This window comes from Sciurus carolinensis, unplaced genomic scaffold (assembly GCF_902686445.1).
Source record: "Sciurus carolinensis unplaced genomic scaffold, mSciCar1.2, whole genome shotgun sequence".
Lineage (NCBI taxonomy): Eukaryota > Metazoa > Chordata > Mammalia > Rodentia > Sciuridae > Sciurus > Sciurus carolinensis.
The window spans coordinates 1,128,144-1,200,232 of NW_025920119.1; the positions used below are offsets into that span (position 1 = coordinate 1,128,144).

At 36.9% G+C, this 72,089-nt stretch overlaps 2 pseudogenes; one reads left to right on the plus strand and one right to left on the minus strand.

The window, feature by feature from the left end:
• Window positions 1-5,772: 5,772 nt before the first annotated feature.
• On the minus strand, window positions 5,773-6,713 carry LOC124973674 (olfactory receptor 2M3-like; annotated as a pseudogene).
• Window positions 6,714-18,806: 12,093 nt separating this feature from the next.
• LOC124973675 (olfactory receptor 2M4-like) lies at window positions 18,807-22,591 on the plus strand (annotated as a pseudogene).
• Window positions 22,592-72,089: the final 49,498 nt, after the last annotated feature.

The window sequence follows — 72,089 nt, forward strand, 5'->3', positions numbered from 1 at the left end:
CCATAATTCTTGGAGGTTCTGTTCATGTTTTCTTTCTGCTTTCTCTATGTGGTCAACTTTATTTTCATGATTAAATATTTTGTCTTCATTATCTGAGTTCTGTCTTCCAAGTGATCTAGTCTATTGGTGATGGTCTTTATTGAGTTTTTAAAATCTGGTTCATTGTTTTCTTCCTTTCGAGGATTTCTGGTTGATTTTTTTTTTCAGAATCTCTATTCTTTTTAAAAAAATGTTTTTGGTTGTACGTGGACCTTTATTTTTTTTTATTTATATGTGGTGCTGAGAATTGAACCCAGTGCCTCTTACATGATAGGAGAGTGCTCTACCAATGAACCACAACCCCAGCCCAGAATCTATTCTTTTTTGAAATAATATTTTGCTTCCTGTATTTGCTCCTTTAAATCTTTATTGATCTTTTGTTGCCTGCATTTTCTCTCTTACATAAATATTTTACTTCATGAATGATTTTAATTATGTACATTCTGATCTCCTTTTCCAATATTTCTTCTTCCATGCTGTCAATGCATTCTATTCATGTAGCAGCTTGGTTTCTTTGGGGCACTTACTTCCCTTGTTTTTTTCATGTTGGTCATGAATCTTCCACTCTAGTAGTTAAGATCCAAGATATTTCAGTTTCATCCCTATAAATTTATAGGGCCCCTGCAGGTTTCCAATACCTCACCTTTAAGGTGAAGAACAACATTAACAATACCTAATGCAACAAATATGGAGCCTTAAACCTAATAGCCCCTATTAAGATGTTAGTAGTATTGTCCCAATTAATAGAGATGATGTGCTTGAAATTATTATCTACAGCATTAACAATTGATTAGCAATAAGGTCTGCCATTTCTAATGGTGGACAAAGAGGATAGGGAAGGGGTGTAGGATGTAACATTGATGAGGTAAGAAGTGAGAATATACAGGTGCTAGATCACAGGAAAAGTGACAGGAGAATCAAAAAAAGTTGGTTGTTAGCAGGAGAAAAGGGCAAAAGAGACTCCAAGGAAGCAGATAAATAAGAGAAAAATAGAATGAGTAAAAAAATAAAAATAAAAAATTTAAAAATTGTAAACATTTTCAAAAAAAATCTACAACAAAGCTGTAATATATTATTCAAACCTCCAAGTCTTCAGTAGTGTGATGCATGAAAGGTATTTTACTTCAAAGATGATGGGGATGTGAGAGTGGGAAATTAGAAGAGACAAAAAAATGGGGAAAAAAGAGTCTTGAAGGATAATTAAACAATTGTTGTTGTTGGAGTTCAATATCTTCTCTGCCTCCATTTTCTTCTGTTAGGTGGGGTTGTCCAGAGTTTGCCATTTTAACTGTACTTCAGGATGATGACCATTACTAAGGTGGGAGCATTAGACTTGGAAGCAAGACTCCTGTAGGCAGGGTGTAGCCATTGACAGTCCCTTGGGAAGAATGCACCCAGGACTCTGCTTTGGGGTCAACTCATGTGACACAGAAGTCTGGTCTTATCCCCTTCCCTCAGTTGTGGAACCACAATTCCTGGTCTATAATTTAGTCTCTGAATTTTATCTCTCTTTCCTTGGCTCTTTCAACATCCAATCTGGAACCTCTCTGATCAGAGTCCTGAGGACTGAGTCCCATACCTGTGTGCCTATCTTCAAAGAAGTTCTGTATTGGTCCACTCAGGGTTAGGCATTGAAATCTGTTACCAGTCATATAGCTGCAGGCATTGGGTTGGTTAGTGGCTATGGAATGGTTGGGAGATGGGATTGGGGAGCCAGTGGGCTCTATTGGTTGCCAAATCAGTGGGACCAAGTGTTCAGTGGAGTCATGAACCCAGACTGATGTTGGGTTCCAACAAGCACTCCCATGTTGTCTCTGGAATCCTAGTGGATACCAGGCTAGTTGACTGTAAAAGCCAGGATCAAGTTGCCCTCACACCCTTTTTCCACCTACCAACCCTTTGCAAACCTCTCTCCTGCCTCTGCAGAAAGATGGTGTCCATTAGCACACCTAGCAGGAATACCTCAGAAGCAAACAAGCCTGTAGGGCCTTTGTGATGATCTTTCAGGTCATGGCTGTTATCCCTGGTTGTAAGTGGTCACATCCCATGTTGTTGGCAACAGTCATGGCTAACCTGTAGGTAACTTGATAATGAGCTTCTAGTCTCTGGCAGGTGTCTCAGAAGGAAGCTGCCCAAACTAAATATGGCAGACTCACTGATAGGGATAATCCAAGTTGGCGGCTGAGGCATCCCAACTCATTGGTAGATTAGAGCCATATGGCGGCATGCATGTGCAGGGCCTGGCATGTTTGCATGGGGTGAACCAGAGCTAGAGATCTTAGGAATCTTGTTAAGATCCATCAGACAAGAATAGATAATTAATCTATCTCCAAAAATTTGCCTTTTTCAGAACATCATATCTTTGGAATCAAACAGAATGCAGCTATTTTTCCCTGATTGATTACTTTCACTTAAATGATAGACTTTTGAGTTCCCATAAATTCTTTATATGGATTGATGGTGAATTTCTCTTTAGCACTAAATAATGTTTTACTTATGAGTGGTCCACCTTTTATTTGTGCATTCACCCCAGAAGAAGACCCTCATTGCTTTTATATTTGGTAATTAGGAACAAAGCTATTATAAAGACCCATGTGAATCTTTTCATGAGAACATAAATTTTCAATTCACATGGAAAAATATCATGGAATGTCATTAATGGAGTATTTGATATCATTAGGTCTTGTTTATTAAGAAATCTCTGAATCATCTTCCAAAATGGTTGTACCATTTTTCATTCAGTCAGCAGTGAGAGTTCCAGTTGGTTCATGAATTTCCCTGCATCTAGTGTAGACATTTTTAAGACTGAAGCCACAATATTTAATTAACCGGTAGTGACATTTTACTGTTGCTTTATTTGCAATTCCCTGATGTCATATGATGCTAAGCATTGTTCATATGCTTATTTGACATCTGTGTGTTTTCTGGTGAGGTGTCTTACATTGTACTCATTTTTGTATATAGGCTGTTTAGTTTCTCATTGTTTCAATTTTAGTTATTGTTTGTATTTTGTATATAACAGTAATTCTGGATAAGCATTTTGTTAATATCATTTCCTGGTCTAAGACTTGCATTGTCATTGTTTTGTGTGATTATTCATAAATCTATGTCAGATATGATATTCGTGTATATATCAGTGTGATTCATGGTGGTATGTTCAAACGTGGTTATGCACAATTTCATTCCCCAGTACTTCCTTGTCGTTCCTTTCTCTCTCCTCTCAATCCTCTTTCTTTACTATGTGGGTCTCCTGAAGAGAATACCTTTTTGCATTATTTTACATTTGTTCTTTTGTGAAAAATCAGTTGATTACATTTACACAGCTCTAAATCAGTTGACTACATGTTTTTTTGACTGCTTTGTGTATTTTTCACAAATAGTGCACTATATTGGATCTTATATATCATCTACCTTTCATATAAATTTTAACAATAGAGTATGTAAATAACTTTCAAGAATTTTGATTGTGATTGTATCTATAGATTATGAATCTCTTTGTGAAAAAGTGATACCTTGACAATATTGAATCTTTCTATCCATGAACTTGGAATAACCTTCTCTTTGTTTATTCTTTCATGTCTTTCATCACAGTTTAATTTTTTTAATGCAAATGTACATATTTTTGTAGGATCATAATGGATTTTTAAAAATAGTATTGCTTACTTTTACCTTCTTTGGTGCTGTCTTCATATTTTCCTTAATAGGAATGCTTTTCAAATTTCAATTCCTAACCTCAGATTATACCTGAGGTTAGAATCTATTCATTGTTGTATTTTCAAATACATGCTTTAAACATCTATTTTGTTCCCCTAGGACTTAAATCACAAGTGGCCTGAAGTTGGACATATTACCTTCTTTAATTATTCTTTTGTGAACACAGTGAAACTCCACCCTCTTCTCTTGATACTACTGCTGCCCTTCCTTTTCCTCCTACTGTTTTTGTTTTTCTTGTTCACATTTTACTGATCCCTTTGTCATTACAATATGAGACATGGCAGAATGCTTTTTGTTGTTACTTGTACTGAGTATACTAGGGCTTCACAACTGCTAGGGAAGTGCCTTACCTCTAAATTTCAGTTCTCCTCTATGCCAGAGACTACAGGTGTTTATCAGCATGCCTGGATTTTGACAGTCTCCGTCCATAAAATTACCATCTCATTATAGCCTTTCTCTTGAAAATCATCTCTAGATTTTGTATATCACCTACCTCCTTGCATTGTCACCTTTCTCACAGCCTCCAAAATATACAAGATACTTAAACATTGTATTTCAGGGTATTGACCATGTAATCACAAATCAACCTTGCAATCCGCACCTCCTCATGTGAGTATTCATTTGGCAGCATGAATGAACATGTCAGAATATAAATGGGAGCAGTGTGTTGAGAATGTGCAGCAGTAAGTTAAAAAGACAAAGTGAGCCTGAACTTTACATGAAACTAGAATCCCAGGCAACATTTAGATTTCAACATTGTAAGACACTGACCTGAAGTTCTACTTAATATTGGCACTGACCAATATAATTTGTAGTAGGACACATGGTTGTTCTTCGGAGTGCCCGGGAGGTGGTTATTTTTATACACAAAAGAAACAAATCCATTTGCCTGCAAATGCCATAATTTTATCGTTATTTATGGCTGAGTAATATTCCATTTTATATATATACCACAGTTTCTGAGGGGTGGGAGCGGTGGGGGGAAGGGAAAAAATAACAGAATGAATAAAATGACATTACCCTATGTAAATTTATGATTACACAAATGGTATGCCTTTACTCCATGTACAAACAGAGAAACAACATGTGTCCCATTTGGTTATAATAAAAAAAGAAAGAAAAAATTATAGTGTGGATGTTATAACAATTTTAAGAAAAAAGTTAAAATTCATATTAAAGTACAATGGTTTTTCCTAAAAGACACAAAAATCTCCAGAATTGCATTAAATTCCATACAAACATCATGAAAATACCTGTATACTTTCATTACACATACAAATCACACTCAATTGTGGACTTCAGAAAATCTGTGCTTTTCTACAAAAATTGACCGCATTTCCAGGCACCTGCTCTGTTTGACTCAAAGTAAGAATCAGAATATCTAAGGAGAGTAAGTCTACAATTTAAAGAATCATGTTAATATTTCAGTCTCCTGTGTATATAAGTTTGTAATAGAAAGAAATAAGTGGAAACAAATCTACTTCAGTCTAAAAGAATATAGTGTCCTTTACAAGACAATCTCAGTATAGCCAATCATCATTAAAATAGTGCTCTATTCTCCATCTGGTTAAACTTAATTAGTTTTTAATAATCTTATAATTAATTTGTTTACTTTTTGACAAATCAATCAGCCTAAGGTATGAATTGGACTCACGAGAATTTTTTGGTCAGCGTATATAGAAATACTATTTGTTAAATGCTAATTTGTTAGAAGACAAAATAGGTTTAATCAATGCAAACAATGGGTATTATGATGGGCAAATAGTTCTCATATGCTCTTGTGAAAGTAAACCATGTAGTTCTGCAGTTCCTCTTGCTACAATATATTCACTTACAATTGTACATCGTTTTACCACAAGAAGAAAACAGAGAAATATTTAACAGTCTATAAAATATTCTTCAATTTTAAATCATAAGCAGTTGATTGTAAAATTTTCAGTGTAAAATTTTAATCAACTTTATTTGTAAAATTCATAAAATTAAATATTAAGCAAGGAATGTGTGGAAAGGAGAGCCAAATCACTCCCCAGGTTTTCCCTTCCCTAGCACCTTCATGAATGCCCAGGATACTTCCCTGTTGTGCAGGCTGTAGATGAAGTGTTTCAGCATGGGAGTGAGGATGGTGTAGAAGGCCAACGCCATCTTGTCCTGGGAGACCAGTCAGAAATGGACCACTTATAGATGATCATGGCTGCTCCATAGCACATGAAGACCACCATGAGGTGGGAGGAGCAGGTGGCAAAAGCTTTGTGGTGACCCTCCCGAGACCCCATGCAAATGGACAGCCATAATCACACAAGCATAGGAAGCAATGATGATTGCTACAGGGAATAGAAGCAAAATGATATGGCAGAAAAACATTGTCCTTTCTAATTTCAAGGTGTCCATGCATGTGAGTGGGGTGAGCAGGACTGGGGCATCACAGAAAAAGTGGGATATTCCCCACAAACCACAGTATGGAAAGGATAGAACAACTGCATCTTCAATTATACCACAAAGGGAACCAAGGACCCAGGAAGAAGCAACTGTGAGGCCACAGACTTTTTGGTTCATGAGAACTGGGTATACTAATGGTTGGCAAATGGCCACATAGAGGTCATACACCTTTGCAGCCAACAGGAAGCATTCACCTCCCAGAAGGGACATGAAGAATATCTGGGTCCCACAGCCTGCCAGAGAGATGGATTTCCTGCCAGAAGAGTAGTTAAAGGCCATCTTGTGGACAGTGGTACAGATGAGCATGAGGTCCATGAGGGACTCAGGAGGAAGTAGGGGATGTGGAGATGGGCATCCAGGTAGATGAGAAGGGCCATGGAGGAGTTTCCCATGAAGACCACTGTGCAGATGCCCAGGACCAGAGGAAAGAGAAAAGACAGTGCTGAAGATCTGTTTTCCCCAACCCATGGTGAGCTGCTCACTGTGAAGATACAGCATGTAAGGAATGTCCAGGATTGAGTCATAGGATATCAAAGTTTTCACTCTTAGAATAGCACACCTATCATGTTCCTTCTGAATGAGAAAATTATTTATTGAGAAATAGATTTTTTAAAATTTGTTCAATATGGATGATGAGCCTCATTTTTAAGTTGAAGTGATTTTTAAAAGCAATCCAACACCATGGTAGGTTTTGAATTAAGAACACAGAAGTCTTCTCAAGATGATTCAGATCCATTCAGCAACAAGTAAAGTCAAACATGCAGGGTGGTTTATCCTTTAACCACTATACTAACAACCAGAATAAACACATATTTAAGAAACTTGGTGATATTTTCCCATCACTGTTCCATTGGAATCCCACATTCTCACTCTATGTTCCTTATAAAGTTATTTCTACCAACATGTGCAGAGAAGAATTTTCCAGTGGAAAAAAAATGTCACAAAACTGTAAATCAAGAGTAATAGGTTCATTAGGAGATAGTAATGAATTTCATATAAATGTTGCCTTGATGATCCCCAATCCTCATTCCACCTTCAAAGAGGTATGTCCAGAGACATTCTGTCATAGGCCACTTCCTGGGAAGAGGTAACAACACAGTGTCCTAGGACTTGTTTTAAATACCTGCTAAAGATTATTATACCTGGATGATCTTAAACAATTAATATTTTTTCTCATGATTGCTTTGGAAAAATGTGAATTATATGCTGAAGAGTATTATAAAGACTAATGCCATTTAAAAATACTTAGAACTTTATCTAGAATATAGTTTATGCCATATAAATATTTCTATGTAAATAAATACTATTAGAAGAGACTATTTCTATTTTTATTACAATTTAATTAATTTCTTTAATTTCTTGTAGCAATGTGACAGCAAGAATCTGCGGCAACATTAAAACATCCCTTTCACACCCTGATTCTTGTGATCAAGTCAGAAAGATCAGACATGTTGCTCAGAGTAACAGGCATGAGTTAATTAAAGGGAGAGAAAAAAGGAACACTCCCAAGGGAGAGAGTAGGTCCTCTCAGGGAGGAGAGGGACAACATCCTCTCTTGCCCTCTAGTTTTAATGAGGTCCCAGGAAAGTTTCCTGAGAGTCCTATCCAGGTCCACTTGTTGACTTGGCTGACAGCAGGTGATATCTTAATTTTAATCACAGCTCTCATGACAGTTGTGTGTTGTCTTGAGCCATGATGACTGGTTCTAATTGGATTTTTAACCATGTGTTCTTAACAGGTTTTATGGTTAGTAGGAGCTATCCTTATCTTCCACGATCTGGTCTGTGAAAAGGGTTACAAACATCTCTCCCTTCAAAATAACTTTGGTTCTGCTTGTCAACATGTCCATGCAGAAGACATGTAGTTTGCTGGGGAATGTGACATACCCTGTCCACTTAGGCCAGGCAGGACTGCAGGGGAATTCCTTTTTGGCAAAAAAAAGCATGCAGGGGTCAGCACAGTGCGCCAATTTCATAGAATTACTCTCAACCTGGCATTTCCACCATCCTCACCTGTCTGTCCTATAACAGCAAGACACAAACAGAAATTTTTTGGACAGTCAATATCATCTTTTAGTTCTTTACTTTCACATTTTTCTTTTTTCCCTGTTCCTTGCTTCTTACTCCAAAGGTCAAGACCTTAGCATCTTTCTTTTCTCTTTCCTGCTTCATCTGGGCTTTTCCTCTTTCCAAGAGTAAATGAGAGAATTCGGCCTGTATTTTGGTTCTAGACTTTAAAAAGAAAACATTTCCATGTGGCTCAGTCAAATTTCCTAAAATTGAACATATCTAATTTGACAAAACTCCAATTTAAAATACATTGTTGTGCATTGGCCTATTTTATTCTAGGGTCTGCAGCAAAAGCAATCATTTTAGTGTAACATCACTTGGATGTCTCTCTCCCTGGTAAATATCTCCACCAGGCTGTGAACAAACTAAGCGTTCACTTTCTCCTTCACCATGGAACACTTTCCCACTTTTCGTGGGTGCAGTATCACCAACTCCCACAGCCACAGTGAGGGGAAGCTTTGTTTTATTTATCCACATTTCACTCATACTTGCTGACATCTGTAATCTTGTTTGCTTGTTCCCATAACTTTGATTTAAAATTAATTCCCCTTTGCATTTTCAATGAGCAGAAGACCAGATATGAAGTTTAAAGCATAACTCTATTTTTATTACATTACTGAGTCTTGAATTGCTATTTTGAATGACTCCTGCACTACCCAGTGAACAAATTATAAGCATCTCTCATTCACCATGGAATCATTTCAAGCTTTTTATCTGTGTAATATTTATCAGTTCCATGACTATAACAACTCAAAATTCTAATTTAGATACTTCATTCTGAATTTTTAATTTAAATTATTTTAGAAATGTTTCTCACATTCATAATGCTTATCTAGAAAATTTGTCACTATTCTGTGAATGACTGTAGCACTTTATTTGAAAATTTTAATGAATTTTTACTTTTTCATACTTTTATAGACTGCTAGGTAAATTTTACTAAATATTTCTCCTGTCCTCCACCCTTGTTCAAATATCACCATATGCCCCACTTCCTCTTAAAAATAATCAGCATAAAACTTTGAGACATTTAACATTTAGCAAAGCCTCTTTTCATGCTTGTTGATTAAAATTTTTTACTCATAAGGCAGCTACCACATCATATAATTAGGTGGCAACTCAGTCATGAATGGAGAGCAGGGAAGACAGTAGAGAGGACCAAAGTCCACAGGGAGCCTTATCTGACAGGCAGGAACCTGGTGGACAATGCCTGCTGTGTCAAACTTCCCCAGCCAAGTCACACCCTTGTGAATAAACACTGTTTCAAGTTTATGCCACTCCCTTCCAGGTGGCCTGACCCTCTCATCGCAGAACCTATCACAACCCAGTCACCCTGGCAACCAAACACCATGACCCTCACAAAGAAGCTTGCTGAGAGCTATTTAAAGGGTAACAAATCAAGTAAAGGGACTGGAAATTGAGGCACATTCACGGCCCCAATGTTCTCAATGAGCACCACCCTGTCTCTGGGAAGGTCCTTGCAGTTCCTATGCTGCCAGTCAAAAGTCAGAAGGTGGACTTGGGTGGGACTCTGGAAACTTCCCCAGGACCCCAGTACAACTGGAGAGCAGGAGGGTGCACCACCCCTTTCTTCTCTGGGAGAACCCACTGTTTCCCTTGATAGCATCCCATTATCCTTTTCCCATTTCTTCTAATAAACTCATTCCTATAACTCTGAGTGACATGTCTGAAATCTTTCTGACATGATTACAAGAATTAGGGTTTGAATGGAGGCCTCTGTGCTGCCTCAGTTCCACAGGAGGCCTGTGCCCTTTGACAGTTGTCTTGATATAATTATAATCCCCCTAGAAGCAATGCTTATTTTATCTGATGTATCCTCTCACGTGGTTACACTTGTGTGGCGTTCCATTACTCCCTGTTTCCAAACTAAGGTTTCAATTGTTTGCTCTACATCTTTGAATTAGAAGAAAGACATTAGATTCACGAGCTTTTTCAAGTTGTACTTAAATTATGTAATTAGTCATAGAAAACTTATTTTATTTCATGCCTTGGGAAAAGGACTAAAGTTGAAATAGATCTTCTTTGGAATTAAAAGCTCCAAATTCCATTAATTTCTGAACTTTATTCATACTGAGAATGGAGACTGAGGGCCGATCTCTACTGCTACCAGAGAACCTGAGACTGTGACATGTTCCCTGGTAGCACGTTCTAGTTAAATCTACATACATACATCACCAGGACTTTGTTTCTACAGTCTGTGGGACTGAGTGGAACAATTTGACTGCTTGGTCAAATTGCATAAAGTACTTTTTCCTTTTTCCATTCTTTGCGTATGTCTTAAGCAGCAAGGTGGCAGAATCCAATCAGTCAGGATGCAGGCAGGTTCTAGGCTGGGTTGCGCAATGCAAAGCAAACAGTGTTTCACAGTTGTTAAGGCATATATTTTTGAACACAACCAACTCAGGTTTTATTCACATGTATCTCATGTAAGCAAAACGTTAGTTTAAGTGGTTATGTGAGACCAAGAAGAATGCATTTAGGGCTAGGGCTGCACATCCTACGTTCAACATTCCATAGCCCAGCCCCTAGCAGTTCACATGTGGGTTTTACACTTTCAGGCTAAAAATGAAAGTGGGGTAGGAATAGGAGAAAAGGGGCATCATGTCAGAGGATGAGATTGAGCTCCTTGAAATTAAAGACTTCCCTGTTTGCCTGAAACTGAATATCCTCATGCTCAGAATGGAAATTTAGAAGCTGCCCCAGCCATGGATATTGGAGTTGTGAGTATTTCTGGCTAGCTAAATCTGCACATGCTCTTTTCCTGGCCTTTGTTTCTATAGATTATAATCACACTTGTGGGGACCAACTGAGGTGAACTGGCTGCCTCTCTGTTTTTGTGGAAATGTGATTACCTTTGCTTCTCCTTTTCCACCACTGGCACATTTCTTATGTAGACAGCTGGGATTCCTGGCTTGGCTGTTGCCAACAATAGTGGAAATCAACATATTATCTAAAGAAAGAGAATATTAACAAAAAAATTGAGTTGGAGGGAAACAAAAATAAGGAAATAGGCAGTTGTGTGGAAATAGATTGGAATCCTGGACCCATTTATGTCCTCATTGCGCTGTATCCTGGAGAAAGAAAAGTCTTTCACCTCCCTCCAAAAGGAGGTGCAAAGACAAAAACATAAAGGAAAACTTTCCTTTCTTCAGATAGAAAACTGTAGAATCACTGCATCCCAACCAACCTCCTCCACCATCTCATAAAAAAAAAGTAGTACTGAATGTTAGGTACAGGCAATGCCTTTTTAAACACCCTTCATCTTAGAACAAGGGTCACCTCACGGTCACCCTGACTCAGCCTGATTTAAATCCCAGATAACACTCCATCACCATGCAAAGACAGAAACTTGTTACCTGAGACTGGGTCCTAAAAACACCTGGTTTGACTTGGAATAGTGTCCACTTCAAAGAATGGCGGTGCCAATCAAAAGGACCCTTCCCTGACAACCCACATCAATGGCCTAATTGCAAAAATGTCCCCCCCACACTCCCCATTATCTACCCCATGCTGTAAGTAGAAGACAGGCCTCAGTCTTCCCTGGGCCCCCCTCCACAGTTTTTTCCAGAATAAATAAACCTGTTTTACTATTGATCTGCCTCCACTTTCCCTTTATTTCCTTCCTTTGGTTCTTTCCTTGCACTGAAACATTTTGGAGTGGAGTTTCATTACTTCAGAAGAATCTTCTTATATGCATGTGCACCACTGACATCACATAGAAAATAAACCTACATTTTATGAACCCAACATCCCACTTCTGCACTCTTCATGATTAGGCTATACCACTCTTCCTCTCAGAGGCTCAATGCTCACATGATTCCAATGTTCTGCAGAACTGACTTCTATCTCCTTACTAATCTTATCTGCAAGGTGTGGCAGATAATCGTTGAAAGATGAATTCCATGTTTTCTTTTTTCCAGGGCAAACCCCGAGCATTTCTACTTATGGACTCTACAACCCTTAGCCCAGAGTTTAGCCTCAGGGTGGTTCTCTTACTCTGAAGTCTTTTGTCTTTCTACATCCTTTGTCTTTTATTATTATTTCATTTAATTTCTTCTAATTAGTTGTACATGATAGTAGAATGCATTTATATAATTTGTTAGATCATATATAAATGAACTGTAATCTCTCAGTTTTCTGACTGTACATGTTGCAGGATCACATTGGTCATGAAGGCATATGTGTCAATGAGGAAATAATGTGTTTCACTCTACTATCATTTCTTCCCCCATATCCTTTTCCCTCTTTTCACTCCCCTTTACCTAATATAAAGTAACTCTATTCCTTCCTACCCAGCCAGATTCCTTTGTTAACCACATTCTAGTTCAAACAGCCATACCTGTCACCCATGTCTCCCCCTTCATGCTGTATGTAGCAGGCTCCACTTACACTGATTTCCCAGAAGACATGTAGTCTTGACCTCTGTTTTACATGAAAGCCAAAAATCATGTGCCTTTAGATCAGGCCAGTCGGAGTTTGCATTTTGTTCCTACTTGCAATTTCTCTGCCACTAGGCATATTAGTTAATCTCTCTAAGTCTTTTTTAAATTTTTTCTTTTTCCCACTTCTCACTGGGTTGTCAAACTATAGAATGAGTTAATTCTTATAAATCCTCATTAAAACCTATCTCATGGAACACATTTTGCAGATGACTGTTACATTATTATTTAGGCTTTGTCACAGTGTTTTTTAATCTTGTAATAAGCTCCACTGTAACCAGCAAATATTTTGAAAACTTTGTTTTCTTTATTAGATGATTGATTCCTGACTGTTAAACTATATGCTTATTTCTTACATGCTACTAATCACACAGGAGAGGTTCACATGCAGTTGGAGTCCATCAGATCCCCATAAAGATCTAACATGTGAGCAATAGACCAGATCTACTGAAGAGTCCTGTGATAATTCTAGGTACATGTTTCCTTGCTGGAAATAAAATCTTACATTCACTTAGCATGTTCAATATCATTTTCTCATTTAGTGTAAACACTACTATGGTAAATATGAAAGTTATAATTTTACAAAGGATACAAAGGGATGTGTTGCAGGTCAACATGAAAAATTTACCCCCTCTTCAGGGATTTAAGTACCAATTTCTTATATATAACTGTTGATTAAAGTATGTTTTCCTCTTGTTGATGTCAAGAAAGAATAAGATATTCTTGAATTCAAAAAGTTTCTGAGAATTACCTTCTAGCTGACACAGTACTGTTTCAGAGAAGACACAGTACTGCTTACAGAGTACCCGAAAAGAATTTGTTTTCTGGGGAAAAAAAAGAAACCTGGAATATTATTTTATTAAATCTTCAATGATTCACATTTGCAATCCCTCCAGATGATTCAGTCCCTTGTCTTAAATTATAGTAAGACATGTTATTGAAGCAGTCACACACACTTAAAGAAAAAGTTCAGATGCCCTGCAAGGACCTCGACACATTGCTGTCAGCTACTGAGAGCATGACTTGTGCCTTTCCTGTCTCTCACTTGACAATTGTCAGTCTCAGCAACCTCAGAAACCAGGCACTTGATTAGAGCCAGGGTGCCCTTGCCATGGTCCACAAGGACTAGCAACACAAGGAATAAACCTGCTGAGAAGTCTCCAGAAGAGCAAATTCCTAGGCCTCTTAGCCTGCACTGGCATGATTTGGGTTTTCCTCCACTCCTACCTATGTATTCTCCTAACACCTATAGCAACTCATCCTCATCCCAGGGCAGAGATGTTCCTGCAGGGTCTGACATCACCACGGGTACCAGGCTGAGCAGCTGAATACTCCCCACTCAATTTTGAAATGTTCATCCAGAAAGACAGCATTTCTCCAAGTCAATCAACATTCATAAACTCAGCCACCCCTACCACCCTTTCACAGGAGTTAAACAAGCTGTCTCCTTTGTCCCTGGAGTCAGTGTGGAACTCACAATCAGTGTCAAGTCTTCCCCCTGTTGAAGCAAGACATGGGAAAAGAGTCCTACTCTCACCAGAGGAGAGCCTGTGTCTGTTTTCTTTGCTGGAGAGTACAAGAACCTCACAGCCAGCAGCATTATCACCTAGGTGTCTTCTGAAGCCCTGCATTAAATTAGTTCCATATTTTGGAAACATAAATTCTACTGATATTGAAGATCTAATACAAAATTCTCTTGGCTTCTTGATTGATAACATAAATTTCCTATTTAGCGCCCTTTGTTTCCTGGATCATTCATATATCAATGACTCCAATTTTACTGTCTTTCTTTTTTAAATATCTTATTTACAAATTCTTTTATTTATCCCATAAAATTGTAGAAAAAAAGATTTTTGCATTACCATTTCTAAATATAGTAGCCTTCCTTGTGCTTTGACATTAGTTTACTATTAGTAATACTCTGTTAAAGTTCACAAAATATTTCTCAAACTTCTGAATCAAGTGATCCACCTTCAGGGTATTATTCAACTTGATATGTCTATGTGTGCAGTATTATCATATTATATACATTTATTTTTTGAATACTTGCCAATGGTGGTTATTCTTCTGGTTCTACTACTAGAGGTCTTGTCACTATTCTCAAATAGCAGGTTTCTCCCCCTAATCTAAACACCTAAAATTCACAATACTTGAGCAGCAGTTCCTGCTGTAATTGGGTGGAGGCCTTGCCCCAGTGGTCTCAACAGAATTCACACTGGTCTGGGTTTGCTTTCTCTCCGTGGCTGCCTTGATTCACTTGTTTTTCCAGATCTGCTCTTCTTTGATTTTTCTTCAAACTCTTGATCACTGCATCAAAATGATTCATGCAATATTTTTTCCTGAATCCCATGTGTTATCAAATGCATGACACATAGTTTTTTGGATAGTCCTTTCTCACTGGATGCTCGCCAGGCTAAGGTCTGAACCCCAAATCTCTCAATGAATACACTGTTCTTTCAATGCTGACTTTAGCTTTCAAGTCGGCCTCTGTCTTATGAATGATACACCTTACCTAGATATTCAGTAGGAACTGTACCATCAAAAGGAAATATCTGCCCTTTCAAAAGTACTTCCTGCTGGGCATGAGATATTATCATAGAATCAGCTTCTCCTGAGGCTGAGGCAGGGAAATCTCTTCCTCAAGGTCAAGGTCATCCTGGGCAATTTAGCAACCTGTCTAATAATAAAAAAAAGTAAGGGCCAGGGACACAGTGCTTTCCTAGCTGGTGCAAGGCCCTGAGTCAAATCCATAGGAATACAGTAAACAGAGTAGTAAAATCACACACCTAGTTGCCCACAGAATCCTTGGATTCTTTTGCATTCTTACCATCTGTAAAAATTGGATGAACATTTTCTTTCACTGTGTTCTCAAAATCATTTGGTATTGTTTGATGGCCTATTAAATTTTTGTGAACCTACTTTATGAGAAATGATACCTCACTTTTTACATTAATACTCATTTTTCTTACTGATTTGGAGAGTTATCTCATATATTTATTACCAATTCTGATTTATTCATCAATTAATTCAATTTCAAACCATGAATGTTTTCTGAGAGCAAAATAAAAATGTAATTTTATAAATTTCATATAAATTATCAATTTCCCATAAATCATATCCCACTGTACTGATTTATGATACCATCTAAGGTCATTTACCAAGTATCCATTTATAAAAGGACCGTTTTTCTAAAATCTTTAAATTCATTTCTTTTTTAAAAGTAGAAAATTATTTGTTTTTAATTTCACTGGTTTAAAAGCAAATATTGATAAAATTGAAGAAGGCATCTCTAGTTTTATTTTAGTTGCTAAGTTTCACTGAATGTTCTTTATTCTTCATCTTTCATCTCAAAATGCTTAAATCTGGGCTTCTTTAGTTTGTTCAGAAAAAATAATTTTAATGGGAATAGGAAGATAATAGAATAAACTGGCATTCACTTTCATATATTCATATATGAATACATGACCAGTGTAACTCAATGTCATGTACAACCACAAGAATAGGATATTATATTCCATATACATATAATATATCAAAATATACTCTACTGCCATGTGTACCTAAAAAGAACAAATAAACAAATAAATAATTTTACATTTAATTCACTTAAACTATGGACTTTATGGTAAATAATAAATTCTGTTATTTATATAGTTTCCATAGTCTGTATATTTCTGAGGATTTGTTCTGTATAGCCGTAAGTAGAATTACTGACTCCTAGTTTACATGCAAGTATTAATTAATTAGACAGCAGGAGGCTGCTTTCTGAGATGCCAGCATTTGACCGTGCTCCCAAAAGTAGTTCACAGAATTCATATCTGACCATATTCTCTGAATCACATTTTCATTCAACTTTTGAAATTTACTGTTATTGGACAAAAAGTGATGTTTCCTTGTCACTTCTCTGATAAATTAAGGAAAGTGTGTTTTCAATAAGATGTAGATGTATATTTCATATTGCCAACTTTATTGACTTTTCTTAGAAATAAAAAAATCATCTTTTATTCTACATCAGTGTGCTAGGTTTGGTAATAATGTGCTACACTAAATAAACCTTAATTTATAAGAATTAAATACTATTTCACTGGTCTTTTGTTGTTTAAAATATGTCCCATCTACTTTATAAGAAATTGATGATTATACATTATGTTTAAATCATTCTGTATTAATATGGTCTATGTTTATGTCTTGAAACATTCTGGAGTTCAGTTTCTATATATCTTTTTATCTATGTCTGTGTTCCACATATGAGAAAGAACATTTGACTCTTAACTTTCTAAGTCTTGCTTATTTCACTTAGCATGATGTTCTTTAGTTTATCCATTTACAAAGTGACATAATTTCATTCTTTTTAATGACTGAATAAACTATACACACACTTGTTTGTCTACACACATTTTCTTTGTCTACACTTTTGTTGAAGGGCACCCAGATTGGTTCCACAACTTGAATTTTATGCATTGCATGACTAAACATTGGAATGTATGTATCACTGTAGTATGCTGATTTTAATTATTTTTGTTAAAAACTAAGGAATGGGGTAGCTGGATCATGTGGTAATTCCATTTATAGTATTTTTGAAGACTCTATACTGATTTCCATATTGGTTGTACTTATTCACAGTCACATCAACAACATATGAGTATTCCATTCTCCCCCACATCCTTGCCAGCAATTATTTTTATTTGTGTGCTTAATGATTACCATTGTGACTGAGTGAGATAACATCTTGATGTAGTTTTGATTTGCATTTTTCTAACTGCTAATGGTGTTGAACGTTTTATTTATTTGTTGGCTATTTGATTTTCTTCTTTTGAAAAATATTTTTATATAATTTGCCCATTTATTGATTGGATTATTTTGGTTTTTGGGTGTTAAGTTGTTTGAGTTCTTTATACATTCTGCTGTTAATACTCTTGGAAGAATAGGTGGCACAGACTTTCTAACATTAATTAGGCTCTCTCTTTATTGTCACTTCCTTTGCTGGGCAGAAGCTCTTTAATTTGAAATCTTCCCACTGACTGACTCTTGGTTGTATTTTTTTAAGCTTTATGAGTCCAATTAAGTTGGAGGCTATGCCTTTACTCTGTTTTCTCCTAGAAGTTGGAGAGTTTCTGGCATAGTTTCTACATTTTTTATTCACTTCAAGTTCATTTGCGGTAGGGTGAGAGATAGGAATCAAGTTTCATTCTTCTACAAATGAATTATTCCCCTTTTTTGTTTGAATATTGCTGTCATTATTTATGCACATCTATCATGAAATTATATTGTCGGAGAATTGTATTTTGCACTTGTTGAATCTTCTAAAACATTTTCTCCTATTGTAATTTCATTCCTTATCATTGCCATTACTCTTCTTTGCCCAAGTAAACTTGATCATATAAGAAACACTGAAACCCAATTAATACTGGGTATCAAGCCCCAATAGAACCCAGCAGGTCTGAGGTAGTTGTGATTAGGGATGATGATGTAGAGGGAATCTGCTCTGAGATTTGCAGTGTTTGTCTGTCCTTGGTGAAGATATTTCAGTCCTAAAATATTTTTCTGTCCTTTTATCTAAATTCTACTGGTACCTAGTGTGAATGTTAAGAATATGTAATAATGTAATATAATATACCTATAAATTACAGAATGAAATCAATAGTTTAAATTCTGTAAAAAGTAAATTTGGAACAAAACTGAATTGGGGTTTTAATGAACTTCCACAAAATTTAATCTTTTTGCTTCCTGTTCCTCATGTATATACCACAGTTGGCTTTTGTGGGTGAATAAGAGGACTATTATAAGTTCTGAGAACAATGATGCCCTCACAGTGGAGTTCTGAGATTTTTATATTTTAAATATAAATTCATAGATACTTATATTTTAAATCTTTATGTTCTTCAAAATTTGCGACATTTCCCTCTGCGGTCAATGTCATTTTATTACACTTGAACCAAGAAAGAGCAGCGAGGGTCAACAGTGCCAGAGCATGCTCATAACTGAAACCCTTACTGTGCCACATATTATCTAGAGGGAAGCCTGAAGGAACCTACTTCATCACCCTCAGGGGAGTGACTGGCACTTCTGCTGGAGAGACATATTCAATAACATGATAGGCAACAAAAAGTTCCAAAATCAAGAGAGGTTAAAAGATGAAGATCTGAAGGTAATAGATAATGGCAGGAATTTAAAAAGTGCTTATATCCAGACAAGTGCTCTTGACAAGCTTGCATGATAGATCTAAACTGAGACATTCAGCTGTCAAATGAGAAAACCTTATCTCATGTAGTTAATGCATTTAAAGAACTTCTTACAGTGTTCACCACAATGCTTCAGTTTCATGGCTTGAGATTTTGCATGTAGAATATGCACATTGTATTAGGTGCTAGTAGTAACTGGGAGGGCACCAAGCACTCAGAGTCAGCATCTGGTCCTTCAGTGAGCAGATGTCTCCCATTGGCATTACTGCTTTCCCCTTCTGAAATTGAGCACACCCCTCCTGACAGTAGTTATGGACCTGTTACTTGGTCAATGAAATGTCAGCAGAGATGACTGACAGAAGCAGAGAACCAGTGTGCACTCTCCCACATTCTCAGTCTGGGCAGCTGACCTTCCACTGTAAAATCTGCCTTCTGGTGCTCAAAACAATTTCCTGTCAAGTTTTCTAACTTTGAAAATGCTAGACCTCCCTTTGATTTCACATGCACATCAGGGCTTCTTCTCGTGTGAAAGCTAATTTTTGTTATGATTCTCCTTGGAATTATAATATACATTTAAATTATTTTTGACCATAGATTTATGTTATTTACTGTGGACCATTATTTTTAAAACACACACTTTGATTATTTTAAACATATTTGCAAAAGCTTGCTTACTTGTGAATTCAAGGTTTTTTTTTTCACATTGGGGTCAACCTTCTGGGAAGGCACATGGAGCTACCTAGATTTACATTAATGATTAGGATGGAGCTTACAACATGGATGATTTTGACTCTGAGGTGAAGCAGTCACTTAGTTTCTGATTGCTGGGTCTTCTCATCATTTTTTCCACATTTTTTAATTCAAATATTTACATGTTTTATTTTAGTGACACTGTGTTCTTGTTTTGTGATGTCTCTGTCAATGGTACACAGTGCAGAAACTCATCTCCCCCAAAACCTTCATTTGACAGGTATTGTAAACTGGAAATAATGCTGGAGTGCTAGGACTATAGTTGCTATCACAGTATAACCTACTGTATCACAGCTGATACTGTTGACAATCAAAATTTCTCTTTTTTTTTCCTTTTTTCAATGGTAGGGTAAAACCTTTGCCTTGCAGGTGTTAGGCAAGTTCTTTGTCACTGAGATGTATACCTCATCCTTGAGATAAATCTTTAAGGTATATGATGCTCAGAAACCAAAATAACATTTTTTTAACTACAACATGTTCTGAATGAATGTATGGAGTTGAATGAAGTAAGAAGTGGTTAGAAAAAAGTGTATATTCCTTTAATCAACCTGACAATTTTTAAAACATATAAGCAAGCAAGTAAACGTCCTCAAAGCCCTTGAATATGATTTGGCAAACACAGGTCATTGGGTGAGGGTAGTAGAGCAGCCACATTTCCTTGACAGGAAAAGGAAGACTACAAGGCTCTGTAGTCACTCTGTTCTTGCCCTGACTACTCCCATCTATCTTCACACAGAACACGTGTTCCTTATATATATTTTTTATAATTAATTTTGAATGAGTAAATGACTTAATGCTTAAATTTCTTCTAACACATTTGACCATTGAAAATAAATTGAGACCATCTTAATTCTGTTTATTAATATTTAACAAATGCATGACTATACAATAGAATTTTAACACAGAATACTTTTAAAAATAACGTTAGGCTTTCTATGTTAGGTTATGCTTCAGTGCTGGGGATTTAACCCAGGGCCTCACAGCTGCTAAGTATGCACTGTACCACTGAACTACACTCAATCTCTTAAAGTTGGGTTTTTAGTGAGAGTCTTTTAAGATGAAAACCAGGTACATCAGGTCATTCTTCTTAATGACAACTCTTTTACTTATTGAATATTCAGATTATCCAAAATCTTCCTAAAGGAAAAATGTTGATATAGGATGTATTTTAATAGTGATATGTAGTATATTCACATAAGTAATATGTAATAATCAATCCCAATCCATCACCTGAGTTGATTGTCCAAAACATGACTATTACTAAGTAACTTAGGGCAAGCCTCTTTAATTTCCAATGTATTTCATGAATTAAACACACTTGTCATGATTTTCTTGATGGCTCATTTTATTTGTTCATTTTTAAGAATGTATATAACAGGGTTGAAAAGTGGGAGGATGAAGTGGTAGAACAAGGAAAGCACCATGTCATGGGTGGTGGCAGGCACAGCAGATGGCCTAAGGTAGATGTAAAACCTGAGCTGAGGAAGACCATGAGAATGTGGGGAACACAGGTGGAGAAGGCCTTTTTTTCCATCTGCTCCAGTGGAAACCTGACAACTTTAGAGAAGATGTGAACATGAGACCTTAGGATGAAGATGAAGCAGTCATCACCAATCACCAGGCCAGAGACAGCAACAGTGACCATGTTGCTGAAAGTGTCAGAGCAAGAGAGTTTCAGCAGAGAGGAGATGTCACAGAAGAACTGTTGGACGACATTGGACCTATAGAAGGGCAGCTGGAAAGTGTTGCTGGTGTGGGCAGCAGTATAGACCAGACCACTGAGCAGTGAGACCAGGGTCATCCAAATGCATGCTCTAGGCCTCTTGACTGCCAGGTAGTAAAGGGGCTGACAGATGGCTATGGGGGGGTCCCAAGTCATGATGGAGAGAAACAAGAGTTCCATGTACACAAAGAAAACCACCAGGAAGACTTGACCTGTGCACCCCACCTTGGAAATGCCACTGCTGCCAAGCAAGGAGTTCATGCATAACTTAGGGACTATCACTGAAATGTAGCAAATGTCCAGGATTGACAGGTTTCTGAGGAACTACATGGGGGTGTGAAGGCTCTTGTCAGTGGTGACGTCAATGATGGGAATGTTTCCCATTACAGTCACCAAGTAAATTAGAGAGAAGGATGCAGCAAGTAAGACCTAAGATCCCAGAAATCAGAACTTCAGTCCTGTCTTTGTCCTCCTGGGCATCTTTGATCACATTCCACCCACACCTTCCTCTTCACTCTTGGCATCTTCAGTGTGGCCTTCATGGGGAACTCCCCCATGACCCTCCTCATCTACCTGGATGCTCAGATCCACTCCCCTCTATTCTATACTCAGCAACCTCTCCCTCATGGACCTCATGCTCATCTGTACCACTGTCCCCAAGATGGTCTTCAACTACTTGTCTGACAGGAACTCCATCTCTCAGGCAGGCTGTGGGACACAGATATTCTCCTATGTGTCTCTTCTGAGAGCCAAGATTTTCCTGTTGACTGTCATGGCCTATGATTGCTATGTGACCATTTGCCACAAGCTTTGATACACCATCCTCATGAGTCAGAAACTCTGTGTACTCCCTCTTTCCTGCACAGACATATCTGCATTTGAAAGACTGCTGTTTGTTGTGTGCTTTTGCTCATATTTCCAATTTCAATTATCATATTCTCCCATGTCCTCTGTGTCATCCTCCACATGGACTCTGGAGTAAACCAGAGCAAAGCCTTTGCCATCTGCTCCTCCAACATGTCAGTGGTAGGACTCTACTATAGGACTGTCATGTTCATGTACATGAGACCAGTCTTCACCCACATAGTAGAGCAGGACAAGATGGTATTGATCTTCTACACCATCCTAACCCCCATGTTGAACCCCCTAATATATAGCCTGCACAATAGGGAGGTGTCCAGGGCACCTAGGAAGCTCTTGAGGACAGGAAGTTTAACATGACTTTCTCCAGCATCTGCTGTGGTTCTATTTGGGATGCTGGCCTTCTAGGCCAGGCATCAGTCTGCAAGTCCTGACCTCAGTTAAGAGCATAAGTTGAATTCCATCCTCTGCTTTTGGAGAGATACCTCTTTGTTCCTGGATTCATAACCTGTCTGTATTTGTCTTTGGTTTTACTGACCCTCAGACCTGTCTTGGTTGTTTTAATCCTGATCCTTCTTTATGTCCTTCCCACACATTTAGGAATGGGGAATTTTTTTCCAAATAAATATTATGTCTGTATAAAACAGCTCTTAGAAATCATTCTTTTTCACCTTTATATTAGAAGGGGAGACATCAGTGAGTCCAAGAGGAACATCTCTTTCACTTGACTGCAGGATCACCCTCATGATTGTGATTACTTTACACCTCTTTCATTCTTACATCAGCAGTCAGTATCTTTTTGGAGAAGTTATTAAACTCTCAGTTTCTGGAACTGCTGGCCATGATTTTTTTATATAGCTAAAATATGGTTTATTAAACATGATTCCATAAAATTCACTAAAATTGTACTGAAAACTATTTTTGGTCTCTAAATCTGTCCAAATTAATTGATTAATATCCACAAGTTGCCAATATTTTGTTAAAATGTTTATGTTCCCAAGCTGTTTTCACAAGATTGCAATCTGTGTGCATAAATCCATTATATCCTTGAGAATTGAAATCAATCATTGCCTCGATTTCTGTGTTCATATTTTAAATCCAGTATTTTTTGTTTGCTGTGTATTAATTTAATTTTTTACCTAAACTTTATCTTACAGATAAATGCCATGACCATGTGTAATAATCTATTGCCCTCCTTGGGGGCGCTACAAAATATTTTGGGATAAGTAAAATATTCTTAATGCTTTTTGTTTTTTAGATAAAATAAATGTCCCATAAAATTTAGCAGGTACAGGTGTACAATTTCATGGATTTCAATACATTGATTTATTTATGCAAAATGAACTGCTGTTTAAATTTTATCACTCCAAAAAGAAAGTTCATAATCCCTAGCAGTTATTCTTCATGCCCTCCTGCCCTGTCCTTGGCAGTCATGGCTTTGGCAACAGATTTGCCTATTTTGGACCTTACATGTAAATGGTATGTGTTCTTTTCAACTGACTATTTCTACTTAGCATAATGTTTTCATGAATCTTGTGGAATCATCATCAGTTCTTCATTCTCACATGCACATTAGTGATATTCCTTAAAAAGACTGTCCTAAATTTTGTTTGTTTAGTCAAGAGTTAAGACTTTGCAATATTTTTTTGTTTGGACTCTTATGAATAATGCTGTCTCCATCATTCATACACAGGTTTCATGGGACATGTTTTCAAAACTCCTGGGTGTATAGCTGGATTTGAATTTGGTCCATATGTGAAACTCTGTTTTACAGACATTGCTTGACTGTTTTTCCCAACAGCTGCAAAATTTTCTCTTCTCTATCAATATCTGAGGGTTTCAAAAGTTTCACATCCTCCCCATCCTGTGTTATTCTTCATTTTGGAGACCTTAGCCATTCTATTGGGTATGAAGTTGTATCTCATTGTGGTTTTTTTGTACTGTGACTAATGATATTAAGAATTTTCGCACATCTGTGATCATTTGCATCATATCTTGGAAGGAATGTGCACTAGATCCATTTCAGTGGGGTTTTCATTTTGGTTTTAATTTGATAGAGCTCTTTATGTCTTCTGAACATTTTACTTTTTCTCAGATGTATTATTTGAAAATATTTTCTCTTATTGGTGAGTTGTCTTTTTACTCTTTTAGTAATGTCTTTGAGTTCAACTTAGATTTATTTTCATGCTTGTGGTTTTAATATAATATCAAAGAAACATTATTTAATCTAAGTTCAAAAGATTTAAGCCTAGTTTTTCTTTAAAAGAGTGGTGGCTTTAAATCTTGCATTAATATGCACCCACCTTGAGGGATCTCTGTGTAGTGTGAGGAGCCATTCAGCTCCATTTTTTTTACAGGTAGCTATACATTTGTGATAGTAACATTTAAAACAAAACCTATACTTTCCTCTTGAATTGCTTGTATACTCTCATGAATATCTAGTTGATCCTAGATTCATTATTTACTTATGGACACCCAGTTCTGGTTCTAGGTATCTGCCTCTCTACTTTATGTTACCATGATATTGTCATGGTAAGCGTGGAGCTAGGAAGTGAGTTTCTCAATTCTATTACTCTGGCCAGTTTCAGCTATGCTAGGTCTCTTGAATTCCCACGTCAATGTTAGAATCCTCTTGTAAATTTTGGAAAAACCTAACAACTGAATGTTTTGGGGGATTAGTTTTGGTGCATATCTACTTTAATACTCAGTCTAATTCATAGATACAAGTGTCTTTGATCCTTTCTTTCAACCTTCCTTTCTTTGAACAATTTCTAGTTCAGGGGTCTGCAGATGTTTTATTTTTTATTATTTTAATTAATTACTAAGAGTTTATTTACTTTTATTCTTTTATAAATACATTTGTTTTCCTGATTACATTTTCTGATTGTTCATTCCTGTTTTAGAATGCTGTTTTTTGATACCTAGCTGATGCTGCAGTTCACCATGAACAGAGGTAGCATTAGGTCAAGCTTAAAGGATGTGTGGGTGCAGGATTGGGCAAATAATTTAGCAATTAGTCCCTTTTTTGAGTCTCTCAATTTTGAGAACTTGACCAAAATCATAGGCAATGGAACCACTTCCTACCACCATTACAACAGATTTGTTTGATATCAGCACAGAATGCACACTTTCCAAGTCAAATGACTTAGTGGATTCTCATAATTTTCTTTTAATTTAGTTACTGATTGTAATGAGTTTGTTTTATGTACAAAGGTTTTCCAGTGAGCACCACATATCAAGGCATGAAGATGGTCACCACCAGGATAGTGCCAAGAAACTGAAATAGACTCTAACACAATTCTGCAGGTTTCACACTCAGCAATGTCAAATGATTTAAAGTTCAGGCAGTAAAGGTGGTTCAACAGCAGTTGAGTCTTTGTTCTTTGTCTTTGCTTTGGGCCCAGTGGCAATTAAGAATGACAGTTCTCCGTGAGGAATCCTGATTTAAAGTGGCATGCATTTTGTAGTCATCCTGGGAACATGGATGATAGTAATCTGGAGACCCAGAGACATATAAACTAGAAAACCTTAGATTGCCCAAACTTGCCATCTAACACTTCATTTTCTGGTAAGTGAGTGCCTAGCTATTCCCACAAATACAGTAAGCATTCACTTCCCTGGGAGATGTCCTGGCTATATTCAGTGGCCATATCTAGAGAAATGACTTTGCCAGTCACCTTTTAAATCAAGTTCCCTGTCATAGTAAAATCATGGGAAATATGAGAGTAGAAATCACAGCATTCATCATGAATAAATTCACAGATAAGAAAAATATCTAAATGGTCATATTGATTTATTAAGTGTTTTTGTTGGATAAACATTCACATCCACCTGTTGGAAGATGACCTCTATTTGTCTGTACCCATGGCAGGTTTTATTGGCTACAAAATCCAAAATTTTTTCCAAATTATGTGTTAACTTTAAATTCCACACAATCAGCACTGCACTATGTAAGTACATATTCTCATGTACACTTACGTATTGTGAGCCTCCAAGGGTCCTGTGAGATGGAATATTTCCTCAGTGGAAACCAGTTTACCTTCTTCTATGACAATGTTGGTACTAATTCTGGTTACTGACAATTCTGACCTTGGTTTAAAGTAATGATCATGAAAACTTCCAGGGAAAACTATTCAGAAGGCAAAAGTCAGCAAGGCCAAGTAACAGAATCAGAATGAGAGAGGGCACAAACCTGAGTAAGTACAGTTCTCCATAGACTGAATATAGCCTTGGGAGGTGGGCGAGGGGCACTGCAAAGGTGTGGACTGGGTCCAATCTGCTCACCCATAGATCTGCATGGTTCTGAACAGGAACCAGTGGGAGACTCCCTCCTGTGTGATCCTCTTATAGCATGCTAAAGGTGTACACAACCACATTGGTTGCAAGGAGTCGTACTAGGCTTTATCTGGTGTCATTACAGCAATTGGTCTTTCCTGTATAGGCGTTTCCCAGATCTGGAGTATAGGATGCTGGAAGTGCAAGATGCATTTTGCAAACCTCAGTGAGGCAGCGTTTCTATACCTGGTAGCACTTAGATGCTCATTGGAGAGATCGGGTTGTTGCTTCCAGGGAATATGAGAAAGCAAACTGTTATGCAAAATATCAATAACTAACTTCCTATATTTTCTTTGGGGTTTCAGGATGACTCTTAATAGGGATATGTAGAGGTCACCCAAAATGTAATTTTCACCTGTCTTTGTAGCATTAGTTTACACATCAAGCAGTTGTTCTCATGTCTTGCTGGATTATAAACCTTTGCTTAAGTCATCCCCAGATTATGGTCTTCTGGATTGGTCTATGAGAAAGAGGAAGGATCGAGACAACAGGAAATGAGGGAAAGAGGAAATAAGCATGAATTTCATGGTCGTAGAGAAGTCCATTCCCGTGATCATGGGAAAGTTGTCCACAACTGAGATGCCTTTGCTTCTGGAGAAAATGTCCACAGTCAGCATTACCTTAATTACTATAAGAAATGTGTGTTTCCAGGAGTATGGAGGGTTCCTTCCACTTGTGAGATGTGGCTATCATAGCCCTTTTTTGTATTATGTAACTTCATTATGACTTGGGACTACTTTTTGAAGAAATGAGACTGCTTGAGCTCAGTCTGGAGGTCCCTTGCATTCTGGTGACGGCTTTGTGGCAGGTGGCATCACATATCAGGAGCATGCTCAGGAGAGGTTGTGTGGTAAAAGAGACAAAACACTGAAGAGGGGCTAGGCTCACTCTTCCACAGCAATAAAGAGCACTGGAGAAAGTTGGCCACTGCTGTGAGACGCAAACTCTGCCCAGGACTTGAATTAATCTCTTACCTGGGTGGTCATAATCCCATCAATCCCTCAGGCTCAACCTCCTAAAGGCCATCCTGCATGTCAGTGCTGCTACCTTGAGGACCAAGCTTCTAGCAAAGGATGCTAGGAAACAAAGCACATTCAAACTGTAGTGTGGGCCCAAGGTTGCATTCCAAATCTGTGCTGCAGTGGAGTTGGTGGAATGAGTTGCATGTGGCCTGTCCAGGCAGGTCAAGAGCCATCTTTCTCTTAGGCATTCTGGAAGACCAACGGGTCCAGGTTCCAGATGGTTAAAGTGTGACTTTCTTCAGTTGGTGGACCATAGGAAGTGTTTTTACTTGATGAAAGCACCCTTCGGGACAATCCATTGAAGCATTCATTTGTACCAACATATAGGTGAGTGAGAATTACATGCATTTCTAAAATTAAGGACATAGATATTCCAGTGGTTACTGCCATCCCCTGCATAGTGACATGTCCACCAGTAATGGCCTGTGTCTGTCCAGTGGCCCCTATGAATGTAGTGTATGAAAAGGAGATAAGGTCAGAGCCTTTGTGTGGCACACAGCATTTATGAGGCTGTAGTGATGCTGGTGTACACATCTGTGCTTCCTGCGAGGTGAGGACACAGCACAGGCAGCAGCACATAGTGCACAACCCTCCACAGTGACAGTGAATCCCTACAATACTGGTCAGCATGCTTGCTGTGCTCTGCTTTTACAGCTACATTAGATCCAACTCCCTCTGCTTCCAGTCAAAGAAGAATCTCTGAAACCAGCATGCTGTGTGTGGTACAGGAGCAGTAGTCTCATGCATGTTACATCTAGCACATCTCTTCCTTGCCCCATTTTCTCTTGAGTTTGATTTAATCTGATGTTGTCTATGCATGATGGCCCTAAAGTGAGAGTCTATTTATATATATGTGTATGTATATATGTGCACATATGTGCATGTATGTCTGCATGTGTCATATAGCCCAAAAGTATAATAGGCATCACATCTGCACTGTGATGTTTGTACAATGTCAACAGAATCACCTAACAGCAGAGTTCTCACACCATGTTCCTGTGATTATGGTGCCTGTTTCATAAGGGACCAATTTATGTTTCCAGAGAAATGGTCAGACTGCCATTAAAGTGAAAGGAAGTATTTATGGCCAAGACAATCTAACTGATTCAGTTAACTTTGCCATTTTAGTTTTAAGATGCTCTTTTTCCTTTCAAACATCCCCAAACCCAGACTGAAGGAGCAATGTGCTCTAACAGGTCACTTAGTGGCTTTGTACCTTGTCTGGAAAAGCAACATTCTCAGGTGCTGGAGATGGTCTGTATGTAAATCTTACCTGCTCCCATGGTGGTGTACTGTGCCACCATAAGACCAAAGCAATGTGTCCCACTAGCAGTGATCTGAGCTTCAAAACTGCAACACAAAAAAAAAAACCTGTCCTCTTTTTAAGTATGTGTTACAGTAATGAAGAGATAACATCTCCACCACTAATTCCTCATAATTTAAATCATCTTGGCAATCCAAAGATAAGCTGTTGCTTTTGGCAATAGAAGCCTTGGGGCTTAGAGAGAACCAGATAGTCATCCCAATCACCTGTGAGTCCATAATTAATATTGAATTTGCATCCTTTCAGATACCAACTTCACTTTTACATATCAGGTGCACTGCACTGTTCATTTAATAGTCAATTATAGCCATATCTCAGCACTAGCTGACTCAGCATGAGGACCTGTCAAGGCCACAATGCAGAGGCTCAGATGTACAGGCATAAGTTCCACGCTTAATAATGGCAACGTCTGAGGGAAGCAGAGTGAAAGGAAAGAGTTCATTACTTTGTTTCTATGAAAGTTTGATGCTGTGGGCTGCTGACATCTATGAAACAAATGAACTTTTCTTTTTTCTTTTTTTTTTTTTGCTTAGTGAATATGTTTATTGTGAAATTACCAGTAAGAAAGCATGATGCAGATCTTTCTATGAATAACAGAAGTCATTTTTTTTTACTTCTTTTTAAATTTTTACAGACTTTATTTTGATACATTGTACACAAATGGGATATATCATTTCATTTCTGTGGTTGTACATGATGTAGATTCATACCATTCATGTAATCATTACCCTATGCACATGTATGATTACAAAAATGAACTTTTCTTAAAATTGAGAATAGCTTGTCCTCTACCACTTGAAAATGCATTTCCATTTTCATCAAGGTGAGAAGGTGTTTTGATGCAGAGGTTATAGACTTGGGACATTGCTGTAAAGACACGGAGAGAAGGAAGAATGTCCTGTCAGCCAAATGGGTCCTCTTTCACCAGTCTTCAGTTTGGTGCTGAGACTTTTCTTCTGCCCTTTGTGACACTGTTTGAGGAAGGCAGTTTCCACTTGATCTTTCATATGCATGTGTACCAATTAACACTGTATTGTTTTGATAATTTTTTTTTAAAATTTCATTTGTTCCAACTAGTTAAATGTATAAATTAAATATATAATTAATTTATTTAAATTAATTATGTATAAATGCACCTATCAAAATACATTTGGGTAGAATATACATAGTTTTTTATGAGACTTTATTTTCCAGTGGGCATCACAACTAAATAATTTTCTTTAAATTATAAATTCCCCTTGTGGTCATTTTAATACTTAGCTCTTTCTAATTATATTAATCAATTTTCCAAAAAGTAGACAAGTTCTGGATCCGTAAATCTTATACATTGAATTAGCTGTAGTCAGACTCCTTGGATTAAAATCCTGTTATCAAAAGGACCTAGTGTATGCCTGTTAACTGGATTCAATCCACTCAAGTTTGGGATACAATCTGGCCATCAGCAATGTTTGGAAAGTAAGAGGGTCAGGTGAAAAATTGCTCAAATTGCCTCACACAGTGGTGTAGGTCTGGAATCCCTCCTGCTCAAGAGGATGTGGCAGGAGAATCATAAGTTCAAGACTAGCCTGTGCAATGTCTCAAGATCTTGTCTCAAAAAGGGGACCCAGAGTAGTAGCTGATTTGTAGAGCAGCCCTAGATTCAATCCCCAGCACATTCCTACACACAAAAAGTGCTCAGCTGAACTCAAAGGAGTACAGAACATGAACTGGTGGAGCTCAGTACTAATCTGTGGTCTCCTGTTGCTGCAAGATACGAGTGGGCAAAATGACCCCTGGAGGAAGCTTCACTTGCTCACATGGTTCCTGAGGAAGTTCTACCTCACGTCCCACTGCAAAAATAAAAAAAATTTATATAAATTTAACAGTTTGAGTATAAACATGTCCATGGATGTCACATCACTCAGGATCAAAAACAGATCAGCATACTCCATGCCACTGTGTGCAGCTCTGTTAATATCAAGGCAAAGGGAGGGGTGTGTGAAAAGAACCCTACAAGTGGTTGTGTGAGGTTTGTCTTATGTGTTTGTGCTTTGGCATCTTCAGCTTATGATTGACTGGATTTCACTTCTCTGATAGTCTGAGGCCCAACTGCCTATTGGAAGAGTGCACCTTTCAGCGGTGCTACAGGCTATTCACAACTTAAGTTTCAGGTCACCAGGTACAGAGGTACCTTCAAGGCAGACTTTTTGTTTCAAAAGCTTTTCTTCTCTTCTTGACTGCTATAAATTAAGACAAACACTCTGTAGTAGAGAGCCTGTGCTTACTTCCCTGGGTGGAAGCAAAGTGGATGATTTAGTCAACTTTTTGTTGCTATGACCAAAAGACCTAACAAGAACAATTTTAGTGGAACAAAAGTTTACTCTGGGAATCGCAGTTGCAGAGGTCTCAGTTCATAGATGACTGACTCCATTGTTCTGAGCCTAAGCTGAGGAAGAATATCATGGTAGAAGAGTGTGAAGGGACTGGGAACATGAGGCCAAGAAAGAGAGTGAGAGAGAAAGAGAGAGAAAGAGAGAGAGAATCCTTACCATGACAAAATGTAAACCCCAAAGCAACACCCCACAATGGTGTACCTCCTCCAGCCACAGCCTACGTGCCTAGTTATCACTCAGTTAATCCCTATCAGGGGATTAATGCACTGATGAGGTTAAACTCTCATAACCCCATCATTTCACCTCTATGATGTAGGGAACAACTAATCTAATCATAACACAAGGAAGGAGAGGAATAGATCATGAGAAGAATTTGACCTGGCATTGTTGGATTTGAACATGGGGTCATGTGCAAGCACCGAACAGTTTGTTACAGATGCCTAACAAGAGAAAAAATAATTATATCCTTGTGTTTCAATTTCTATATCTGTCCAATAGAACAAAAATAACAATGATGTTATTGTGGGCATTAAATCATTTCATGTATGTGACGCAATCAGAACAGTATATTACACAAATATAAATTGTATATTTATAGAGGCTAACGTGGATCATTGTTCTTGATTTGTCTCTATGGATATATCTGTACAACACACATATGTATTTGTTTTATTAGTTGTTATGCACATACAAGCATACAAACCTATAAAAAAATTCTTTCTCGTAGCATTTTTGTTCCTGTTAATTGGATTAAAAGTTCTGTTTTATTTAATCCAAATTTTTCTAAAAGGTAAAGTTCTTTTTATTTGTTTGCTTGTTTCATATACAAGTACACTATTCACTTTATTTTTAATAAACAAATTTTTAAATAATACATAATAACATAAAATTACACATATTAATGGAGTACTGTGTGATTTTTTTTTTTGGTACCCAGGATGGAACTCAGGGGTTCCTCAGCCACTGGGCCACATCCCCAGCCCTATTTTGTATTTTATTTAGAGATAGTGTCTCACTGAGTTGCATAGCACGTTGCTTTTGCTGAGGCTGACTTTGAACTTGAGATCCTCTTGTCTCAGCCTCCTGAGCTGCTGGGATTATAGTCGTGTGCCACCACAACAGGCACTCCATGATATTTTGATACATGTATTAATTGTGTAAAATTTAAATCAGATTAAGCACATTTATTTTTTTCAAATGTACTATTCCTTTATGGTAAAAACAGACAAATATTTCTTCTATCATTTTGAGTTATAAAAGTATGTAAATTTAGATCATCTAGATATATTGCCTTTTTTTTCTGTGTGTGTGTGTGTGTGTGTGTGTGCTGGTACATAGGATCCAAACCTCATATTGTTATGGGAAAGCACCCTACCACTGACCTATAAACACAACCCTATTGCCTACTTTTAAAATTTGAGTTATTTGCCTTTTGGAAAATTAACTTTTTAGTGTCTTAAATATTTGAATATCAATTCCTCATCAGATATACAGTTTGAAAATATTTTCTCCTGTTCTGTGGGTTGTCTCTTCAGTCTGAAGATTACATTCTGTCCTGTGCAGATTTTAATTTGATGTAATTTCATTTTTTTATTTTTGCTTTTGTTTCTTGTGCTTTTGAAGTCTTTTCCAAAAAAAAAATCTTACCCTTTGTAATGTCCTGAAGGGGGATTATATTTTTTCCATGGACTGTAGTTCACCATACTGCCCATTTCTACTTCATTTACATACTACATAAATGGAATTCAACCTGTGCTAAAATTCTGTCTTCTTAGTGTCTGTTTATTTGGTTTCCATTAATGATCATTTATAATGCTAATCAGTAATACTTGTGTGGGATACTCAGCCTTTTAAATTATTCCCTATTCTATTACACATTTATGGATTTGATGACTACTGGCTATGCAATAATTAATGTGCATTTTATGGGGTTTAATTTGCACCAAACTATTTCTCATTTCAAGAAGTTTATGTTTAAGAGAGTAATAAGTAGATACAGATCAACAACAATGCATTTTTTAAGAATGTTATGTATATAATATAAGATGATCACCATATTCCAGGAACTGAGAGCATCGTATCTGTTACATTATATGGTCAAAATGGATTTTGCTGATGTAATTAAGGTTACAATTCAGTTTACCTTAAGTTTAGGAGATTGTAAGTTTGTATCTAACCTAATCTTACAAGACTTTTAAAGAAAGAAGTTATCACTGGCTGACACTAAGAGGGGGATGAGAGAAATAAATCATGTGAGGAATTTGGCCTGGGATTCCTGGCTTTGAACATAAAGGGGTCATGTGCAAGCACCCTACATAGCAAGTTCCAGGCCTGAGAGCAACCTTTGTCTGGTACCAGGAAGGAAGCTGTACCTGGTTCTTATAGCCACAGGCAGAAGTATTCTGATAGCTACATTAGAGATGTTGGAAATGGACTCTCTTGCACACACCCTCCAGATAAGAATGCACTCTTGCTAATGCCCTGATTTCAGTTTAGTGAGGCCCTAAGAAGAGAATCATTGAAGCCTGTCCAGATTCTGACATCTGTGATGGTAAGTTAATAAATAACTTCTGTTTGAAAGCATCAAGCTTGTGGTAATTTATCACACAGAGTATAAGACTAATTTTAAAATTTGGGTGCTTTCAATTATTTTAGTAAGAATATTGTAATTAAAGAGCAATTGAAATTCCTCATGTCTTCTATGCAGAATCGACATTTGTGATATCACTTTTAAATGAATAGAAATATATCTTTAAAGAATATTCATAAATAAATTCGTGCATACAGTCACAGAAGTGAGCAGAACTAATCTGATTCATTGAGGCATATACTATGTCTGGTTGTTAGTTGTACACTGAAGCTTTACAGAAGCCAAATAAAAAATGTAGAGGTCTTATTGTAATGGTGTCACTTCAAACTGCATATTTAAATTCTATTCTGCAAACAGCATTGAAAACAAGGCATTTAGCATGCATTGGCTTAATGCAATCTATTTAGTAAGAATAAAAGTAATCATAACAAATACAGTATTTGGAGTTTCTATAAATCTAAAGAAAACATTTTGGAACTATTATTACTCCTAGTATTCTTGAATGACTAGATGAAAATGTTCCAAAATATGTCAAAGATTTATTTGTTCTTCAACCAAACTTCTTATAATAATTTGCCAATTTGTAAGGTGAGATAAATTATGTAAATATTTTATGGTTCATTTTCTTAAGTAAATCAGAGACTGAGTCTAGCCTAATCTATCTGATCCCTGCTTTTCCTATTAATAATTATTTTAAGTATAAATTATTCAGTAACATAATTAGGTAAAAATAAATAATATTCTGGAGGCTAAAATCAAGTATCTTAATAAAAACTTGAAATTCAGTAACCAGTTTCAGGCTAGTTTTCCACCATGGAACCAATGACCATGAAGACCATCAGACCCAGGGGAAGAGAACCCATCAGAGCCAAGAAGTGAACATAGGTTTATTTTCACAGTCTATTCTAAAATATATTCATTATAAATAACTGTATACTCTGAAGGTATATTCTGAGAAAAACGCCTTTGTGAAGAATCAAATGATAGTTCCTGTGTGTGTCTTCTATTCCATAACAAATCTATCAGCATATTAATGAAGAAGGAATATGTCTCACTCTCTCTCTCTCTCTATCTATCTATCTATCTCACACAATGGAGATTTTTTTCAGCAATAAAGAACAAAATTGTGTTATTTGAAGGAAAATGGATGTATCTAGGGAGCATTATGTTAAACAAAATAAGCTACACACATAAAGACAAATGTCATATGATTTCTCTCAGATGCTGAAGCTGAACAAAAAGAAGAAAAAATGATCTCATGAAAATCTCATATCAGAATGGTAGAGAGAGGAGATTGGGGAGGGCCAAGGGGAGAATGGGGTACTGGGAAGCCAGACTGATCAATTGTGCTTCATGCATGTATAAAGATGCTGCAGTGAAATCCACCTTCTGTGTAGTTAACATGCATCAATAAAAACAAAAGACCCCAAATATTTAGATTTATTGGAATTTTAAATCAGTTTAATAATGTATTTCTATTCTGTTTCACATGTGATGAACATGGAAATAGTGCTTGGTTTTCAGAAGGAGAATCTGTATGTCATGGACACAGTTGTCAAATTCACTCACGAACTTGTATATGCTGATTATTCACTAATCAATTCAATTAATTAGATTTTATAGTGCAACAGCAAGTTTAGTGATTTTTCTTTCTATGCCAGTGTTCACTGATTGAGTCAAGGGAGGATTTTACAGGTTCTTACTGTTTTTTTTATTCCAATTCCAGATCTTCCTAAAAAAAGAAAACAGCAAATATTTCCATAATTCAGACAAGAAATGGCAGTGAGATTTTAGCTCTATCACACTGTATATGCACCAGCCATATTTGAAAACACCAGCAAAGTAAAACTTATGACCAAATGAGAGACACGAAAAAGTTTGTTGAAATTAAATACTTTGTGATATTAGTCAATAATAATTTTATACATTTTATAATTTCACATATGATACGCAAAATAATTTAATTTTGACCTATAGTTTTATAAATTCTCTGCAAATCTACATAAAAACATTTGAAAACACTGTTGACATTGATGAATATAGTTACTTTTAAGTTTATCTGCTTAAGTTTTTAATCTGATGTTAATAACTTGATTAAGTCTAGTCTTGAATTGGATATGCTTTTACTCAAAATAAATATCTTAAAAATGATGGATCAATTAGATAAATATGTAATGCAAATAGTGCAGAAAAATGATTTCTGGTTATTCAATTCATTGATGAACTCTTTTGAGTATGTTTGAAATTGTGGGCATATGAATCTAATTTTTTCAACTGTAAATTTTATTAAATTTAAATACTTTTTAAGAATTTTCAACAAAACATTAGTGCCTGAGTTGATATGAACTAGAAATATAAAATATTTTTGAAACTGGACTGGTTGGATTTGGTGAATAAGAAGTGTAAAGAAGAGGAGATTATAGCAGTTCTGGTAAATGGGTAGAACTGGAGGATATCATGCTAAGTGAGATAAGTCAGACACAGAAAGCCAAGGTTAAAATGGTTTCTCTCCTATGAGGAATTTAGACCAAAACAAGAGGAGAAAGAGGAGATGGGGTCCCATGAAAATAGGAGGGAGATCAGTGCAATAGAGGAAGGGGAGAAAGGGAAGAGAGGAGGGATAGGAAAAGGGAGGAACTGCAAAATAAAATTGATCAAATTATGCTGTGTGCATGTTTGAGTATACCACAGTGAACCTCACCTCTACATGTACCTTTAAAGCACCAATTAAAAAATGACAATAAATGGAAGGGATATTGGTAGAGTAAAGGAAAGGAAATGAGGCAAGGGAGGAGGAGGGAAAGAGGAAACACTGTGCACTGAAGTGGATTCAAGGGTGTAAGATAATGTGATTATGTTAAATGATTCCTACTATTATGTATAGCTATAATGAACTAAGAAAACATTAAGTATTTATTAAATCTATCTATATGACTTATTTTTGAGGATAACACATAACACTATTTTTGTTGCTACTAAAATGTGAATATGTTAATATGAAATAAACCTAAAATCATTGGGATATTATTCACCCCCAAAATTTAGAATCCTAAAAACAGAAAAAGACTGGAACATTGGAATCCTCTGAAACACAAGTACTTCCAATGGTGGCAGATGAACCTTATCACAATCAGAGGTTTATCATGAAAAAGGTCATAGGAAGCTGCATACTAAGGGTTGATGGGATATCCAAAGTACAGGACAAATCATTGCACCTTGACTTCTAGCCAACAAATAAAAACTGAAAAACTGAAAAACAGGAAGGAAAAACTATGTATACCATTTTGGGCTTGGGAAGTAGTGTTGTCCACACCTACACTATTGTTTTGAACCACATGGTAGGATACACAAAACTACTGACTTTAAATTCAATCAAGTAGGAAAATAAGTAGCAAAGAGATTACTCATGATCCAGGATGCAGTGTCAGCCCTGCAACTCGAATCACACAGTTGCTAAAATCTATGGTATTACCAGGTACTATTATTTGGAAATGGTGTCATGAGACTTTTATCATACATCCCAATGAGATATCCATGAGTCAAATCCCCATTCACAATGGGATAAACATGCCTTTTGAAACACAAGCCTTTCTATGCTACTTGATCTTGGCAGACACAGAAATCTCATCACAGGGCATCCAGTGACCACATGGCCACTGCCACAGGAACCAAGATTTTTCTCCTGTCACCAAGCCATTGCATTCAACAAATTCAGAACTATACACAGTAAGTTGAAGTGCCTGCTTCATGATTGAACCAGCAGGACTGGAAGATTTTGAGTGGGAGCTGTCTTTGTCCACTACTCTTTCAATAGCACTTTTCACCTTCATCTCACATCTGGTGCAACACAGAGCAACCTGGCAAGAGGAGGAAAATCCCTGAGTGCCCTTAATAGTGGGAGAGCACGGTGAGAGACCAAGGTGAACACTGTAATAGGTGGCCTCTGACTCATGATGGTGTATTGAGTGACAGGCGAGAGAGTGCACTTTCAAAACTCCACTTGGTTTTTGCTGTGTGGAAAGATGAAGATGACAACTCAGGGTTAAAGGTCATTGCCACTTGTGCACCAGCAAAAGTGCTTGGTTAGCTGGAAGGTAAAGATGGTAACATGAGCAACAGAGGTCTGGTTTCAACACATGAAGAAGTACATATTCAGTGGAGAGGAAACACAAAAACATTTTACTTCCTGTTAACACATAGTCCAATAGGAAAATTAGTGACCAAAAAAAAAAACCCAAAATGACTCTGTTGTCAATGTTCTCTACCCTGCCATCAGCCATGGATATGTTCACAGTGCAAATATATGAAGTGAACAATCATTCTGGCAAAGATACAGGCTATGTGTGAGCCAACAACACACACTCCAGCTCTCCAATACTGATAACTCTGATGTCTCAGGAGAATGCCTGTCAGCACAGAAAGCAATGATGTCTTCTTGTGTGCAACAGTCCTTCAAAGGGGCTGACTAGCCACCATAGAGATGAATTGACTACATCAGACCTTATCAGAATGACAGACCTAGGTTCATTCTCAAAGGAGCAAGCATAGATTCTGAGTACAGTGTGTTCATGGAGTATTGGATATATCAGCATACCAGACTGGAGACCCCTTTATAGTAAAGGAGGTGTGGGAGGGGATATACAGTCTAAAGAGTTAATGGCTACATCAAATCATGAATCACCAGAAACTGTTATCTAAAAAGCAAATTAGAAGAATCTTTGAAAAGCAAAACAGGCATAGTTCAGAGACAATACCCTGCAAATGGGAACCATCATCTAAGACAGTTAGTCTATTGATCCAAGTGTTTTGTTGCAGCCCAGTGTCCTGAGAAGGAAGAATGCATGGGTCCAGAACACCATGGCCTCATTTGTCATCCCTTATCTTGGTCCTCCAGTGACTGTGTTTCTTGTACAGGTATATGGAGATGGTTATAGGACCAGTTGATTTTCACTGATTTTTAACCAAAGCCAGAATACTACATAATTCTGATGTTTTCCTTTGCTTTCGCCCCATTCATTTTCTACAACCACAATATGTTTCAAATTCTAAGAGTTTAGCTATTTCTCTTTCTGCATAACCACACGCTATGGGTCCCATGTATTTGACTTGGACATCAACAATCATCAATAATGGCATTCTCACCCCATCTTGAGGACTTTCTTCCATAGTGACTCTAAAAACCTTTTTTGTCTCAGAATAATGAGACTGTAGACTGACATAAAATCCTACAACTGCATTGAATAAACCCATTTCAAGGAACTGAAACAAAAGAGGGGTGCAGACTGGCATCTCGGGGCATTCCCAGTTAAGCACTACTAGGGATCACTAACGGTGTCAAGGGACCCTTTGTGTAGGAGCCTCCCCCTGGGCAGGATGAAGTGAGGAAGTTATCCACAGGTCTTGTCTCCTGATGGTACGTTTCCAACTAGTACATGTCTGATCACCAACCAAGCCCAGTGTTTACTGTCTTTGTGTAAAGGAGGAAACCCAGAGGGGAAGCATGGAGAGCACTGTGTAGGAATTAGGTGAGGCTCTATCAATTTAATTTTTTGACTACAGTAATCAGACAAATAAAAATTAAAGTCATGAGGTACTTGGAAACACAGCCAATTTTAAATTATTTTAAAACTCTTTAATTCCATGAGCTATCTAAGAATCAACAGAAATATCTCATAATGGATAGTACATGTCTAAACTGGTACAACCTATTTATTCAGAAAAATAAGTAAGTGTTATATAGTAAAATTGAGTACACAAATCTATATGCCAAAACAAAATTCTCACTTACAACAAGTAATAAATTTGGTGCACGTAGACTCTGGGAGATGATGAAGAGTCTTTCTGGGGTCATTGTTCATAAAAACCCCAAACAGGAAATTAAGGAAAGTAACAACACTTAACAAGTTACAGCAGGATCATGTGAGTGGCTGTGTTGACCTAGGAATGCTGTGGGAACAAGGAAATTTATGGACTCACAAAGAAGTGAGCAGAGTGCTTCCAGTTCTTCTCTAATGCCGCCAAGGGCACCAAACCATAGCTGTTTACAGACCCAGATGTTGAAGCTCAGCAGTTCACAATAAATACAGCAGACTAAAGGTAGCATTGGTCTTCAGAGTGATGTGGAACTCTGCTCTCCTTGACCAGCCATTTCAACCTAAGCAAGAGCAATAGACTGTCTCCATCAGGGACATGGGTGGGCTACATGGTAGACTAGGACCCTAGAAGATGAACCTTCAGATATGGGTGGGGAATGGTGAAATCCTTGGGCTTCTGGTGTGCAGAGGTGAGAATGATCAACACAGGAGGCAGACCACAGCATTTTCTCTTGGAAAGGGATCTGTCTGACAATGCATGGGGTAAGGAGAAGCTGTGACCAAGACCCCAGGAAGAATACCTGCATTTTACCCTCACCTCATCCCCACAGAAGTCCCACTCTGCAGTCAAAGCCCTGAGAAGGCCCACAAATGGGACGTTCCTCGGAGTGTTGGTTCATTCAGAGAGAAAATGGAGTCCTGAGGGAAAGGAATGGTTGAATTTCCATCACTTTTTCAAAACAAGCAATCCATGTCATTTGTCATGTAGACACACTTTTATACCTGGGTGTGAACCATCTGGAGTGTATCAAGAGTTGAGTCTGATGGTGGATGAAGCAGAAAGTATGAAGAGAAGAACAGTGCTCTTCTCTAAGTTCTCTCTAAATTGAGAAATGGAGGGGTAATGCCCTGGCATTGGGCACTGTGGGCATTTCTACCAGGGAGCTTGTCTGGGTGGCTGTGGAGAGCCACAGACTGGGATCTGAGCTAGACTTCAGTGTTGACAGGTGGACTAACTTGCAAAGCTTCTCCATTCTGATGCCTTTCTGGAGAAAGTCAGACATCAATCATGCACTGCAGCAACTAGAGGTGCACAGCACTTCAGAAATAAGGTGAATCCCTCACTCACATCCTTTTATACTCATACAAGGCAGCTGAGCAGAATGACTATCCAACAGGCCACTATGTATATATGCCTGTACATCAAGTCATGAATAGGTAAAGAAGGACCACACACAACAGCCTCACACATCACCTCATTAATAAGTAAAGAAAGACCCAATGACAGCATCTCACCAGCTCTTTGGGTTTCAGAGTTTGCTGGTAAGCGTCTCTCAGCCACTGTGGGGTTTGCTGTTCTTCTTACAACATCCTGTCCCCATGTGGGTTTTAATTCATGTGCATTCCAAAGTGTTTGGAGAAGACTGTAGAATCTATTACCTCATAGATCATGAATAATGTTGGCAAGCAGGGGTGGAAGCACACATCTTCCTGCCTGGGGGCTCAGAGGAGCAGGAGCTTTATTGCATTTTTCTGCCTTTGCACTGGGGAGTGTGAGGTTATCAATTGATAAGGACATCAAGGCAGGACTCCATTGCAAATGCATTCCCTACACGGTTCATGGGAGGAAAAGACCCTAATTAAAAGAGCAGTGTTAAGGGACTTGTTAAGTCAGGCTTCTGATTTGTGGTGGAAAACTTAATGAGTGTGGAAAAGTTGAGCACCCACTGAACCTTGTTACTGCAGCTTCCCAATTAGCAAAGGTTAAGACTAATTTATTTCTTGTAATTCTCAGCTAATTAGAGTCTTAACACATTAGGGAATTGAGGGAAATTATCAGGGATCAGTAAGGACTCTTTGTTAACACACTAGGGAGACAGCTGCGTGTTGCCACCTTGACACTTGGCAGAGAGATAAATCTTGTGACACTAGGTTACCTTTCTCTGAATTATTCACCCAAGTAATTGAGTGTTGCCAGTCACTGCCTGGTGTTCAGTAATTACCCATTAGATGATAAGCTTTTAGTATTTAACACCATCTCCTCCTAGACAATGATCAGGTATAATGTAAAAATGGGATAATTTAAATTCAGAAATATAAAAGATGTTAGAGTGCTTCATCAGCATTACATAAAAATAAATTTGCACTTCAAATTTCAATTTATTTACTGGTTGTCATGAATTTGGTTGTCATGAATTTTATATCTGTATGACACATATATGATTAAAATCTCCTTCCTTCAATGAAGCTGAGAGAAGACATTTTAGCATTTCACTCTAAGAAGGATCATTGTGTATTCATGCAGAGATATCTCCTTGAGATATCTTTAAGATGACTAAGAATCCAGGTGGACTAGTATCTTCAATTTTACATCTTATCAATCCTATCAATTAGACAAAAGGTATATATATATATATATATATATATATACTTATCTTACTCTTTTTTGGTCTGTTTGAATTTTCTGTTTCTTCATAACTCAATTTGATGGGTTGTATATTTTGGTGATTTATTTATTATATCAAATTTACCCAATTTTTAGACATATAAAATTGTCCACAGTAATCTCTTATGATCCTGTGTACTTCTGTGGTGTAGTTGTAACATCTTTCATTTCTGTTTTTTTTTTTTTAGTAAGTATTTTGGCCTCTTGGGGGATGGTTTAGCTAAAAATTTGTTGAATTTTTTTCTCTTGAAAAAGAAATTCAGTTTTTTGATGTGTTGAATTACTTTTCTACTCTCTAGCACATTTATTTCTATTTCTGCTATAATCTTTATTACCCTATCCTGACAAATATGAAATTAGTGTTTTTCCCTATTTCCTTGATGTGTAACATTTCTTTTTGTTATTTGAATCACTTCTACTTGTTTGATATAGGTAGTTTTTGTTATACACATTTTTTTTATAAACTGCTTTTTCTGAATCTCATAAGATTTGGGGTATATACATACACCCATCAGGTCAATTTATTTCAAAGTGTAGTTCAAATCCAGCATCGTCTTCATGTTGTTATGTCTGGGTGATCCATTCTGAAAATTTTACAATTTAAAATAGCACACTGAACTCTACAGTCTGAGTTACCCTTTGCATCAGATGTGATGTTGAAGTTTATATATTTTTCTATACAAACCCAAGTGCTCCAGCTCCTTTTGATGACAAGACTATTATTTCTTCATAGGATTACTTGCACACATTTTTCTTTTCTTTTTCTGTTTTTTTTTTTTTTTAATTTCCTTTTCTTGAAAAGCTCGGGATTGTACCCAGGGGAACTCAGGATCTATGCATTTTAGGCAAATGTTCTGCCACTGTGCTACAACCCAGGTCCCAGTTGTGCACTTTTAAGAATGTTAAGCCACTGACCTTTTCTGATCTCTTTCTAGTTTCTCTTTTCTGTTCTTCTACCAGTGTGCCTATCTGTCCATTAATGTCAGGATCACTGTGCCTGTATGTTTCAGACCTTAAAACAGGCATTGTGAACTTTCCTGTGAAACCATCTTGGTCTTAAGCTTTTGAGAGAAGGAGCGATCAATTATGAATTTGATGTTTTTTCTTATTGACACATAATAACTGTGCATATTTATGGGGTATAGTTTTATTTTTCAACAAATTGACAGATAATGTAAAAATCAAGTAAGGGTAATTGCCATAGCAATCATTGTAAACATTTATCATTTTTTTATTGTGAGAATTTTCAAAATCTTCTTGTAATTTTAAATACAACATGCATTATTATTAGCTATGTTTGCCTCACTGTGCATTATAGTGTCAGAATTATTCCTTTTATCTAACTGCACCATTGTGGCCATTGACTGATACCTCTCTATTCCCTGCCCTGCAGGCTCCCCAGCCTCTCATAACCACTATTCTGCTCTCAGCTCACATGAGCACAACTTGCTTAGAGTCCACAGAGTGAGATCTTGTGGTATTTGTCTTAGCCTGACTTACCTCACTTAGCTTATTCCCCCACTGTCATCTGTGTTGCTGCAATGATAGGATAGTATCTGTAAAAGTATAATTAGTATTTCCTTGTGTATGTGTACTATGTGTCTGTCACCATGGATTCACTGAGGAGGGCCTCAGTCGATGACATTGCCGTGATGTGAATAGTGCTGCAGTGAGCATGGGTGTGCAGATGTCTCTAATGTGCTTAGATAGTTTTCTCAGGATGTATACCCCAATTGCTGGGTCCCATGGGTCTATTCTCTCCCATAATGGCTGCACTAATCTGCCCTGTCATTGAGTGTGCACAAGAGTTCCCCTTCTCCCTCACTAGCATTTACTACATTTTCTTTTTGAAAATGGCCATTCTGAGATGAGCTTATCTCTCATGGTAGTTTTGATCTGGATTTCCTTTATGGTTAGTTATGTTGACTGCTTTTTTCATATATCTGCTGACCATTTGTATTCTTTTTTTTTGAGTCCAAACAACTCACCACTCGCCTCCTCCTCTGGCAACCACCTGTGGCTCTGATGCAGTCACTCCTAGACCAAGCGACCCGCCGCGCTTCTCCTCTTCCTCCGGGCAACCTCCCGGTGTTCAGAAGCAGTCGTTCTGAGTCCAAACAGCTCGCCGCGCAGCTCCTCCTCAGGCAGCCGCCCGGAGCCCCAGTGGTTGCTCCGAGTCCAAGCGCTGTGCTGAGCAGCCACCTCTACAATGTTCCCAGTTGTCTGTGTTTACTGCTCCAGTGGGGGGAGGGGCGTCTCGCCGAACAACTCTACTTCACAAAGTTCCCTGCATTTCAGGGCTACCGCCCCATCCGGGACGCCTCCCCAACGGGAGAGACTCACCCGGCAGCTTTGAGTTGGTCCCAAGTCTCTCACTATCTCCTCTTTTGAATCCTGCGTCCTGGAGCAACATGAAATGCAGCCGCCCTCTAGTCCGCCATCTTGAAACCCCCCTCTTTTTTTTTTGAGAAATGTCTATTCAAGCCTTTTTCTCACTCTTTAATCAAATTAATTTTTGTTGTTGCTACAGAATAGTTTGAGTTCCTGGGACCTTCCAGATATTAACCCCTTGCCACATTTGTAGTTTGCAAATATTTTCTTGTTTTCTGTAGTCTTCTCTTCCTTCTGTTGATTGTTTCCTTTGCTGTCCAAGTTTTCAAATTGATGTTATCCTATTTTTTAAAATTTTTGCTTTTGTTAATCTTACATTAAAGATTTTGTCTCAGAATCCTTGCCTGCAAAAATGTCATGATGCCACATAGCATTTCTCTTGTGACATACACATTTTACAGTTTCAGGTCTTACATTTAGGTCTTTTGTACATATTGAGGAGATTTTGTTATATGATGACAGGTATACAGTTCCATTCTTTTGCATGTGCATATACAATTGTCTCAGTAGCTTTCATTGAAGAGACTATCCTTTCTTCATTTTATATTCTTGACACCTTTGTGGGAAATTAGTTAACTGATGTATTTCTGAGTCCTCTATTCTGTTCTATTTGTATCTATTTATGCGACAGTAATATGTTATTTTGGTAACTGTTGTTTTGCAGTCACTTGAGGTCAAGGAGTGTGAAGACTGCAGTTTAGTTATTTTTGCTCAATAATGCTTTGGTCATATGGGTCTTTGTGGTTTTATATAAATTTTAAGATTATAAAATTTCTATGAAGAATGACATTAGAAATCTTATAGACATTACATTGAATCTGTAGATCTCTGAGTAGATGGATATTTTTATAGTAATATTCTATTCATTATCTCAAAATATTTCATTTATTTTATTCTCTTCAATGTCTTTCACCTATGTTTTATAAGATTTCATTTTAATCTCCTTGGTTGAACTTATTCCTAGGTATTTTCTTTTTCTCTAGTTATTGTTGAGATTCCTTTCCTGAACTTCTTTTCTAGATACTTCAATAATAGTATATAGAAACACTACTAATTTTTCTTTTTTTTCTTTCTTTTCTTTGTATGAGTGTGTGTGTGTGTGTGTGATGTATCCCACTGTGAATTCAATGTGTCTTTTGTTGATTGACAGGTGTCAATGTGACACCTGTCCATTGCTGAAATTAGGGCAATAAAATCCCCTGAGATCATGGCATTTTTCTCTCTCCTCTTACATCAACTAATGTTTGATTTATGCTTTTGAATACTCCAGTGGTGAGTGCATGAATATTTGCCATGGTTACATCTTCTTGTACTGACCCCTTCATTATTATATAATATCCTTGTTCTATTTTCTTATGTGTTACTATTCCTACTAAGGATATAAGTGGCTTGCATCCAGTGATCACTGTGTTAGAGTATTCTGTGCTTGTGTGGTTGCTCACTCTTGTCTGTGGGTTGGACCTCTGAAGTCTGTGTGTTTCCTGTTAGCATCAATTTCTTCCAGTTTGAAAGTCTTCTTTATGAATTTTCTGTAAGAATATTCTGGTTGCAAATAATTGCCTCTGCTCCTGTTGTTTGGGTTGCCTTCATGTTTCCTCCAGTTGTATCAAAGAGTGTTTTAGGTACAGCAGTCTTGGTTGGCAGTTTCACATCTTTTTTCTTTTCTTTTTCTGTAATACCACTCCTGGGCAGTGGGTTTCTGCTGGACAGTCTGCTGCCAGGTGTGCTGGAATTACACTATGTGGTTTTCCTCTTCCTCTTGCTGCTTTCAAGATCATCTCTGCCTTTTACCAATGTGACTGAAACACATCTGAGTCAACTCTGATCAGTGATCTTGGGCCTCTGTGTACACAAAAATTATGTCTTTCTTCAGGCAGGGAGAGTTTTTAGTTATTATTTCTTTTATTAAGCTTACTGTTGGGATTTCTACAGGTCCTTTTGGTAGCAATAGTGACTCACATATTTACTCTTTTGATACTTCATAATCATTAGTTTTCTTCATTTCTTCTTATTTTTTGTTGTATATTTATTTTTGAGTAATCTCTGTTTTCACTAATGCTTCTTGAGAAATTCTGCTGCTGACTTCTGCTAGTAAGTATTCATTGCATTTATTGAATCTTTTAGATCCAGAATTTATGCTTGCTTTTAAAAATAATTAATTAATTAATTAATTAATTAATTAATTAATTTGAGGCTCTAGGGATCATATCCTAGGCCTCATGCATGCTAGACAAACTCCCTACCACTGAGCTACATCCTGCTCCCTCCTTTTTATTATTTCAATTTCTCTGTTAATTTTTTTCTGAAAAAATTCTGAATCATTTCTCTGTTTTACTCAAGTCTTTTGCTTTTGCTTTCAAGAACTATTTCTAAACTTTTTCTTCCAAATTGTTCATCTGAAGTTGATTAATCACTTTGCCATTTTTGTGTCAAAATCCTGCAAACCACAACTTAAGGGACAGTAGCTTTGTTTTGGTTCATATTTTCAGAGGTTTTGGACCATATATCCTGGACACATCACTGTGGGCTTGTGATAAGGCAGAACTTCACGGTGGGCAGCATGTGTTGAAGCAGCGCTACTCACCTGTGGCAGTCAAGAGCAGAAAGGGAGAGGGACAGAGAGGTTTGGGGAGAGAACACCCCCTCCAGAGGCATGTTCCAGCCACCCACTTCTTTCATCTCTGCCCACTTCCTGAAGTTTGCACCACCTCCAATAGTGCCATGAGCTTCAGCACCTGAGTCTTCTTGGGACATTCCAGATACAAATTACAACAAAGTGTTTGAAATCTTGCTGAACCACACGTCTTTCCTTAACTGCTCTTATATCTTTTAAATGTGCATCTCTGTGTGTGTCATGTGTGTCTGCACGTGTGCATGTATGTGCTTGTGAATTAGCTATATCAGTCTTTGCAGCTTAAATTTGCTTGTGAACATATTGTCTGAATGAGCTGATCATTGTATTCTACTCAGCACTAGACTTGCACTGAACCCAGGTTAGAAGTAATGGCTCAGCTATGATGCAGGGTCTCTTATATACCCATCCATGGCAAACCCACAGAGGGCAAAAAGGCTGTGTAAGAGAGTCAGTCAGTAGCATGTCCACAGGGCCTGTGAACTGACCTTGTGCACATTAGTTTCATGACCCTGAACATTTACAACTGGAGCTGTGTCACTTGTGGCAGAGATGGGGAGCCACTGCCAAGTTTGATTTGAAGGCTCTTGGGAGCCACCCTCCTCTCTTTATCCCTGGATCATTCAATCCCACAAGTGCTCATGGTGTTTCTCATGGGCCATTGCAGGAGTGATTTTCCTGTGGAGTACTTAATGATGGGAAACCTGAATGACTATCACAAGTCTCCTTCGTCCCATGGAGAAACCGTGAGTGTTGGGGGAATGTTATGGTTTGAATGTGACATGTGCCCCAAAACCACATGTGTGAGACGATGCAGAAGTTTCATTCAGAGGCAGATTAGATTTTGACAGTTGTAGCATGAAGACTGCATTAATTCTCTAACTGGGTGTTAATTGTACACAGGTGGGGTGTGGCTGGAGGAGGTGGGTTACTGGGGGTGTGACTTAGGCATTTATATTTTGTTCATGGTGAGCAGAGTTCTCTCAGCCTCCTGGGTGCCATGTCCTGAGCTGCTTATTCTTTACATTCTTCCATCTACCATTGGGTCCAGAGCAATGGAGTGAGTCATCTGTGGACTTAGAGCTCTTAGAGTCTCAAGTAAACTTACTCCTCTAAGTTGTTCTGCACAGGCATTTTGGTCACCACGAGGCATAGAATCCTGTGGAGGGTCATCTTGATCACAGAAAAACATTGCATTGACTGTACTACTTAGGTTTGTTCATTTTTTTGTTCCAAGGGCTACAGAACTTCATTATGATGTTCTGGTTTCCTTAGTTCTGGTTAAAAAGCATTTCTGTGCTTCAATGACTGAAAGGATGACCTCTGGAGGCTCTACTACACCATTGTACTCCTAGAATTAGGACTGACAACATTTAATAAATCTTGGGTTCCTAGGCAGTTCATTGTTTTATTCATCATGAGGCATGAGTACCGGAAGCCAGGTATTCTAGATACACCAACAAAAATGATGTTGCAGTCCAAACCTTGGACATATAGCCCATGTTCCCATTTGTGTCTTTTTATAAAGAAAAGAAATTCTCATTCAATTTATGCAAATAATTATATTGTCAGGAAAAGAAAATTCACTAAATTTCTGAATTCTGTATAGTTCAGGTAGAAAAAGAGGCAAATGTTTCAATTTTGTTTACAAAAGTGCAACTTACCAATTTACATTAAACTACACATATATTAAATGAAAACAGCAAAACTTTCCCTTAGATCTGAAAAATAAAACATTCAAATAAACAGAAATATCACAAATTAAATCATAAAATTTAATTATGAGCACAGTCATAAAAATCACTGTACTCATTAGCTCATTTGGTAAAGTCTTCATGTTTGTTTGATGTTGGGGTGGGAATCTCAGGAAGTCACTGATTTCTTCCTTAATTCATGAGGTTCTTACTTCCTCCAATTACATGGATATTGAGTTATCAGAGACAACTTGTCAGAGAGATTTTCTTAAATCTCCTTGAAGAAGAAACAATTTTGGAAAGTTGATTGTAAACACCTTTAGAAAATAATCAAAATGAAACAATTAACTGTTTGAAAAAACTGAAGTTAATCTTTCACAGGTTCCATGCCCGGATTCTTGCAGATGAACAACAGATGAAGAATGTTACATGTATTATTTTTTAAACATACCTCCTGGACCTGCTCCCCTTCCTTCTTTTTTAATTCTTTCTTCATTTGACCTGTGGATGTCCCACATTATCACAGATTTTCTTTGTTTCTTAAAAATTATTTTTTTTCTTCTTGATCCTTTATGGGATAATTTGCATGTTCTCTTTGGAATATTCTGCCTGATTTTACACTTAATGATAAGGACTGTATTGTATTAATAGCTTTTTTTCTGATTCAAATGGATGCTGTGGTCTTGGTCCTACATTGCTCACTAATAGGTATGGGGGAAAGGGAAGTTTCAAATATATCTTGGAACTTCATAAGATAAAGTGATATATAAGTATACACACACACACGCACACACACACTCACACACACACACATATATATATAATTTTGAATGACTTCAGTTTTATCTTGGTACTCTCCTAATGTGGTGTTATTTTTGTATTAGTGCTTATTAGAGTGTCTGAAATATACCGAGTCCAACAAATATCTTTCCTTTGAATGAGCACCTGCAGGTGTGGTTCAACCCACTCCTGTCTCAACAAGATTTCTGTGGTCTTCAACACACCCAAGGAAGAGTGGTTCAAAAATTTAAGTCAGACTGAACATTCAGTTGAGCTCCAACTCAGGAATTTTATTTATTTATATTGTTAATTGACTATAAAATATATTTATAGTGTAAAACAAAAAAAAATCTCATTCATGGACTAGGACCATAGCTCAGTTGTAGAACACTTGCCCAGGATGTGTGAGGCACTGGGTTACATCCTTAGCACCACATAAAAATAAATAAATAAAATAAAGATACTGCATCCATCTACAAAAATTAAAAAAAAGAAGAGAATGTGAGCACTAAAAATCCAGTGCATGATGCAAAGACTAGCACAAACCTAGAAAAGCTAATGTAAGTGTTGATTTTTAAATTCAATTCCTAATAAAGGAATCTGCACCTTAATATGATGGGTGCAATTTATATTCTCAAGAGCTTGTTTGGAGGTTCTAGTAGGGGAGCACATCTAGTCATATACTCTTGGATGAAGAATGGTCCTCTATTGGGGAAGGTCGTCCTCCTCCACCCAGTGCACAGCTTTTGGAGGGATGCACATGCAGTGGTGAAGAAGTAAGGGGACACTAGCCTAGCCAGCAAGATCAGCTGAATTAACCCTGGTGATCAGTGGGGTGACTGATGTCACAGCAAGGTCACCCTAATCTCCAAAAATTGATATTCTGTAGAGGAAAAATGTACCACTAAAATTATATACCCTGCAGTATGTTAAGGTTGTCTAGGTTATTCTCATGTTCAAAATCTATCTCTGATCTAAATTTATTATTTAAGCTTTTGGTGGTTCCATTATATGATCTTTGAAATAGTATGTGTATTTTATTTGTGCCATTTTAAATACAAATTTTGAATATTAATTCACCTCAAACATCATTTGACAAAGTGAAGGGAGTAAATTAATAAAGATTACAGTAGAATGAAATATTTTAATGATTTCAAAATATCAAATCAGCAATCAAATGACTGATAATGAATCATAAGGGATTCAAGAACATAGCTGAAGACACCCTCTTCTACTGAGGAAAGAATAGTGAGCTGCTTATAGGATATATTTTTGAGGGCAGAATTAAAATGATTTTCTAGTAGGATGAAGGAAGGCAAGAAGGTTTGGGAATACTGCTGTCCAGGAGAGAAACACTGGAAGGGGAGCAGTGTGTGTTCTTGAATCTGGAGCTCAGTTTATAGTCTTGATAGGTACTGTGGATTAATGGAAACCAAAGTGTCATGTTATCCAAATGCAATGCATAAAACTTGTGTTTTGGTACAAAAAAAGATAGACATGCATTTCATTTTAGAAAAATATGATTTAAATTTGAGTAAGTCCTGATTATGAAATGTTATATAAATATGATATAATTGCAATGATATACAATATATTTATGTTGTATTACTTATACAAAATATACTATATATAATATCTATTATTGTATTTGTTCTCACAAGACACCTACAGAGGTATAGAAATATAAAGTGTTGCTATTTCTGCAAACTACTGTCAAATGCTTCAGTATAGAAGAAGGATAAATAAAATATGAGAAAGATTAAATTTAAGGATTATGAGGAGAATATGTTGGTATATATCCCACTATTCTTCAATTCCTCTATATTAATGTATTGTATATTTCTCAAAAATTCTATAATTATTACTCATGTTCTCATGTAATAAATATTTTGATATAAGATACGAAAGCACTTGGCATAACCTAAAAAAGTAAAAAATTAAAGAATTATGAAATAATATTATTGTTTATTAATTTATTATCATCCTGAAATAATAATAAATCCAACTGAAATTATTAAATGACACATTTTATATAACACTGAAGTTAGGGAAAGAATCAGGAACACAGATGTAGATGGCATATCAGTTTTCCAGCTGAAGAAAACCAAGGGGGTGTCAGTGGGCAAGGGGTAGAGGGCTGATCTGGGTGCCTCAAATTTAAAGGTCAATTATATGAAGAAGCTTCATTTAGAAGATTGCTAAAGATAAAACAATGATGTAAGAGGAAGAGGAAGAAACTAAGAAAAGTGACCCATGAACACATGACAAAGTATTTACGGAAGGAGTAAGTCAACAATGCATAAAATCTCAGCTTAGGCCAAAAATTGGAAAGATGCCTGATTTTTATTTGATAATGTTTAACAATATTTAGGAAATCAGTGTCCTTATCAAGATAAATTTTGGAAAAATGAATTATGTACTTGATTTACCAGTATTTTTTAAACTTGGATTATATTTAGACACACTACTTTGTTCAGCTTTTGCATTGTTGTGAGGAAAAGACCTGACAAGAACAACTTTAAAGGAGGAATAGTTTGCTTTGGTTCATGATTTCAGAGTTTCAGTCCTTGGTCAACTCCATAGCTCTGGGCCCAGGTGAGGCAAAACATCGTGGTGGAAGTGTATAGTGCAGGAAAGCAGTTCAGGACATGACAACCAGGAATCCAAGAGACAGCTCTGCTCACCAGAGACCACTAAAGACACACCTCCAATGACCCACTTCCAGCCAATCCTTACTTACCTACAGTTATCACCCAGTTAACCTACATCTACCAGTGGATTTTAAATCCACCGATTAGGTCAAAGCTCACACAATGCAATCATCTCGCCTCTGAAAATTCTTGCATTGTCTCACACATGAACTTTTGTGGACACCTCACATCTAAACCATAACACATATTCTTCCCTCTGTTTTGCAGACTGAAGAAACACATTTCACCAAGTTCTTGGCAAATGCTGTGTGAGTGGTGCCAGTGTGGGGAAATGATGCTGACTTTGAGGAAAGATTTTTTAAATTTTTATTTTTTTATTTGTTCTAATGAGTTGTACATGACAGTAGAATGCATATATATGTTTTGATAGGTCATACATAAATAGTAATCTCTCATTTTTTTCTGATTATACATATTGTAGTATCACATTGGTCATGCAGTCATATATGTACATGAGCTAATAATGTCTGTTTCATTTGCTATCATTCCTTCTCCCATACTCCTTACCCTCCTATTGCTTCCTCCAACCTAATATAAAGAAATTCTATTCTTTCCTATTTCCTCCCTTTACTGTGAATTAACATCCTTGAGGAAATTTTCTTAGAGGAGGAAAGTTTAAATGTGGGCACATTTGTCCATTCACTTTCTATCATGAATTAACTTGGGAATTGAAGTAATGTTGTAAATAACCACTGTGTGCCCAAGAAACAGCTAAAGCTGACAGCAAATTGTGCTCCTACTATTAATGTTCCTGGGCATTCTGTCTCTACTAGATTCTTCTGTAACAACAAGGATCTATAGAAAACACATCCATTAATACATTTGAAAGAATTTTTATGCGAATATTTATTAAGGAATAAGGGCAGGTACTCCCCCAAAAAACACAGAAAGAAGGAAAGAAAGGAAAAAAGAAAGAAGGAAGGTAAGAAAGAAAGATGTGCTATATCAAATGTTATTTTGGAATTTTAGTTTTTATTTTATTCTTTATTTTATTTCGATGAGATGACTGGTCTACATTACCATTTCTGTGAATATATCCCCATTTTCTAAGTAGCTGGTCAATTTTAACTAATGCCTTACATTTGCTTGAAGATAATAGTCATTCTGCTATTATTTGTTTGCTTGCTCAAATTCCTCCTATAGACCAAGTCTGTGTCTAATAGAAATATTTTTATTCGTTTTAAATTTATATGGCCTTTCCATACAATTTTCTGCTCCATATGTTCTAAAACCTATTTATCTGATGGTAAATCATTTTTACTCTCTTAACTTATGATACAAACTGTTTTAGATTCCACAAGGCATATTTGTGCCTTTCCATAGTATCTCCCAAGTCCATCCACATTTTTGTAATTGACAAGATTTGACTCTTTTTTATAGTTGAATAATATTCCATTTTTTATATCACTTCATATTATTTTTTAATTTTATATTGGTTGCTTTTAGTCATACATAACAATATGATTAGTTCATGCTTTGAGTATATTTTGGTTCCCCTTAAAGTTAATCATAAAATTTCTGCCCACCACACAAATAAAAACAAATGCAGCCTTATTGACATCACATGGCTTAATCTTGTTTTACACTTAAAAAACACATATTTTCTTTAAAAATTCTCCTTTCTTTGGTCCATTTTCAATTTTGAATGTGTATTTTCTTTTTTTTTTCAGTTGTTTAATTTTTTAAAATTTTTATATTTAAGATATTTTATTAACAGCTACTATAAAGAGTAAGGTAACTCAGTTAGATTACCAAGTACAAAATCAGCATACAAAAATCAGTAGTTTACATATATTCAAACAATCTTTGGGAAATTTAATGGAATAAAAATTTTCATATAGAACAATAACAAAAAAATATATTAATATGTTTGTCAATAAAAATGTGAGACCTATTAAAATTAAAATACCGCTGAAACAAAAAGAAACCTTTCTACTTCATGCATTCTGAAAGCAGTGTGCTAAAGTCACCCTGAATTATTTGTTTTGGTCATTTGATTCCTGGAATTGAGAAGGATTTGTTTAACATACATGAATGTGCCATTGTTTGGGGCATATATATTTATGATCATAATTTCTTCATGATTTATGTTTCCCTTAAGCAGTATGAAATGTCCTTCTTTATCCCTTCAGACTAACTTTGACTTGAAGTTTACTTTATCTGATATAAGGATGGAAATCCACGCTGTTTTACTGAGTCTGTGTGCATGATATGTTTTTTCCCATCTTTTCCCCTTTAGTCTGTGGATGTTTTTTCTTTGAGATAAGTCTCTTGAAGGCAGCATATTGTTGGGTCTTTGTTTTTAATCCAATAGGCCAGTCTATGTCTTTTGATTGATGAGTTTAGGCAATTAACATTCAGGATTATTATGGAAATATGATTTGTATTTCCACTTATTTTGGCTTCATTTTTTTTTTAATTTGACTTGGTTTCTCCCTTAATTGGCTATTCCTTTAGGGTAGTTTCTCCCTTTCCTGACCTACATTGTTGTTTTTCATTTTCTCCTCATGGAATATTTTACTGAGAATGTTCTGTAGTGCAGGCGTTCTATTTGTAAATTCTTTTAACTTTTGTTTATCATGGAAGGAATTTTATTTCACCTTCAAACTTGAAATTTAGTTTTACTGGGTACAAGAATCTTGGTTGACAACTATGTTTTTTCAGACTTTGAAATATGTTGTTCCAGTCCCTTCTAGCTTTTAGGGTCTGTGATGAGAACTCTACTGAAATCCATGTTGGTTTTCCCTTATATGTAATCTGATGTGTTTTTCTCACAGTCTTTAAATTATATATTTATTTTGGATGTTAGGCATTTTCATTTTAATGTGCCTTGGTGTGGATCTATTGTAATTTTGGACATTTGGTGTTTTGTAGGCCTCTTGTATTTGATTTTCCATTTCATTTTTCAGGTTTGGGAAATTTTCTGATATTATTTCATTGAATAGACTGCTCATTCCTTTTGTTTGTATCTCTGTGCGTTCCTCAATCCTGATCATTCTTAAATATGGTCTTTTCATGATATCCCATAGTTATTGGAGGTTCTGTTCATGATTTCTTATCATCTTCTGTGTTTAGTCAACTTTATTTTCAAGATTAAATATTTTGTCTTGATTGTCTGAGGGCCTGTCTTCCAAGTGATCTAGTCTGTTGGTGATGCTTTCCATTGAGTTTTTTATTTGGTTTGTTGTTTCCTTCATTTCAAGGATGTCTGTTTTTTTTTTTTTTTTTCAGAAGAGCTATCTGCTTCCTGCACTTGCTCTTTTAACTATTTATTGGAGTGATCATTCAGTGCCTGCCTTTGCTCTCTTATCTCATCCTTTGCTTCATGAATTAATTAAATTAATTAATTAATGTTCTGAACTCCTTTTTTTGACATTTCTTCTACCATCCTATCATTGAATTCTATTAATATAGAATTTCAGTTTGTATGCAACACTCCTTGTTTTTTCCTGTTGTTCATGTATCTTCCCTCTAGCAAAGCAGATCTGGGGTATTGCAGTTTTCCCCCCTATAGGCTTACACTGACCCTGCAGGTTTCCAAGACTTCTTAAGACTGAGATAAATATTAGAAGCACCCAGTTCAGACAATATTCAGTCCTAAACCATATGGCCACTATGAAGATGTTAAAAATATTGTCATAATAAACAGACAAGTTAAGTTTAATTATTACCTACAGTACAACAAATAGAGTTGCAATGAGGTCTACCATTTCTAATGGTGGACAAAGAGAATGGGGAGGGGTGTAGGATGTAACTGTTAATGGGGGAAAATTATACAGAAGTACTAGATCATAGGAAGAGTGAAAGCAGAATCAAAAGAAGTTGGTTGTTAGCATTAGAAAAGGAAGAAAGAGACTCTGAGGAAACAGGTAATCAAAAGAAAAATAGAATGAGAAATATAAAGAAATAAAAACTTTCAAAAAAGAGAAAAAATTCAGCACTACAACAGTCTTACACTGTTAAAACCTCCCAGTCTTCAGTAGCCTGATTCATGAGAGGTACCTGACAATGAGCTTCCAGTCTCCACTAGGTGTCTCAGGTGACACCTAGAGATGGAAGTTTCTGCTTCCAGGATAATCCAAGAGGACTGCACTGGCTTCCAATAGTGTTGGCAAATGGGGAGCTGCAGTGCAGGGCATGCTATGTCAAGTACATGGGGGGTGCCTTTGGTCATGCTGGGGTGTCCTGGAGGTGGGGCATGGTCAGTCGAGCTGGGGGTCCTGCAGGGCCTAGCTGTTGTCCCAAAAGGGTGGCAGCCACATGTAACCAAACAGGTGGGTACCATATCAGTGAGCTTCCAGGCAACAGTAGGCAACTGGTGATCTGCTAGAAGTCTGTGGATGGTCTGCAGGCTACCAGCAGACAATCAGCAGGAGGACCTCAGGTGGTGGGTGGTGGGTAGGTGAAAGGCAGGTGATGGGCAGGCAAGATGCAAACAAACAGGCAAATGGCAGATGATAGGCGGCAATCAGTGAGTGATCTGTACTCCAAAAGTAGTTGATATGCTGGCAGACTGCAGGTGATTTGGACAAATGGGGCAAAATCAGCATGGGATCAATGAGCAGTAAAGACTGCCTCACAGAAACAGATATTCCTCTGCTTGAAACTCGAGTTACTGAACAACAAGGAATGCAGCCTCCCTCTAGTTGCTGCCTGAATGTACTTTCAACTAGCTTTCTTTAGTTCCCTTTCTATCTTCTGCTTAATTAACTCTGCTTTGGTTTCTATTTAATGCATTTTAAAAATTTCTACCTTATATTTTTCAGTTCCAGAATTTGTGTTCTGATTCTTTTTATGATTTCAATGTAGTAAGTGTATCTGATAAACTCCTGTATTATTTCTCTGTTTGCTTCAAGTTCACTGACAGCTATTTGAGTTATTTTTCTGAGAGATTACACATTTTTCAATCAGTCCCTGATGTCTTAATTGGTCCATTTGATAAAATCATGATTCCTCAAATGTTCTTTACATTTGTAGGTTTATGTATGAAATAGTTAGGTATTGATTCTAGCCTTCAGACTGAATTTGTGCTTGCCTTTCTTCAAGCATCCTTCAGATTTTAAGTAAGAGGCTGACTGTTTTCCTCAAGTTCTGGCCACCACAGCTGTTTTGTCACTAGCAGGTGTCCCTACTCCCAGTGCTCCCTGAGTCTTGTGATTACTCCAATGTTGTTGGCAGGAATTTTGACCTGAATGGACCTGAGCAAAACCCAAAGATGGCACCCAGGCTGTGTGGGAAGTCATCCAGGGCCCCAAACCTCAATTCCCATCCTAGTTACCCAAAAGTTTCCAGCATGACATGAATAGTTTCCAAGTGGCTGTGGAAGTGGCCAGAGATGTCCGAGCCTCCTCCAGATTTGCTCCTGAACAGAGCCCAGTGAACCTTTCTCTTTGAGTCAGACAGCCATGAGTATTTTACCAGGTCCCTACACAGGTGGGATGTTTTCCCTACTGCAGGAAAATGTGGTGGGACTGAGACTTCCCTTACCCTCAGACCCACTGTAAATTGATGGCTGGTGAACACATCTATTGACTCAGAGACATATCCCTCAGAAGAATTCTGCATAAGTGAAGTTTCTTCTGACTGTAGCAAGAGGGGTTGGATTTGAGACTGAACACCCCACGAATACACTGTAGAGTGGGTTCTGTTGATCCTATGTCATTGACTAAGATACATATATATCTCTGAATTTGTCTACGCAGGTGCATGCTCTAACTGCTGTGAGAGGGGGCGATCCTCAGAGCAGGCTGAGGATTCACCACAGGATGGAGACTGGTTTGTCTACAGTGAATGCTCAGACATGGGGAACTCGATAGGTGCAAGAGGAAGATGAGACTAGTACAAAGCTTGATACCCAGCATGGGACTCAAGAATTAGATAGTATCAAAGTTGATGGAACAGGACAGAACTACAGTTTCTTGTCCACTGGCATTACTGATGTCCAAGGGAATTAAGCATTTTTGCTCAGGCACTGATAGGCATAACTCCTCCTAAATCCCATCAAACCCAGGAGCACAATCAGGGGCCTGTGGTTTGAATGTGTGCCTGACTCTCAAAACAGCCTTCCTACATCATGATATCCACTAGGATTTTACTACCTCCTGCATGACTCCTGAGAATCCCTTAGATGAAATTTTGCCATATGGTTACAGAATTCTTGTGTTGTCTTAACAGTGGGTAATCTTTTTTTCTCCATCTTACACATATTAATTGACAATATTTTACCTTGTATCTAAAGAGTAACGTTATTATTTGTCTTTTTTGGAGTCCCCATAAGTAGTTCCTATGAATTCACAGAGATGGTAAAGAGAATGGAAAATAAATTAATGGACAAATAAAATATACTAGGTTAGGGAAAAAAACTATGAAGGCATAATTAAATACTTTCTATGTGACATTAGGAACAGTATATAATTTTCCTTTTCTACATTTCTTTATCTACAAAGTAAGGGATGGTGTCAATAGCACTTACATTTGAGACAGTGGTAGGATGTAGACATTGATTCACAGGCTAAGCAAACAACACATTCTCAATAATGATATATCTCAATGCAGTTAACTCAGTCATTAACTACTAATGATGCTGATGTATGAACTAAACTTTCTTTTTATTCATTGCTAAAGTAGGGAATATATATATATGAAACATCAATAAATTCAGGAACTTAGACTCATCTTGAAAAGTAAGACTGAGTTTGGTGGTGTTTAATATTTGCACATTTTCCAGTCACATTTTAAAACTTCTCTTGACCTTGGTGTTCCTAAGGCTGTAGATGAGGGGGTTCAATATTAGGATGAAAATGGTGTAGAAGGATGACAGCACTTTATTGTGGATAACTGACCTGTAGAATTTGGGTCTCATGTAGATAAAAATTGTAGCTCAGAGACCAGTGTGAGGAGCAGATAGCAAAGACATTCTTGCATGATTCTGTGGAGCACATGTGGAGGACAGCAGCCAGAATGGGACCTTAGGATATCAGGATGAGGCAGATGACACCAGGAGCATCAACACACAGCACACATACATGACATCCTCAAAGACAGATGTGTTAACACAAGTCAAGCACAACAGCATGGGGGCCTCATAGAAGAAATGGTCTGTCTCACACCCACCACAAAACAGGAAGTTCAGGACAATGGCTGCTTTCATCAACCTATCAGTTGCTCCAAAGAACCAGGACCCTATGTCATCCTCAGACACAGTGGCCTGCTCAGGAGCATAGGATAGTGCAGTGGGTGGCATACAACCACATAGCAGTCATCTGACATGGCTGCTAAGAGGAAGCACTCTCCACCACCCAGAGTTGCTTTGAGTAGTCAGCATCCATTTTGAGCACAGTAGTGGAAATCATCATTATGCCCATGAAGGACAGTTGGCTTAGGAGGAAATAAATGGGTACGTGGAATTGGAGGTCCTGTCGAATCAGGAGAATCAGGAGGGCATTGCCCTTGAGAGAAGTTATGGTGATTGCCAGCACCACTGTGAAGAAAAAGAGGTGGAGTCTTGTGTCCTAAAATAGTCCTAGGAGGATGAAGTTGGAGGTGGTGTTTCTCTTCTCCATAGTTCCAAGATTTATATGCTGTGTGAAAACAGATAAGGGAGGCTTTTATCACTCAGAAGTCTCAGTGTGACTGCATAGCTTCTGCACCTGGACAGGTGTGAAATCCAGTGTTCTGATGTAAAGCCCTACCTCCAACTGTGCTGGCTTTGCTTTGCTGGTCATTCCACTTCTTAGAATAAATTTTAACCTCTTCACTGAGGTTGTATGTGTACTCCACATAAGATATTAATGCCAAAATGGATTAAAATATCAAAAGTTGTTATGTATTTCCTAGAGGTAAAGATTTAATATTAATATTTTTATATTTCTTCTGCCACTAGTTTTCAGTTTTTGCTATGTATACAGAAACCACAATGAGTCATTTGAGGAAACACTTAAGTCTTCCATTTAGATTTATTTGTGTCATAGGTGATTTATATTCAATTTTAGGATAACTACATAATTTCAAGATAGACTCCTCTTAAAAATAAACAAGAAGAAATGTTTATTTTACTGAGCATTCCCAGGACCACACATGGAATATGAATCTAAAAAAAGGAAATTCTTCTTTTGAACACTGACAATATCTCAGTAATTGATAGATGCTTTCTTCCTCTCATTAGTGATCTTTTACTTCCCTCATATTTGAGACTCAGATATTCTTATTTTATCCTGCTCTGAAACCTCCAGTGTTTGCATACAACTCCTTCTATGAGATGGAGCATACTTCCCAAGGTAGATTTGGGCTTGTTATCTGCCCTACACAGGGTGCTCCTGCATGAAATACTGAAGACACAGAGAGGCAGCAGAAAGAACAGCTATGGTGTTGATCAACGTTCCATCTGACATCAGGGACTCTGTTGAGGAGAACAGGTGATGGGGATGATGAAACAGCTTCCAAACAGTTATATTTCCATGGAGTGTCACTACTGGTCACAAAGATTCAAATATATTTAAAAAGAAAAATCCCACATGGTTTTAAATACCTAAATTTGCATTTGCCACTACTTCTTAGAACTGATTAACGATTTAAGTAAAGTAACAAGATATGGGGTCACTATACAAAGACCAGTACCTTTCCTGTACATTGAAAGTGGGCTTAATGGGAAGGTAGTGACAGCAGTACTGTTGAGAACAGCTGTGAAAAAAAGAAACACCAGGAAATAGATTTAACCAAGTAAGGGAAAGGCATCTACACTGAAAATGATGAAACACCTGTAAAGGAAATTGAAGAAGAAACAAACAAAGAAAAGGGAAAGAACCCCCATGGTTTTAGACTGGAATAAATAATATTGTTAAAATACCCATACAACCCAAAGTGATTTAATGCTGTCCCTGTCCAAATACCAAGGATAATCTGGTAGAAGAATGATCCTAAAATTTATATGAATACACAAAAGGCCCAAATAGCCACAGCAAATGTGAGCAAAATATAAAACTAACAATATCCCAGTACTTTATTATAAAATTGAATTAACAGATTCACTTTCTTTGGAAATACAAACTTAAAATACCCACAAAAATGAGCACACCTCCATTTGAAAGGATTTCCAGATATAAAGTTGTTACACATTGAGCATGAGTAATATGTTTTGAGTGTTTACAATTTTTTAAGTCCCTACTAAAAGCAAAACTTGAAAGCTTACACAGACCAAAAAGGTCCTTAGCTCTAAGGAGCCAATCCCCTCTTTATCAGAAGAAAAATACACAAATTCACCAATTTTTACACACACGGGATCTTAGATCTCTCTCTGGCAAGGACAGCTCAGACGATTTTATTTGAAGCTTTGAAGCCATGAAGATGTGTGAGCCCATCCTGTAGAAATTGTGTGGTCATCGATTACTGCACATGAAGAAAGGGTGTCACTGCTTTTTGATCTGGGGAGTGATTTTTTAGTACTCTGATGCTGTGAAAATTAGATGTCTGTCAGGGCCCACTTCTTGCACAGTGACCTTACAAACAGGTGTTTTGTGTCAGGGACCTACAGAAGGACAATGCCACATCCACCACAGAAGCATTCAGATGAGAGTATGTACAACACACAGTAGAACTTGCATGTCTAGAGGGGCTTGCTTAAGCACTGAATGTCAGGGAAATTAATCCTGTAGGCAAAAATTGGGCAAAATAGGCAGAGATTTTGTGGACCCAGTTCTCTGTAATCTGGGTTGACTTGCAGCTCCTCATCAGTGTGTGTGGCCCCTTGCTTCGCATGCTAGCTAAGGAGGATTTCCTGTAGAATACTGCTGTCTGCTGACTCTTGGACTGCAAACTTCCCCTACAACTTCAAATCATGACGCAGTGGTCCTGTGGCTTCAGAATTTATAACTGGAGGATCAGTGGACTTGGGGTATCACTACCTAGGCAGCTTTCCAGGATCAGCAGTTTGTTTTTAGTGGTATATTAGATGGTTTTAGGAATAATATTTTCTCTCTGGGAAGGCATATATGAACTTTAATGTATGCTAAAATTAACCTAAAATTATGGTTTGAAAATATTTTCACCATCATTTTATACTTATGAGAGCAATTTATTTAAATTTTATTTCTTATGTTTTGAATTATAAATCTTCCAAACACATCACTCAATGAGTTACATGTTTAAAGTTTAAGAAATCTTAGAATTAGTTTTCTAAGAATTTTATGTATTCACAAAATTTTTTTAGTTTTAATTTTAGTTTTTAGTCTAGATCATGTTACCATTTTCCCTATATGTTCAGAAGATTAAAAGTCACAGAAAATGTCAATTTGATCATTCAACCAAATGCTACTGCAACATGAAGCTGAAATTCAAAGTATTGAAAAGAATAAACTTCTCATTTTAAATCATTAGATGTTTTAAGAATAAATATTCTTAGAAATAAAAGTAGAGAAATAGAGAAAAAGTAGTGTTACAAGTATTTTTATATGAGAAAAAAGAGGAAAAGAGAAACCTACTTAATATATATATGTACACAGATCTGTGTCTAAATAAAATATCTTTAATTTGAAGTATGGCTCTTTAAGGAGAAATTGTAACAAGTAAATAATCTTCATTCTTCTATACTGTGAAAATTATGATGTACAATATCCTAATAAATTATGCTTTATAGTATGCTATAAAAGTCAGATAACTTTATAGAAATTTAATTTGAATGTATTAATGTTCTTTCATTTATATAAAGCTATGTAAACTTTGTAATCTTCACTGTTCTTTGTTCAAAGCATTTTTTAAAAATAAAGGATTTGGGGCATTATGGACAAATGACTGCATTCACTTGCTAATTGAAGTCATTATTCCCTGAATAAAAGGCAAGGGCAATTCTGAAAATTATTGAGTGATTCCTTATGAGTAATTCCTCTTTAGATCAGTTTGTGAGCTAAATTAATTTTAATTTGTATGTATATAAATTAAAAGTGGGGGGAATTTTATTCTTATGCTTATGAGTAATTCCTCTTTTGGTCAATTTGTGGACTAAATCAATTTTAATTTGTATATATATATATATATATATATATATATATATATATACAAATTTAAAATTTAAATTTAATTTAAAAGTGGGGGGGAATTTTCAGCTCCAAGAATTGGGGATAGATTATACTTAATTATCCAGCTATGCATCTGTTATAGAGAGAAAGGGAGCCTATTGTAATGGCACATTCCTATAATCACAGATACTCATGAGTCTAAAGCAGAGGATCACAAGCTGGAGGCCAATCTCAGCAACTTTGCAAGGTCCTAAGCAACTTAGCAAGAAACTGTGTCAAAATCAAAATAAAAAATATGAAAGACTGGGTATGAAGCTCAGTGGTAAGCTTGGGTTCAATCTCAGTACCCTGCCCACAAAAAAGAGACTACTTTCTATTGATTTAAAATTAACAGTATATCTTTCCCTCATTTTTAAAAATTGTCCATTTTAGGCTCATTGTTTATAAATGACATGAGGAATTTTGTGTCTGTTTAGCTCAAGAACATTTTCTTTCTGATGCTAGTAGGTAAACTGATTAGTCTCCTCCCTATTCACACATGAAAACAGACATCATTGTTCTAGATATTGGCATGACATTCAACAGTTTATACCCTGCCCTCCACACACAAAAAAAATAACATTCTTCATCTAAAAGCAGTCACATGATTCTGTGAAAAAATTCACTAACAGGAACTTAATCATTTGACCAAATTGATGACTCTTTCAAGAAGATTTTTGGACTTTATGGGCCTGGGTGGACATAAACTGCATCTTATATTTTCAAAATATTATGTGGAAAATTAGGAGAATTATTTTGCATCATTTGTGGGTGCAGTTTTGCAAAGGCTACTTTGCAATTCAAAATTCATTTGTAAAATACCACCAGACACATATTAATTAGGAATAACTTTCTAAAATACTAGAAAAAAGATATCGACCACACCAGACTTCATATTCATAGCAGAGAATCATACTTTTTGAGTCACATATATGTAAAGTTAACTGGGGTCCAGCATAAGGGTCAAGGGAAGAGCTAATAAAGAGGCAAGCACTCAGGATGGTGAAGAGCAAGAAGTGACTCCCATGGGAAAGTCAGTACACTTTATTATCTATTCCAGTGTCATATCAAGTTACATTAGGTTACATAGTAGTTAGCTTTGCACATGTGTATATCACATAACTTGCTTGCTTCTCAGAGTTCACTAGTACCAAATGTTATTATTATAAGATAATATCTCCAGGCCTCCAGGACAGAGGAATTGCAGAGCATTTCTAAACCATTCAAACAGGGCACCTATTGTCAACCTGAGAAGTTTGCTCAAATCAAGCACTTTCACTCCCCTGTACATTGACTGACCTGAAATCCCCACAACTCCCCTTTTTTATATTGTATGGCCTTTTGAGTAGACATGATTTGTCTTCTGTTTAAGAAAGGTGGAGAGAGAAAGCAAGGCAAACATTGGCAAAAACAAACACAGCATAATAAGGCAAGTGTCAATGAACATTCTCCAATGAAAAGATGTTTGATCCATATAAATTTTGGTAGCCATGAGGCTAACCAATCTAATAAATTCCAACCTCCATAATCTTGTTTTGCCTTATTTACAAGGTCCTTAAGATGATCCAATTCCCATTTAATGGTTTTACTATTATCAGTTAAAATGAAACAAAACATGTTATTAAATTCCTGGCATCCTTTATATAACAACAGCAAATAATCAATAGCAGCCTTATTATCAAGAAAAGTTTGACAGATACAAATTTTAAAAGAATTAACAATTTTTGCTAAGTACTGAAGCACCACAAACAGGAATACAACAACAGAGAAATAATACAGTAATAACCAGCACAGTTGTTGAATTTTGGGTAAGTTTGACAGAGCTGTAACTAAGGTTTCCAGGGTATATTCTAGACCCATCTAGGCTAGCAACTGTTGAGCAGATTTGAAACTTTTTTATCCCCCCAAGTCACTAGATGATTTGAGGACTGAGGGTTTCTTGGGCCTCTTGTTCTTATTGGAGGTTCCTTCTTGGAATCAGGTCCTCTTCATTCAGGGTCAAATGGAATTTGGGAATCAGATTGTGAAGTCCTTGGTGCCAACTCATGGTGATTGTTGGGTGTCACACACGTTAGGAATCCTACAGGACCTGTAGGAGTAAGAACAGCAGCCTATCCTTTTCCCCATATAATCAAATGTACAAATCAAATTTCCCCATATAATCCCCACAAAATCAGATCTAGTGGAACTTGGTATTTTGTATAAATCTTTGGTAGTGGTTCCTTAGGGGTAAAGTGTCTATCCAAGGCATAGGACCAGTGATGTGCATTATCTTCATAATGTAAATTAAGAGCATTTATTGTGAACAAGAAAATATTGAGAGCATATATTAACATGAGAAAGTTTATGTCCCCCCCTTTTATTTAAAGTCATGTTTTAGACATGCAATTTTTATGTTCAACTCAGTAGGATTGTGAGAAATTCCATGGGTTAGAATTATATTCCACTGATTACAAAACTAACAAAGGCACTAGGAGTATAAGCAGGGGAATTGTCAGTTTTTAAACAATGAGGTTTATCCATGGTGTTAATGCAAAAGAACTCATGAGAGATACAGGCTGAGACCTTCTCTGAAAGATGTGCATTGGCCCATATAAGGCCTGAGGATGTTTCAGTGATAACATGTAAAAAGAAATAGGGATTAAAAGGAGGAAAGTGAGTCACATTCATCTGCCAAAGTGTATTAGAGTGTAAACTTCGAGGGTTTATAATTTCCTAAGGGGAAATAAAAGGGAGTACAATGAGAGCAATGAGAGCAATTATTAATGATGAAATGGACCTTGTTGATACAACATAGAAAAAAATTTTTATTAAAGAATGAACATTTTGATGAAAAAATTGTGGATTCCATGGTATCTGAAAAGAGAGGAAAAAGTGGTTTTATAGCAGCATCGCCATGAGTATTTCCTTCAGTAAATGATCCAGGAATCTTAGTGTGGCTACGTATATGAGCAAGAAATACTGGAGTTGTAAAATCCTGTAAAAGAGATTGAAGAGTGATAAACAGGAAAAACAACTTAGAGTTAAAATGAGGTGACAAAATTGCAGAGTAAATAGGAGGCATCAGTTTGGCTATATACTGAGAATCTCTCATGATGTTTAAAGCAGTGGGAAACATACAAAGAGCCAAAATAATTTCAGCTAATTCTGCAAACTGAGGGGAAGCTTGAGGCAATGTGTAATAATCAGTACATTGTTTATTAGTGAATATAGATACCACAACCTGTTGTTTTCCTCCATCAGTAGAGACAGTAATCCCATTGGAAAGTGGAATGTAGGAGATTATAGAAGAAGGAGCATGAGAGAATTGACACAACAAGGAAAGGCATTCACTCAGAGGTGCATGGAAAGAAATAGGAGCTAAAAATCCAATTAAGAGAACTTGATAATATGAAGAAAATCATAAATACTGTAAATGTAAAGTCTTTCCATAAGTAAGATAAAGTACATGAATATCTGTTCCTATAAGAGATAGCATAAAATTTTTACCATCTGAGATCAATTAAGCATATGTATTAGCATAAGGGAGAACATTTCTTCCTGAAAAATGAGGATAATACAACCACTCTATTATATACAACTTTTGATTATAAATGGCAACAACTGCAGCAAAGGCAAATGGCTTTCTTGTAATTATTAAAGATGAAGGAACATTGAGTTTTGTGAGTCTATCTGTAAGAAATGTAGATAATTTTTCATTAACACACTGAAGAGTTGCAGTCACTGCAGGAGTTAACTGGAAAAAAACTGGTGGTATTATGTTGCTTTTTTGAAATCTAAAAAAATGGCAACAATATATCAGTAGGTTAAAGAAATATATGGTCGAGCCCAATTTAAATGTCCTAAAAATTGCTGTAAATGAATGAAGAAAAATTTGGAAGAAAGAGTCAAATTTGGAATATGAGGAATAGAATAACATTTAAGTATCTTATGTCCTAAATATTTAATAAGGAGTTATTGAATTTTTTCTCTGACCGCATGGAGACCAGATTGTAATTTAATGTGTTGCAATTTAATGTATCTTTTGTAAGTATGGGCCCAGCAATCAAAATATCATCCTTATAATGATAAACAAGAATATTTGAGGATAATTGTGAGAAAGGCTGAAGAGCCTTATTTACAAAATGTGGCATATGTGGGGTTATTTAACATACCTTGAGTAAGAACTATCCACTGATATCCAACAGTAGGCTTATGATTGAAAACAGGAAGGTGAAGGCAAATTTTTCTCAATTATCAGAAAAGAGAAGAATAGTAAAAAAAAAGTCTCTTAATTCTATTACATATAAGAAAAATTCCTGAGGAATTAGATTAGTGTTAGGCAATCCACATTGAAGTGGAACCGTAGGTTGTATATATTTATTAGTTTCTCTTAAATCCTGTAATAATCTCCATCTCCCTGATTTCTTTTTTATGATAAAAATGGGTGTTTTCCATGGACTGGTAAAAGTTTCAATATGTCCCAATTGTAACTGTTCTTGAATGAGGTCCTCTGTGGCTGCCACCTTTTCTTTAGACAAAGGCCTCTGTTCCGCCCAGACAGGAGCAGTGACCTTCCACTTTAATGGCAAGGTGGTCAATTCTGCTGAGGCGCCTATAAAAAAGGTAACTCCATAGACATTTGTAACTTGTGTAAGTTGTCTCTGCCCCATAATGGAAGGGACTTTCCACAATGTACAGTTGAATATGAATAATAACTTTCTGTGTGTTTGAAGGGGAGAAGCATCACAACCATAGAAAGCTTCTAGACACCTCTTCATTATTGTGTCCTATGCTCAAAACTGGGGTGACCCTCTGTAAGGGCCATGCACGAGGTCATATTGAGACAGGTGTAACTGTAACATCAGCACCAGTGTCCAGGAACACAATGATTGACTGCTCATTTGAACAAAAGTTTAATTTTGCTCTATTTTTAGTAAAAGGTAAACATGGTCCTATAATAGAGGAACCAAAACCTGTATTCCCTCTTTCATTTAGGGTTTTTTGGGCGGTAATATAAGGAATGACAATTATTTGAGATATGGAGGATTCTTGTGGGAAATTTAAGGGCATATGAGACCAAATTTGAATGTGTATTACATCAGTAAAATGAGAATCAATTACTCCAGGAATTATGAATTTTCCTTTTTTAGCACTGTGGGAGCAGGGCAAAATTAAACCAAAGGTATCTTTAGGTAGAGGTCCTTGAATTTGGGTAGCAATTTTACAAACTTCAGGGAGACATATTTAAGCATCCTTAGTAGTAATGAAATCTATTCTTGTGCTCCCTCTAGTGTCATAAAAGAATTTGTAAAAGGAGCTTCTATTTGAATTGGAAACACTTGTGAAGGAGACAGGTGTCTGCAGGTGAAAAGGGTTCCTCCTTCTTTGACCCTGCGTTGGGAGGTGACCCGTAATTGGGTTTCCCAACATGCTGTTTTTGATCTGCATTGATTAGCCCAATGAAATATTTATGACAGATCAGGCACTTCTGATTGGGCTATTTTTGTGGCCTTTCTTTCATCTTATAATCCTTTTGAAAATGGCCGGGTTTTTTACAATTATAACAAAGTTTCTCGGGGAGCTTTAAAGCAGCAGCCAGTAAAGCTGCTTTATGAGTTTCAGTTTCCAACAGTGTGACATGCCTTTGTTAGATAAGAAAGTGTACTATTTAGTTTGTGGTAAATAGATTTTATCACTTCCTTGCAATCTTAGTTGGCACTTTTATAAGCCAGGTGTTTGGTCAGAATATTGGCAGCCTCTAAATTGTCTACTTGTCTTTCAATAGCTTTCATCAATCAGTTAAAAAAATTAATAAAAGACTTCCCTGAGGCTTGTCTAATTACAGCAAATGACTTGGATGGATCTCGAGTGTCTGCGATCCTCCTCCATGCTTTACAAATTAAAGTTGTAATCTGGGCAATGAGAGCTGGAGGCAACTGAGCTCGTTGTTGTTATGGGGCGCAAATTAAGAACAGACCGATCACCACTGAGAAGTCCAAATTTGAGAGTCTTTATTAAGCTGGCCAGCTGACTGTCTCACACAATGCCCCAAAAAATGGCTATTGGGAGAACAGCCCCGACCACAGGGTTGTAGGGGTTTTTATACCAAAAATCACATTAATCATAAGTGTCTGTTGCTATGATTCGAAATTACACATTAACATCATGAGATCATCAACAGAGGGGGAAGTGGGTCAAAATGACCCTTACCTAGGTACAAACCAAAGAATGGTTACTAACATTCACACAATCACTGTTTACATGGTACATTGTTTAGGAGCAATAGGAATCACAAGAGAGCAATTCTTTACTACATAGGAGTTGCCATTGTATATTATTAAACATGTCACACAAAGTAACTGATGATGGGCACAGAGGCAGGGTATTCCCATGGGAGAAGCTTATTTCCTACATAACATGGAGTCTCAGAGCAAAATGGAGTCTGTTTAGTCATTTCCCTTAGAGTCTGGCCTATAATATTCTCATGGAGTCAGATCTGTCAGCCCATCACAGTTGTTGTAATGTCCCTCTTTGTTCCTCACCAAATAAGTCATCATAATCAATATTAACATTTCTTTGAGCATTATCCTCAGCTTGAACATGGGCTATATCAGATTATTCTTGCAAAACATTGTATTTTGTGCAGGAGAAGTAACCATTTTCACCAATGCTTTTCAATTCCTGGGAACCAAGGTATAAACCATTCTTAGTCCCTCTATCATATGAAGAGTGAAATGACTATTAATTCCATTCTCCAGCACTCTACTTCTTAATTTTTTAAACACAGCAAAAGGAAATTGTTCATATTCTGGCTGATTAGCATTGTTCAATCTAATGGGGCAGACAACCTAGGTGTGAATTTCTCCCGCTGCAGCTACCTACCTGAGACATTCAGATAAATGAGACTGGACTGTGGGAGGAAAAAGAGGAGAAGAAGGAGTAGGAATGCAAGGAGATGTATGAGAAAGAACTTCAGTCTTAGAGACTGCCAGAGAAATTTGTGACTCTGTAAAGGCTATTTTTAATATAGTATCTCAGTACAAATGCCAAGTATATACCACAGGTATAGGAGCCTTTAGCTTCTCATGCAATTTTTTTACATATGTCTTCCCAATCTTTGGGTCTTAAGGACCCACTCTCCAGATACCATGGACAGCAAGAATCTATTTCAGACAGCAAAGCAGTAAGATCAGCATAACTTACAGTATGCTTAGTCTTATGAAGCAAATAATCAAATTCAGCTGAATGATAATGTTGAGCATCAGACAGGGAGTTCCCTATATCTTACCAATGGGATCAGTACCAGCCAATGAATGGTGAGCATCAAAGCCTGTTCCAGGCAGTAAGCTATTTTCTACTACCATCAACAAGTTCAGAAGTGTCCCTGTTTGGATGCAAGTTGTAAAGGTTAATTGGGGTCCAGCTATAAGGGTTAAGGGGAGAGTAATAAAAACACAAGCACACAAAATGATGAAGAGCAAGAAGTGGCTTCCTTTGGAAAACCAGTACAGTTTGTTATCTATTACAGGGTCATCAAGTTACATTAGGTTACATAGTACAATTGGCTTCATGCATGTGCAGATCACATAACTTGCTTGCTTCTCAGAGTCCACTAGTACCAAGTGTTATTATTATAAAATAATGTCTCCAGGACTCCAGGACAGAGGACTTGCAGAGCATTTCTAAGCCATTAAAACAGGGCACCTATTGTCAACCTGAGATATTTGCTCAAATCAAGCACTTTCACTCCCCTGTACATTGACCTGAAATCCCTACACGTATATGTCATGGTGTATCCTCTGACAGGTGACTACAAATGTCTGCCTTAATCAGCATTGTGGACTCTCACCTAGGCCACCTGTGCCATGTTCATTAGGAATCCAAGGTGTTCACTAGAAATTTTCTCCACCTAGGTACACCTTCCCAAGAGCACTGTCACTTTAAAGGTAAATCATCTTTGGCTAGGAACAGGGTAAAGGAATGTGAGGCAGTAATAAGCCCCTGAGATTTGCTCCAGGCTAAAGTGAAAGGGAAGGTGAAGAGGTACATGTTAAGAGCAGCAAATGCCATGAATTGTGTTAGGCAAAGCTGGAATCTGCTCAGTGATGATCATTGGGCTCAACAAGCATGACTTAACTGTGTGAAGTAAAGAGATTAAGCTTTTGCAATTGTATGATGACAATACAGGTGCATTTTATTCACTTGGCATCTCTAAATGGTAACCAATATGCTCAGTATTTTGCATGCATTTTATTTAATATAACAAACAGCTTTTGATTAAGTAATTTGTATTTTTTACAGAAATGCAAGTAATGCTAATGATTTTAGGAAACTTTACTATGTAACCAGCATGACTTATCTGAGTGGAAGAATTTTGGCATGAAAATCACTTTAAATTTGTGATTCCAAAACTGAAGAAGCACCAAAGTCACTCTGAAGGCCTGATAATTGCTTTTTGAGAAACTACATTTTAATCCACTGTTAAATGTGCATTTTGGCACTATCCTAAACCAGAGTTTGATGCTTTGACAATCTACAACTATTCTCAATTTTGCCTGATTATTTCTTCATTTTGTTTTCTTTGCTTTGCATTTCATCATGTTGCTATACATTACCCATTTTTTTATCCTGAATAGCCATTATAAATAAACTTCAAGGTCCTGTTTCATAAAATTTGTATAGTGAAATTGCTTATGTTATAGCATTAGTGGAGCAACT